This window comes from Quercus suber, unplaced genomic scaffold (assembly GCF_002906115.3).
Source record: "Quercus suber isolate HL8 unplaced genomic scaffold, Cork oak 2.0 scaffold_329, whole genome shotgun sequence".
Lineage (NCBI taxonomy): Eukaryota > Viridiplantae > Streptophyta > Magnoliopsida > Fagales > Fagaceae > Quercus > Quercus suber.
In genome coordinates this window covers 263,701-321,896 of record NW_027069782.1, presented here as the reverse complement: position 1 = coordinate 321,896, position 58,196 = coordinate 263,701, and the positions used below count along the sequence as shown (strand labels likewise).

General features: G+C 32.3%; 4 protein-coding genes and 1 long non-coding RNA gene across 8 annotated transcripts; 4 read left to right on the top strand and 1 right to left on the bottom strand.

The window, feature by feature from the left end:
* Nucleotides 1-15,321: 15,321 nt before the first annotated feature.
* On the top strand, nt 15,322-17,130 carry LOC136071608 (uncharacterized). Its single transcript, XR_010632922.1, has 3 exons — nt 15,322-15,411; nt 15,868-15,935; nt 16,712-17,130. It is a non-coding gene; the product is annotated as an uncharacterized LOC136071608 (long non-coding RNA).
* Nucleotides 17,131-23,954: 6,824 nt separating this feature from the next.
* On the top strand, nt 23,955-26,068 carry LOC112011129 (UNC93-like protein 1). Its single transcript, XM_024043519.2, has 2 exons — nt 23,955-25,260; nt 25,640-26,068. Exons 1-2 carry the CDS (start codon nt 24,098-24,100, stop codon nt 25,869-25,871), a joined length of 1,395 nt encoding a protein of 464 aa, XP_023899287.1. The 5' UTR covers nt 23,955-24,097; the 3' UTR covers nt 25,872-26,068.
* A 12,295-nt stretch (nt 26,069-38,363) lies between these two features.
* Nucleotides 38,364-40,534, top strand: LOC112011142 (UNC93-like protein 1). 4 transcript variants are annotated; one of them, XM_024043531.2, is made up of 3 exons: nt 38,364-39,668; nt 39,791-39,841; nt 40,066-40,534. In XM_024043531.2, exons 1-3 carry the CDS (start codon nt 38,506-38,508, stop codon nt 40,295-40,297), a joined length of 1,446 nt encoding a protein of 481 aa, XP_023899299.1. In that variant the 5' UTR covers nt 38,364-38,505; the 3' UTR covers nt 40,298-40,534. The 4 variants fall into 4 exon arrangements, with proteins under 4 accessions (XP_023899299.1, XP_023899301.1, XP_023899302.1 ...); XM_024043533.2 differs by having other exon boundaries at nt 39,791-39,876; nt 40,066-40,274; XM_024043534.2 differs by having other exon boundaries at nt 39,791-39,911; nt 40,066-40,135.
* Nucleotides 40,535-42,941: 2,407 nt separating this feature from the next.
* LOC136071605 (uncharacterized) lies at nt 42,942-43,900 on the bottom strand. The gene is made up of 2 exons (XM_065783154.1): nt 43,675-43,900; nt 42,942-43,398 (listed from the first exon to the last, which is right to left on the bottom strand). The coding sequence occupies exons 1-2, from the start codon at nt 43,780-43,782 to the stop codon at nt 43,075-43,077; spliced, it is 432 nt and encodes a 143-aa protein (XP_065639226.1). The 5' UTR covers nt 43,783-43,900; the 3' UTR covers nt 42,942-43,074.
* A 10,373-nt stretch (nt 43,901-54,273) lies between these two features.
* LOC112011146 (uncharacterized) lies at nt 54,274-55,132 on the top strand. Its single transcript, XM_024043536.2, has one exon. It carries the CDS (start codon nt 54,539-54,541, stop codon nt 54,944-54,946), a length of 408 nt encoding a protein of 135 aa, XP_023899304.2. The 5' UTR covers nt 54,274-54,538; the 3' UTR covers nt 54,947-55,132.
* Nucleotides 55,133-58,196: the final 3,064 nt, after the last annotated feature.

The following is a 58,196-nucleotide window of genomic DNA, read 5'->3' as shown; positions in this document are numbered from 1 at the left end:
AACATCATAAATATTTATCCAAGTGAGTTATTAAGTAAAAAAAAAAAAAAAGTCTAGAATAAATGAATCGTAAAAAAAAAAAAGTGCTTCACAATAATTTAAAAAAAAAAACATGGACAATTTACATTTTATACCTAATAATATCGTTACAAATTTTTTAAAGAGTTAACAAAATAATATATATATATATATATAGAAATTATATTATGCATCTTATTGTATATCTTTAAGTATATTCATGCATATGCATAAAATTATAAACTAGTTATATATAAAGACTAGTCGCAAAACCACATGATTAGCAAAAAAAATTCACAATTTATTTATTTTATTAAATAAATAATGAAAATAATAGATAGATGAGACTTATAAGTGTCAGTCTCAAACTCTTCTTAAAATAATATGATTATTTTAAAAAAAATTATAGTTGATACAATATATTAAAATTTAAAATTAAGCTATTTATATTTTTTATTTGAATTAGAAGTGTTAAATTATATATGTTTTTTTGACGAAACATAATATATTTTACTTTCAATTATTATATAAGACAAGATATTTTGTAAATAATGTAATGTATGATTGGAATTTGTTTTTAGTACTACTTACAATTTACAAATGGTTCATCCTTTATACATCTTAAATGGCATAAACAGGAAGCAGATATAAGTATCCATAACTTATATTTGAAAAAAAAAAATACAAGAATTTAATAACATAAAAAAAATTTAATGTTATTAAGATCCTATCAACATTACGCTGAGAATGTAGCATAATTGTCAATGAAGTTTCTTCTTTTTAAAAAAATGTCAAGCAATTGCTCTTTTTACACAAACTTCTCTTCTCAAAATATCATTGAAGTGGACCGAATAGATTGAAATGGACTGAAGTGGATCTAAATAGACCAAATATTGGACAGTAGTGGACCGAAATGGACCAAAGTGGAAATGGACCGAAATTTACTGAAGTAAACACAAATGGACCGAAATAACCGAAGTAGATTGAATAGACCGAAATAGACCAAATAGACTGAAACAGACCGAAATACACGAAATGGACCGAAGTTGACTAGTGAACCCAACCAGACCGAATGGACTGAAATAGTCTCGAATTGACTGAAATACTACGTTGATATGGCTAAATAAGAACATAGCAATAATAAATGTTACACTGTAGCTTTTAGATATTATATAGATTAATGCAACATCTATAGGAGACTAGTGAAGTGAATTAGTTTCCTTAAGTCCCTTTTCCTTACTAGTTGTTATAAGAGTCCTCCAATTTCTTCTTTATATGAAATACATCTACTGGAGCTTAAATTCCAAGTAGTAATGAAAATCTAAGCTTTAGTTCATTTGTTCCCATATTATCTTAACATGTAAAAGACCAAAACTCTCTACTCTCAGAGACTTCTAGGTTTGCCTTTCCAAAAGAAAAAGTGAAAGTTTGAGAAATGAATGTCCGCTACTTTCGAAACGAGAAGCATAACCAAAAGAAAGAAAAAGAAAAAGAGCCAATCACCGAATAAATTGACAAATATTCCTCGTTTCATAAATTGACAAATTTCCATAAGTTGACAAATATTCCTCGTTTCATACCTTCTTATTAGAATATTCATGGAATTAATTAGGAGTGTAAGACCCTTTTCTTCTTTAAATAAATTAAATGATAAATTATTTTTTTTCTACAAAATTTAGTTCGTTTTTAATCCTTAATTTAAAATTAAAATTTTATTTTTACAAAAAAAAAAAACGTTTTTCCATTTATCTAATGTCTTCAAGTCACATAAACTTTTTTATCGTACCACATTAAAATTCGAAATCTTTTTTTTTTTAATGCAAAATTCCAATTTTTTAATGTCATGTAAATAAAATGTCAAATTACTATTCTTAATATTTGAGAATTTATAACTTTTAAAATTTGAATAATGAAAAATCAAATTTTGACTAACGTTTATAGATGAAAAATATGTTTTAACGTAAGAAACACCCCCCCAAAAAAAAAAAGCACATAATAATTTCGTTGATTATTACCTGCATGCGAAACTCTTGGACCAAAGAAATCAACGGCACGAGACGAAGATAGCGATCAATATCAGCTTGGACTTGGCGGAACTGATACACTACGTTCCAACCCATGGCAAGCATGTAAAGGTAGCTCTTCTCTCTGCAACTTTCCACCAACTCAAGTGCTTTCCTCAGTGCCTCTTCCAAACCATCCAACGGTTCCTTCGTCGCCGGCAAGTTCATCAGGTCCGTTGATTTCAGCTTCTCCAACAGGTTCCCTATCAGCCTCACGTGCTCCGCTAGTTGGTCGCAGTTCTTGCGGTGTGTGGTGGTGTTTTGAGCTGATGATACGATCATATTGCTTAGGCCTAAAGCATCTACTCCTGATGATGGTGTTTCTTGTACATAATTCAGCATTCTGCTCCGGTGTAATAGGAAGTGATCATATACGGCCACACAGAGAAGAAAGAGTTTATAGAAGTGACTTCTTGATTGGGTTCTTGTTTGTTATTCTAGCTATCTTGTTTTAGGTGTTTTGTTGCTTTTCCTTCTTTCTTTTTCTTTTGGATGAATGAATGAATATGAGTCTTTACTTTATCTTTTCCTTCCCCCCTCTTGTTAAGTTATGCCTGCTTTCTCTTTTTTTTTGATGTGTTAATAGTTGTGTATTGTTAAGTAATGATTAATGAATAATGATAGGGACTACAAATTTGACTCCTTTACTTATGTCTCAACTCAACTCTCAACTTTTATTTTATAAAAATATAAAAATAAAATATATCAACTTTTAAAATATAAAATAAAATATAAAATTAATAATTTTGTTTTCACTATGCTTGATGTAACCTAAAAATTATCTTTAATATTATGCTTTGTAAATTTTTGTAGTAAAATAGTAGTATCTTTAATATATTCTATTGTTAAATTGTTACTTGGTTGATGTGTTAGCAATAGTGTCCTATATTACATCACATGATTAAGATGATTGATATTTAACCTAAATTGAAATAAAGTAGGACCAAGTTATAACCTTAATTGTTACTTGTTTGTATTAATGTTTGGTTGGATAAAGTTTGGCTACAACTCAATTTGAAGAAATTTCTCCAAACTAGACTAAGTGACACCTTCTTTGACTTTTTTTCTTTTAGTCCCTGCATTTTATTTTTTTCACTTTTAGTCCCTAAACCAATTAACGCGTTCCATTTTAGTCCTTGAAGCACCATTCAGTCACCAAACAAACGAAAAACTTGACGTGGCTGACGGATCAATTAAAAAAATCATTATTATTTTACATGTCAGCGCCACATCAGCCCTGTTTGCTAATTTAATTAAAATTATTTAAAAAAATTAAAAATTATCCTTTTAATTCTTTTCTTTTTCATTAACCTTAATTCTTTTTCTTTTTCTTTTAACCTTATCAGTGATCAGACCCAAACTCTAAACTCTATCTATCTCTAATTCTTTCTTTCTCTCTTCACCCTCAACGAAATCTCTCTCAGACCCAAACTCTCTCAAAATCTCATCTCCGCCGATCTGCCAAACTCCGATCTGACCCAAACTCTCTCAAATCTCAGTGATGAGGTCATCGCCATTGAACTCGTTCATCTGTCAATCTACCAAACTCTGATCTGACCCAAACTTTCTCTAATCTCAGTGATAAGGTCGCCTTTTTCGGTGAAGAAGAGTGCCACCGCCCATGATATTTACAGCTCAAGCTACTGCTAGTTTACCTCATCATCCATGCTTAGCTTCTACTTATTAATGTCCTTTAATGCTTAGAATTTTTGGGATTTTTGTTGAGACTGGGTTTATGATATATGAGTTGTACCTGTCCTATAGTTATTTTTGCTTTTCTCTCTTTTTTGTGTTTAATGGAAAGGGGGAAAAGCAGAAAATTTATATTTATTGAAAATGGGAAATGACATTTAAGATTCGGTGAGGTGGTAACTTGTTTTTTGTGGCTTGTTTTTTGGATCGGTGGTTGGGTCTACTGATGATTTGGTTTGGGTTGTGATCTGGGTTTCATTTGTGTTTGATCTCTATTTGTGATCTGGGTCTGTGTTTGTATTTGATCTTTGTTTTTTTTTTTTTTTTTTTTTCTTTTTTTCGTTTGTGTTGTTGTGATCTGGGTCTGTGTTTGATCTCTATTGGTGATATGGGTTTGTGTTTGTGCTTAATCTATATATATTTTTTTCCTTTTTTCTTTTTCGTTTGTGTTGTTGTGATCTGGGTCTGTGTTTGATCTCTATTGGTGATGTGGGTTTGTGTTTAATCTCTGTTTTTTTTTTCTTTTTCCGTTTGTGTTGTTGTGATCTAGATCTGTGTTGATCTCTATTTGTGATCTGGGTCTATGTTTGTGTTTGATCTCCATTTTTTTTTTTTTTTTTTGTTTCCGTTTGTGTTATGATTTGGGTTTGAGATCTTCATTGCTTGGTTTAAGTTCTTCATTGCTGGGTTTGATCAGGAAGAACACGAAGAACAAGGTGTAATGTTCTTATGAAAATTAATAATGATAAGTAATAAATTTTTTTTTTAATTAAATTAGATTTAAGGGTTTTTTTAAAAAAAATTTAATTTCTTTTTTATATAAATTTTCTGACGTGGCTTTGTTTAACAAATTTTAAATGTTGACGTGTTATTTTAAAATGCCAAATAATTATTTTTAATAATATTTTAATGGCTATGTCAGCGCCACATCAGCTTTCTCGTTAGTAAACTAACGGAATGGTGCTTCAAGGACTAAAATGGAACGTGTTAATTGGTTTATGGATTAAAAGTGGTAAAAATAAATTGTAGAGACTAAAATGGAAAAAAGTCAAAATGTAGGGACTAAAAGTGCATTTACGCCTAAAGAAAATGGTGGTCACATCAAAGACTCTAAAGGCTTCTAAAAATGCATTCAGATACATGGAAGCAATAAGATATAGTGGGAGTCAATCATTTGTGCATGGTCCAAGGAAATGAAGAGAGCACAAGTTCATTTTTCCTTTGCTTAATGAATGTCACTTGTTTTGTGTATTTATGGTGATAGGGTTAACTGTGGAACAATGCCCTGTTGTTGGCTTAACTATGTAATTATGGTGTTTGTGTAATATTGGTGTTTTTGGTTAACTATGGTTAACTATGGTGTTTGTGTGATAGGGTTAACTATGGAACAATACCCTGTTGTTTTGTGTAATTATAGTGATGGTAGAAAGTGTTGTTTTGTTTAAACATGAATCATTTGTCCTGCTTTAATACTCATAGCAATGAGTAGCAGTTAATGATAAGTTGAAGATGTATTTCTATTGCTTTTGTGTTGTTTTGGTTAATATTGAATCTTGTGTCCTATTTTGGTTTTCACAGCAATGAGAAGCTATAAATGAAGATGTTGTGTTAGATATTTTATTGAGCTTTGTTATATATCTTGACACTAGTGATATTGACAGGTTTGTTGTATATATGTGTTGATATTATTGGACCATTGATATATAGAGTTTCTATATTTCATGTTTAAAACATATACTGACAGGTTTGTTGTACTCCTCCTTCAAATCTTGTTTCTTTCCCTTTGCCCAAAAATAGACATTGACAAGTTTGCTAGGATAGTATTTATTTCTCATTTCAAGAGTAGGATTAAGAAAATAGCTCGAATTGTTATTTACTTTAAGATTTAACAATCAATTGGTGCATTATTTGCAAATTTCACCTATAATGAGAGCCTTGAAGCCAAATACATCTTGGGCTAGGAAATAGTAAAGGTATGCCTGACTTAACTAGGCATGCCTGACTTAACTATGCTTTCCAGTAAATATGCATAGATTCACAGTATTTAGGCACAAATTCACAATATTTAGGCACAGATTCACAGATTTATTAGGCAAGTTCACAATAATTTACCATTGCATAACACATCACCAACACACTACTAGTCCAGTCATCAAGGAACAGGGGTATTCATTTCATTCCAAAAATGGTACCAAAAAAAAAAACCAGCAGGTGTTTCCATGCTAACTACCTAAACAAAAAGTTTACACACTGCTAGCCCTATACATTAGCAATTACAGGATATTGAAACTCCCCCATCTATGTAACATGCTAACTAAACATACACTTCTAGCACCCACCTAACCAAATATAAACACTTCCACACTTCCCACTTGTTGCCTAACCAAACTTCCACTACCTGTCTAACCAAACATACAATTACAGAGACAAATCCCACATATCACCAATAAGAATGCCAAAGCCACATTGTAAAACTTCTCTCTCCTGTTCTAGCTTGAAACCTTGGCCTCTAGTGTGATAATTCGTTGCCTTTGCTTTGGGATAAGCACCTTACCACATTTACATATCTCATCATCACGCCATTGGAAGAGTTTACACTTTCGCCCAACCTAAAATGCAAACCAAGCACTTAATAATGAAACACAAGAAAATTGAAAAATAAACTTCCACCACCAAAGAAGAATTTAAACAAAAAAACTAAACCCCAGTAAAACAAAATACTTAAATTGAAATACCCAGTAGTTTGGACAACCATAAAACCTTCTGCCAGGGTTGTCTGCTATCCACGAAACGACTAACATTGGTTTTTCAGCACAGTAGCACCTCAATGGAGCTCTCCCTCTCAAGCTTGAACTGGTTGAAGAGCTTGGCTCCATTTGATCAAGGACTTTGAAGTGGTTGAAGATCTTGAGAGATGGTTGATGATGATGGTGGCTTCAAGTGACAAAGATGGTTGATGATGGTGATTTGAGAGAGAGGCTGATGGTTTGAGAGAGACAAAGAGGGTAATTCTAGGGATTCAAGTCTGATTTTGGGGATTTTCAGTGTCTACACACTAGATTGGTTGGTGAGTGCCTCATGTAACATACACGTGATTGGCTTTGGGGCGGGAAAGCCACGTGTCGAAGTGGGGTATGCCACGTGTAAAAAAATAACCTTATTTTATTTCTTCGTCAGTCATGTATGCTTTTTCCATTTGTTGGCTAGCAGCAAGGACTTAAATGTCATGCGTTAATTGGTTTAGGGACTAAAAGTGGTGAAATGAAAATGTAGAGACCAAAATAGAAAAATGTCCAAAATGTAGGGACTAACAGTGCATTTACGCCCAAAAAAAAAAAAAACTAAATTAGCTTAAACAACCCTAAAACCCAGGTGAAGCTTATCATCTCTCAACCTAATCGAATCATACCTCCATGGTCGAACATTCAATGCTTTAACCATTCGCCACCACCTTCCTGGTGATGGCCTTGAACTTGTCATCCCTTTGTCACTCCCTCTCTTTCTGCTCAAACCTAGATCGGTTAATCCGGCCAAATTCTCTCACCTCTCAAACCTAAAAAGGACTTAGCTGGAACAATAGTTGTTTACTCTTATTTTTTGCTCACATTAGTTTTTAGGCTTGTATCAAAATTGCGTTAACTCAGTCAACCAAGATAGGTTTTTGTTTTGTTGTTGATTGTGTGACTGGGTTTGTTTTTGTTATGGGTTTTAAAATTGGCATGTGGTATACAATTGCGCTCTAGTTGTATTCGGTTGCTTGACAATTCCTTGTTGGTTTTGGGATTTGGGTTTGTATCATAATTGTGTGCAACAATATGAATTTTTTAAATATGATATTCTAAATTGAATATGGGATTTTATTAGTTGTTTTCAATTTGGCAAGCTTGGATTGAAAAGATACAATGATTTTTGAGTAAATGATAGAAATTTTATTAAAATTGAATCATGAGTATACAGAAGTCTTGGAGACACAAAACCAGCTCAGGTTTGGCATGTCTAGGATCTTCCCGCCTCGGTCCTTCCCAACCCCCCCCCCCCCGCAGTTACCCCCCTGGCATGACAAAAAAATAGTTGGGTGGCTTTTAAATTTTAGTAAGAAGAAGGTTTGTATTTGGTTTGACAATATATCCATCTCAAAGTTGCATCTCTTTCTCGTTTTTGGTAGAAAAATGTGCATCTCTTAAGTCTTAGAGAGCAAATAATTGCCAAGTAGCTTTGGCTTAGGACTGGCCTAGCATGCATATAATAGCCAACTAGCTTTGGCTGGGACTTGGTGTCAATTCTCCACTTCACCATGTGGATCCTTACTAAAAAAAATTCTTTTATGTAATAATTATCATACTTCATAAAATTTTGTATAATAAACCAAAATTTTGAGGTAATTATATAATAACACAAAATTACGTTAGTTGTATTTGGTGTTCATACTTAGTTACTAAAAATATTTTCATTTATAAATGGAATTTTTACTATATATATATATATATATATATATATAACAAACAAACAAATGGAAGATGGCTTATTTATGCAAAGAAAAAAAAATCCTTTACAACTACCCAACAAATATGTAAAATGTGTGTGTTTCAATATACATGCATAGTGTATATAAATTTTTACCTCCCTGGAGTCAAATCTTGATTCTGCCACTGTCTAGGATAATAACAAAACAGAGAATAAAAACAAATAGAAGGTTACGGGACCATGAGTGTTGTTGTCTTGCTTCTAACCTTTTATATTCCTCTAATAGTTAGGTAACTTCCTTGAAAATTACCGTTGGGTTTACTGTAGAATTCAATTTCCATATTGGACTTGAATGAGAAAGGAAACAGAGTGATAGAGTAGTAGCAACAACGATGGTCTAGTCGAGTCCTTCCTGAGTTTGAGCGAAGAGAGAGAAAGGGTGAGAATAAAGTGAGTGAAAATGGGGACGACGAGACAAGTGAGAAGACCAAAGTATTGAAGGTTTACCCATGGAGGTTTGGTTCAGTCAAATTGTGAGAGGGCTTTTAGCTTGGTTTAGCGTTTCAAGAAACGTTTCAAAGTGTTTAAAGTTTTTTTTTTTTTTTAAAATAAAAAAAATTGACATGGCGATATAGTTGTCCGATGACATGGAAAAATATTATAATTTTTTTAGGTCATTTGCCACGTCAGTGATTTCCATCTAAGAGATAACGACAGAGACTAAATTGACATGACACTGAAAGCTTAGGAACCAAATTGACACAATTAAAAGATTAACGATCAAATTGAAATATGGTATAAAGGATAAGGAACAATTTTGTAATTTATCCTTAAAAAAATAAATGTATTCTCTTTTTTTAAATAAATGTGCAATGAAAGGCACAACAAAGGACAATATTAAATTTCATATGAAAGAGACGTGCTTGAGTAAAATGAAGCTAAAGTGTAACGGTTTCAATTAATTGAAAACATAGTGTTACACAAATTAATAAATATAAGCATATATAGGTAGGATATTTACAAAAAAAATGGTTTTTAACAACTACTTGATAGATTGACTACCACTTTGCTCACCCGAATTCATCCAATGTGCATGCTATGCAATCTAACAAAATTGTTGATATGACACCCCAGTGACGAAGCCAAGAATTTAGGTCAGAGAGGGCAAGATTAAAAGACAAAATTGAAAGTAAAAACTTAATCAATATTAATAACAAAATAAATAAACAACTATATGTCAATTAACTACAAATATATATGTCATATCATTAAAATAAAGAAAAAAAAAACTACAATTTATGATTAAGAATAATCAAATTAAGAGATCATTATAAATACAAATAGTTTAAACATATAATTTGAATTATAAAATAATGGTTAAGAATAGTTAAATCAAGAGGTCCATCTAAATATAAACAATTTAAACATATAATTTGATTCTTCAAAAAACTAAATAAATAAATCAAAGCAAAAGTATTAAGAATATGAATATCTGTGAATATTTGAATGTGTGACCTAAAAACTCAACTGAAATGCTTTTAAAAACTCTATAGAAACTCTGAGGTAAAAAAAAGAGACTGGTATGAAAAGAATTTTTTTTTTTTTTAGAGTTCTATGCTAGTACTAATTTCTATTCCGGGTAGGTGTAGCAAAGTTGTTATTTTTCAATCATTACCAAGTAGGACCCATGGTTTTATGTTAGAGTTGTAGACTTGTAGTACATTTTTGTCTATTCCGTCAAATCTTTGTGTTCAGACTACTATTCAATGAATCAATGTAGAGATTTTTTTTTTTAATCATTACTAAGTGGGAGTCATTGGTCTTATATATAGAATTGTAGTATGAGTAGAAGTCTATTACTAGTTTACTACTAGGAAAGGTACCGTGAATTAACTGTTTTTTTTTTTCCCTTTTGTGTCGAGGGGGCGGGGGAGGTATTTCAGGTTATTATAATATTATTAGTCACCCTAAAAAAAATAAAAAAATAAATTAGGGAGTAAGGCTTAAATGTAAGAAAAACAAAAGAAGAAAAATAATAATAGGAGGAAGAGAGAGCACCACTTAAAACACATATACTAAAATAATGAGTCAAACCCTATAACCACAAAAAAAAAAAAAAAAAAAAGGAAAAAAAGAAAAAAGAGAAAAAAAAAAGAAAGACAAATCAATATATATCATTCCCACTCTTTAAAAAAATACTCATTAATTAGAGAAAGTATTACACACCCATCAAACTAACAAAAGAAAAGATAATGATATAAAGAGGATAATGATAACAAAGTATGGTCCTATTTTGTAGGCAGTATTTTATGTGGGAGTTAAAAGTTTTTTTTTTTTTTTTTTTTTCCCTTTTAGACTCTAGATCATGATAAAATAATGAGGTTAAAAAAAAAAAAAAAAAAATCTATGTCAGCATTCAACTGAATTAAAAAAAAAAAATCAATTTGAGTTTTAAAAAACTAACAAGTAAGTAAACCAAATACAAAAAAACAAATACTGAATGACAAACTCAAACTCCTAAAACCATATTCCATTTACTTTGTTGCACTTTGAGCTCTTCTTTTAAGCAAATACTTAGGGCTCTTGTTACCTTATCTAGATTGATACCACTCCTAATAGCATGTGTTTCTTGAATAGGGAATACATTTAAAGGATTGGTGCATTGAACATCAAACACATTACCCTTATCTTTCAAACCCAACTCATTCCTTCATTCCAAATTATCAAATGGCATGTGTGTCATTGAAGCAAGCAAATTCCCACTATCAACTTTAGCACTTCCTAGTTCACTTGAATTCAAATTTGGATACACGTAGTCCACAAATAAAACTTTATGAATATCATGCAGTTAAGAAACCAAATATAAATCAAATATAGGAAAACAAATACTAAATAGAAACTCATAAAAGTAAACATAATACAGAGAACCCAACACGCATGAAGCATTTTAAATAGAGGTCATGAAAGATACTTACATTTTTGTTGTTGACTACACTCCAAGTCCAAAGTCCAAACAGTCTGTTGGAGTTGGAGGACAAAGCACACGAAAATCTTGAAGATTAACACCCCAATGCACGTTCCTTGAAGTTTAGATATCAAAATCTTGAAGAAAGACACCCCAATGCACATTCCTTTAAGAAATATGTGAAAGAAATTAAAGGTAAGGTTGAAATATAAGGGCTATTTTACACAAATATTTGATTTGTTTCTAGAATATAAGAAGCTGTTCATGAATTGGAAAACCGAAATAGAAAAGACCAATGTACATTGACATACACATACCGTTGAGCGGAAGCAAATTTGAGCAGAGCAAGTAGAAAAAATGATGAAAATTGTGAAAAGAAGATTAACACATAATTAAAAGAATTGAAGAACCAAATAAAAAGCAATTTGAGTTTGAAAACCAACATGAGTGTACTGGGAGTATGGTCCTATTTTGTAGATAATGTTTTATTTGGGAGTTATTGAAAGCATTTTTCCCAAGTTTTGTCCTCACTTAAACGTAGGCTATAGGGGTATTTTGGAACCAAAAAGAAAAATCGGTCCAAACAAAGAAAGCTCCTTAAATAGTAGTATAGATGTTCAATTTTGGTTTATTTATAATAAACTTGAGCTTGTCCAATAATTATTTGTTTAACTATTTTTTTTCTCATATATAGTAAATACCATGACCAAAAGTTTTTGACTCTTTTGCAAATCCATGTTTATAATTCTCATTCATATTTGATTCTATTCATAATAATATTATTATTTCATATATTTATGCTAAATTCTTTATTTGTTAAATCTAATTGCTATTATCAAGAACAAGAGATGTTTATCAATATCCTTATTATAATTTAATTTTTAAAATTTATGTGACTAATAGGGACGGAGCTAGAATTTTGAGTTAAGGGGAGCGACTTTGACCTCTAGCTCGGCGGATTCTTAGCCACTGAGGTTTTATTTATTTATTTATTTTTTGAGTTTTTGATGTGTGTGTCTGTAGGGTAAAGACAAAATTATATATTCTGCTATTTTTTTTTTAAAGGGCTAGTTGTTTATTTGAGTGAAATTGGTTAATTGGACTTAATTTTTTTTAGCTTTGCTATCGGTGATTTTTGTTGTTGCACAAATATTTTTGGGCTAATATTGTTTTATATTTTAGATCTATAAATTTTTTAATGGCCTTTAAAATGAGAAAAGTGATGTAAGTAATAGGTCCAAATGTGAACCAATAAGAATTTGTACCTCAAAAGTTTGTAAAAATATTGTAAATAAATTTGTAATTGTAACATTACTCTAAAAAGAATCAATGATATCATTAAGGGGGGCAAAATGTAATTTTATAGAACAAAATTTCTAAAATTAATGCATAGATATATACTAATATATATATATATATATTAAATTGAGGGGGCCATTGCTGCCATGGTCAATGCATGCCTCCGTCCCTACCGCTAAGTTAAGAAGTATTAAATTCTAAAAAAATTATTTAACCATTTAGAAAGCCATACAGGTGGTCATGATATCTACTATATATATATATATATATAAAAGAATTAGTTAACCTTTTTTTTTTCTTGATTGGAATTAGTTAACCATTTAATCTGTTTATTTCCCGGATGTGATATTTGAAAATCAACATCAAAACATAAATAATTCGAATAGTTAATATCATTGACCTCTGATTCTTTTTTTGCAATCTTTAGAGTTTAAATCAACATCAAAAGAGAAATAATTAAAATAGCTAATATTTGTGATCTTTGATTCTTTTTTGTGCAAGCTTTAGAGTTAAGACTTAATAAAACATATTGCTTTATTTCTCTCCAATTTTTTTTAATGGTTTTTCAAGTAATTTTATTTTGGGTTTACTTTTTGCTTTTCATATATTTCTAAGAACACAACCCAGCAGGTGAGAGAATCAATTATTGTATTTACTTAAATTATGAAACTTCTATGATTATTTGTGTTGCAGTGTTGGTTAATGTTTGTATTGATCCCTCTTTGTGTTGTATTTTATTTTTGTATGAGTGTTTTAGATTGGTAGTAGATTGAATTCAACCAAAGGTATAAAGTTTGGGTTGATGCCTAGGCCCTTACACTAAAGGGTGTGGATTCCAAACCATACAGTACCAATTAAACATGTTATAATGCCATTTAGGGTCCGTTTGGATGCAGCTTATTGTTATTGAAAACTGATTGTTGCTCAAAACACTGTAGCAAAATAATTTTTAAATGTATGAATAGTATCGTGGGACCTATTGTTAATATTTTTAATGCATAAACAGTACATGTACAGTGCGTAAACAGTACACGCACAGTGTTTTTTTGTCTCCCACTCTCCCAAAAGTCAATAAGTCCGGCTGCTAAAAAATAAAAAAAAAAACTGAAAACACAACTTTACTTTGAGTGAAAAGTAGTGCTATCCAAACCGGGTCTTAGACATGTTTCGCTTAAAAAGAAAAAGAAAAAAGGACACGTTTCACATTTTGTTTAGCTCTTTCGCTCGTAAGTCTTTTTTTTTTTTTTTTTTTTTTTTTTTTTTTTTTTTTTAAGATAGTTTTAATTTATGGTGTTTTTTTCCTGATAGATATTTGCTCTTTATCGTCAAATATGATCCAAAACACCAATTGATTTTTTGTGTAGGCGAAGATCGAACTTCAGAATTCTTATTCAACGACAAGAAACTTTATCAGTTAAGTTAATTAGAACTCACAAAACATAGCCTCATAAGTCATTATATAGCTTATAAAAGCACACATTCAATGACAATTATTAGATATCCAATTTTTAAAAAGGGAAAATAATAAATGAATGGTCTATTTGGGATCTACTTATTTTGCTGAAATTAAATTTTTTTTACTGAAAGTACTATAAATAAAGGTAAAAGTTAGTTGAAATAGTATAGTGAGACTATGAAAAGTACCAAACAGTACAATGAGACTTATAAATAATAGTAAAAATAAACTAAATAGTAAAATAAGCATGTTTTTTAAGAAGACAAAATTGAAGCAACGTGGGAAAGGGTGCATGGGTGCGTTCCACAAAACATAGCCCATAAGACATTATATGGCTTATAAATGCATACATTCAATGACACTTAGTAGATATCCAATTTTTTTAAAGGAAAAATAATAGACGAAATTGAAGCAAGACAAAATTGAAGCAACGTGGGGAAGGGTGCACGGGTACGTTGATGGTAATATAGTATACAAGTTTAATCACCAAGTTATCAGTTACCACCTCAACAACTGCAAAGACATTTCAATTGTCTTTTCCCCCCGCTCATGCTGTACAAACTATTTTTCTTTTTAATTTGTGTTTTTTTGGTCATTTTGACACAGGAATCTTAAGTTCCATTCTACAAACTTTGATTTTCACATTTAAAAATTTCTAAAAGAAATTTTAACATTTATGATATGTTTGGTACACTGAATGTGAATTACGACAAGAATGGTAATTTTTATTATTATGAATAAAATGTGTTGTAATGGAATAACTAAACCTATTCATTAGTTTGGTTGTAAGTTGTAATCTATATCTATATATTACTAAAAGCTGAAGCGTAGCGTTTAATGTTCCTACGCTCCAGTTAAGCCATGTCAGCACCATGTCATCATTTATTTTATTTTCTTTTATTATTTTATTTTTTGTTTTATCGATTACCATTTATTGAGTCTCTTTTTAAATTCAGGTGTTACTTTATCTCTATATCTATCGCGTGTCTCTCCATTAACCCATAATCCATACTCTTGAGATGTTGCTATTATATGGAATTCTTGTAGTCGCCAATACTTTATCTCCATATCTACCGTGTGTCTCTCCATTAACCTAGACTCTTGAAATGCCGCTATTATATGGAATTCTTATAGTCACTAATACTTTATCTCCACATCTATCATGTGTCTTTCCATTAACCCAGACTCTTGAGATGCCGCTATTATATGGAATTTTTATAGTCACCGATAGATTGCAACCTCCTCACCTCTTCACCTCTCATTTTTTTTCTATAAATTTTCAATTGTTCTCTGTTTACAAATTGTTCGGTATGGCCTTCAATGCAATAGTTTCTTGAGTGTTTTTTCCGTTCTTTTGGTCATGGCTCAAGTTCGTCTACCAAAACCCAATCAAGTGAGCACAAGAGATAGATAATGACTCTAGAGCTTGCAAACGAAACTAAAGCAGATGAGAGGTGAACATTGGTAGTCCAAGTCCAAAGGGTATAAATTGAAAATGAGTTCTGCTATTTGTATTATTCTTTTTTTTTTCTTTTTTTTATTCCCATCTCATTATTAGGGGAAAAAAAAAAGCGTAGTTCAATTTTGAGTTTTCATTATGAACGAGATTGAGTTTTCATGGTCTTAAAACTATTAATATATATATATATATATTTAAAAAAATTATTTGAGTTGGGCATTTGATCATGTTTGTTATAAATTGTTTTATGGTTGCCATTCTCTAGACTGTAGGAATGTTACTCTCAATATGTTTGTTCAATGTGATGTTTTTATTTTCGTCTTTGTTTTATAGTAAGAGTGTTATTCATTTTCATCAAAGAGAAATTGTTATTGTTCTCTTTTTCCCATCGTCTTATATGCTAAACTACATTTCATTTTTATCTCTGTTTTGTTTGTTAATTCTTCGACAGATGTCAATGATCAAGACTCGCAATCATTGGAGGCTTTTTAATCTATTAAAGGTCATACTAATCAATTGGTAACCATTCTTTTCTTAGAATATTTTGAAGGAAAGAGGAATAAAATCGTTGCTTTTCTTGGGTGGTGCTTGATAATTTGCTTTTTATGGTTCAATACACAGCTATATTAGATTTCATTTCCTTATACTAATAATTTGTTTTTTATTGTTTAATTTGACTATTTGGTGTCCCATAAATTGTGGGAAAATGGAAAAGAAAAGAGAGTAAAGTTTGAATCTTAAATTATTATTATTTTATTATTTTTTTTTGTGTATGGAACTTGGGATGTAATAGTTTAAATTTTTTTATCTTAATATTTTAAAGGAAACTCTAATTGTTCAAAGTACATCAGCTTAAGTAGATTGTTGTATTGTGGCTAGAATTTTGTGTTTGGGACCTAAGTTGGCCTGTTTGGTTGACGAATAACTTTGGGGATTATTTAGCTTATGAGAAATTTTTGGTATTTTAGGAGTGAGGAAATTCAAAGAATTGAGTTATTTTTAAATTTCATTAGTACCTAGCTTTATGCTAACTGTTGTGAGGATAGAAAAATTAATTGGTTCTTGATTTTTGAATACCTATCTTTAATGCTGTGTACATGAACAATAATTGGATTTTTAGTTTTAGATTTTCAATTATGCTATTTTTTCAACAACTTGATTTTCTTTTTTGAATATCTAGAATACTATAACAAGAGTTTTAGACAAATCTTAAAATAACTTACTACTATTTTTGGATTTACTATTTTTTTTCCTTATTAACACAATAATGATATAGTTGATGTGTTCCAATGAAGGCAGAAGCAATTGCTATTTTTGGGCATAGCAACTGATACAATCTGATAACTTCCTGTAGCCATTTGAAATTCATAACTTGGAATGTTAATAGACATCTTCTCCGAGGTAAGAACAATTGGCCGAGTTAGCAAGTTTACAATTCGTATACGCTCTATTTTGATTTTCTGTGGGAATTCAAAACAATAATAATTGAGTGATTTGTATAGGGACACATTGATAAATGTCTGTAGTAGACATGGGTGGAATCAATGGCATATTACTATTTGACAATTTGGTGGTCTTTGATGGAAATTGATATAAGTGAGGATCTATTAAATTTGATCATTTTGCTGAAGTAAGGTTTGTTTAATATGTATTTTATTTATATACCTTATTGTAAATAAGTTTTTGTACGTGATGACTCTAACCTATAAAACTTCACTTTCCTTCTTCTTTTTTTTCTTTTTTGTTTTGTGGTCTTATTCTTTTTTGTTGGCAACTAACTAGACATCACTTTTGGGAATGAAGGATTTAGCAACTGGTACGAAGGTTGCACCTCAAAATTTAGAAGAATTAAAATATAATACAATCTCATCATGGGAAGAAAAATAGAAATCTAATGTTGTGTTGGCATGTCCCTCCATTATTGGTTTTCAAATATCATATCTATAAAATTAAAAAAATAAAATAAAATAAAATAAAAAACCAAAATAATATAATGATATATTTGTAGAGATAGAGAGTTGGAAAATAATTTTAGAAATAGTTCAAGTTTTTAGGAGAAAACTATCTTCAATAAATTTTAGAGAATAAATTATGAATTGTATCATATTACAAAATATATATTCCCACGCATCGCGTGGGTCTGCAACTAGTATTAGAATAAAACTTATGATCTATTTTAGGAAATATTTCATTCATACAATTATATTTCCTAGAAAATAATATATTTTAAATTTTAGAGAGATGAGTTATTTTTTGATGATTTTTTATTTCCATAATTATTAGATGGATATGAAAGTTTATTTATTTGGAAATATATTAATGTTAGAAATTATTACATCTACTATGGAATAACTATTACAACCTTTTTGGATATGAATAATTATTCCTTATTTTAAAGAATAATTATCCATAAGGAATGACTATTCTCTGTAATAAAAATATAACCAAACTATTGAATAGTTAAACAATAAGAATAGCTGTTACATTACAGTACATATTACAATCTACCAAATGTGCCCTTAGTATTAGGTGTGTGCTTCTTGTATTTTCTTTAATTTCTTAAATGACATGACAATTCTTTAGGTGATGATTTACAAGCCAATTGCTCAATTCTTTAGATTTTCGTTGTAGAAAAGATGATATGTGTTTTTGGAGTTATCTTTAATGTGATTTCTTATGTTTTTGGTGTTATCTTTAATGTGACTTCTTATTAAATTCAACTGCGGATCAGTGAAACATAAGAAGATTATTATTCTATTAAGTGGATATTTTTATAATAAAATCTTTGTTACTTTATAAAAAAGTTAATAAGAAGTTATTTTCATTTTTAAGGTATGTGAGCTGCACTTTTGGGAGTATCTAATGCACCATGGGAAGGGAAAAAAGAAAAGAAAATTGAACATTGCCAAGGACTTTGAAAACAACTTTTTGTTGCCTTTTTGGAATCATGATTTAACTTTGCCCTATACTGAGGTGAAAAATGAGATTACATTATATAGAGATAAAATTCCTCTGCAGAATGTGCAACCATAAAAGAGATATACAACTGTTACGTGGAAGTATACAAGCATAAATAGATTGTTATTTTTTATTTATCTATATGTGAGGTTTTTTTTTTTTGGTTTAAATTATTGCAAATTTAAAGTGGATATTGTTAATTTGATATATAAAAATATCCTATAGTAACTATCAGGTTAATATTAACCTTGATTTATTTGTTCATGTATCTTTTAATGAATTACTATCATGTCTCTAACTAGAAATAACATATATCATGTGGTTTCAGTTAGCTCAACTGGTTAAATCTCTGATGGTTGTATAAGAGATCTGGGGTTCAATCATCGTCTACACCAAAAACTGATTGGTGTTTTAGTCTGATGATAAAGAGCTATCATTAGGAGTGGACGTCATATGTTGAAACTCTCTCAAAAAGAAAAAAAAACATATACCATGTTATAGCATGATTAAGTTAAAATAAATTGACATTTTATATTATTAGAATGTAATAAATAAAACAAATATGTATAATATATCAAAATAAAACTGTTGAATTTTTCAGCGCATAGCATAGGTTAACAACTAGATATTATATAGTACTATATATAACAAAGTAGGCTTTATTTGTTGCTCAAAAGCAGAATTCAGGTCACACTCTAGCAAAGATGACTTGATCAGCTAAGGGTAATTATAGCTCCCTCGGGGTTAGCTGGCAATATATGGGACCGAACTTAGAATAACAAATTAATAATCACTAATCACGGGGTGGTTAGGCCTAATTCATCTTATCTTAGGCTATTACTGTGCATTACAAACTCATCTGACTTTGATAATTGATACCTGACCCAACAAAATAGAAAATGAAAAATCTTAATCTAGTGCAATAATAATGGAGAATCAAAATATTGATGGTATATTGATTTGATAGGGTAAAAAAAAAAAAAAAAAAGAATTATAGAGAATGATAGAGAGTAAATTACTGTAGGGTCTGGATTTGTGGCCCAAGCCCAAAAAAAATAAATTTGCAGAGCGTGGGTGATAGAACTAGGTTAACTATGGCGCTAACAGCGGTTGATTACAGCATACAAGTATAAACCAGCATAAAAGTACATGTAAAGATCAAGTAAGTTCAAGTCCGTAGAGACTTATGATAGATTGAATACAGGTTACAATTTTTTTTTTCTCCCCCCTTTCATTAGGAACCCTTCTTCTTTATATATCTTCCTCCACTACCATTCCCATCGTCCACCTGTTCTTCATCCAGCTTCCTACTTGAGTGCATGTCATGTCATGTATCTCCCTTAGCTTTTGTGAATGACGGTAGGTTCAGTTGTACTGTTCAGAGGTCTTCTCCACATAAATGCGGCCAGAAAAGTTGCTACAGTGCATTTAATACGGTGGTGACAGCTTTTCCTTTTAGATATTTCTCCATTCCTCTTATCTCCAAGCGTGTCTAGAGTTTATCCAAATTGCTGAAGTCACTAGTAAACTCCTTCAAACCCCCCAGATGTTTACATGACCCCAAAATCCTTTCATCCGAGGATGATTGTCTCTTCGGAACAATGATGCTCTCTTCGGACGGAGTTTATTCGTTCCTATGTGTTCTCCTTTTACGCGAAATACCCCTTGACAATTTGAGCCTCCTCGGACATGTACTAATCTTCACCTTGGGCTTTAGGCCCACTACGTATGGCTGGGCTTTACCCCCCCACAATTACTATTATACTCATGTTCTTGAAAGTACAATGATGAAAAATTAAGGGTAATTTTATGCTTTTTTTTATCAATTTTATTTTCTTTCCCTTTTTTTTTTAAAAGAGAAAAAAAAAATGGTAGGTTCAAGTGGAAAATTCCATCCAACCCACTTTTTTTCCTTTTCCTATTCACTCCAACAAATAATGAAGAATGACATTTTTTCTCTCTCTCTTCTTTCCTTCAATTTTCATTCTCTCATTTTTCAACACAACCAGAGAATGAAGAATCACATTTTCCTTTTCCTATTCCTTTCTCTCATTTTACATCCTCTCTTTTTCAACCCAACCATATATAGCGTAAGGGTATGGTTTTCCCTATCATGAACAACTTGTGAATCAACCAAGTAAGTTAAGTACTACAGAAAAAACTTTTAAAAAGTATCCAATTTGCTCCATAAGCATAAATGTTACTCAACACCATTTGAAAACTTCTTTGCTCCTCATGCTCCCTAGGAATATCCAATTTACTCCCTAAACACAAATATCAATTAACACTAACACCATTAGAAAATTTCCCTGCTCCTCTTGCTTCATTCTCTATCTTTGGCTATTATTTATCTATCATTAGTTATCCAGACACTATTTCATGCATATAATTGCCATAATGCAATTAGTGTGTGACTTGTGTAGTTTGGACAAGTTATTGAAAGGTAATAGAGGTTTTGTTTGTTTCGACATTAATATTTTTTGAAAAATAAACTAAATTTCAAAAAATATTTTATAGAAGACTCTCATTTTCCTATATTTGATAATGACCTCAAAATAAGTTGGAAAGTCCTCTCTTGATTTCCCTTATTTAGTTTCGCATGAAATATAATTGTTTTCTATACAATTTTAAGGGAAAACAACTATATCTCTTGTCAAGCCAAATAAAAGAAGTTAAGAAATAGTTTTTTTTTTAATCTTTTTTTTTTTTTTTAACTATCAAACACAAAAAAATGCTAAAAATTATCTTCACATAAGATTCTCCTTTAAGACAAATATATTGGCACAAAACTTTCAAATGGTGTTAAATGTTATTTATGCTTAAATAGTAAATTAAATATATATATATATATATATCTTTTTTTAAATCTTAGTAATACCTAAGTATCAGTCAAATCTCATGTGTAATTATTGTATTTTGCTTACTTTTAATCTATTATATTTTTTTAACAGCCGTCCGGCCTGCAATTTCTTTGAATCAATACCAAAGAGAAAAAGACAAAGAGACAAGCGGAAAAGTGCGTCACTCTCGACTTTTCGTTTCTTTCTTTTTGGTTGTGTGCATGCGTAAACTGCAGACTTTTCAATTTACGAAAATGAAAGCTATGAAAACAGCATATATAAAAATGTCAATGACGATGATTAATCGATTATTAAATTATTATTAGTCTAATTGGACCATACTGTTAATATTGGACCATACTGTGGTTAATCGATTTTTAAATTATTATTATTAGTCTAATTGGACCATACTGTTAATATTGGACCATACTGTGATTAATCGATTATTAAATTATTATTAGTCTAATTGCTGGGTCATTAGTACCATGATCTTCTTTGTCCTCTCCAGAAGTAATATCGCCATAGCAATAATCAGTGCATGGTTGTTCATCAAAAAGGTTTCAAAGTATTCACAAGAACACGATACGACAAAACACGATAAAGTTAGGTAATAAACATATTACAACAGTTAATTCACCGACATAGTGGTAATAACAAATTTTGGAGTTATCTTCAATAAATTTATTTATGTATAGTTTTTTAAATTTAACCTTTCTATCTGTCATTGTAATTTTGCTAATTTTCAACAAATAAAAAGATCTAAATATGCATTGATGGTGATGGTTTATTTCCCTAAAAGTATCATAGAAAAGTTTCTTTCTTTCTTTTTCCTTTTTGGGTGGTGTCGGTGTGGATGTAACCCTCCTCTCACTCTCATATGGGGCGAATCTCATGCGTGTGGGGTCTACCTCCATGTGAAAAGGAGGAAATAAATGTCAAATATATGATGTATTTTTTCATGGACTAGAATCATCAAAATAAGTTCAAAAAGTGCAAAAAGTGGTATTATTTTGGTAGTGGTGGAATCATGTTTCCAACTCTCCCAATTTGTTGGGATCGTAAATGAACTGAATTCTCATTAATGAAAAAAAAAATGAATTGAACTATTTATAAACATCTTAGGCTATATTTAATAAATAAAAAATTATGTTGATCGAAATAAAATTTTAGACAAAAACGCAAGACATTACAAACGTGGAAGTAAGTATGTGTTTTACAATTCTACCATATGCCATTTGTCTTTAAGACGTGATGTTTTGACTCGCAAATAAAATTAAAAAGCATAAGTTAAATATGTGCCGATTGATTTGACCATAAAAATGTGCTCCTTTGAAAATATCAAAACGATTGGATGAGTTGAGCATGACGGTATCTCTCCATGCTTTTAGTGATAATTACTTAAAAATTTCTTCTAAAAAAATAATTACTTTAAAATCAACCTATTGTTATTTTCCATCACTCTACATGTCATATTATTTTAACAAATTATAAATTGCACCGTCTAAATTTGTCTAAAATTTAATTAAGTTAGCTAATTTTACTTATATTTAATTCAGTCTTCTAAGTTTTAACTTTATTCAATTTAGTCATTTAATTAGTTTCTATCAAAATTGCACTTTTAGTAACATTCATAATGACAAATTATTGATTTTTTGAAGTTTCTTTAGCTAAAATATTCTTTTTCTTAAAAAAAAAAAAAAAAAAACTAATTTGCTTAAGAATAAGGGAACCAAAAAAAAAAAAAAAATAGTATCTATTCCGAACATCCCAAATCTAAAATTCATTAAAATAGTTTTTCTATTTTGCTCCAAAATCAACGGATCACCAAACCAATTTTTCTTTGTCAAGTGATTTTCCTCTCTCTCTCTCTCTCTCTCTCATCAACCAATCCATGGATTAAGCTATCTCCTAAAGGCATGGCACTGAATCATTGCCATTTGTTTCGTATCAGGATATTTTGTGTATGCCAAAATAGTATGTAATTAACACTATCCTAAAATTTTATAAAAATGCTACGTTTGCTGTAATTTTACAATACTTTCACAAAAAAATTATAAGTAACAAGTTGTTACGTGTTGTTATCGAATGATAAAAAAGTCATTTTATTAGCAAGTTTAAATTAAAACTAATAACAATTTATCAATTATGATTTGTTGTGAAAGTGTTGTAAAAATATTATTAATGTAGTACTTCTAAAATTTTTAAAACTGCACTAAATATTGATTAAATATGTGTAACATGTGCATATTTTTTTATTTCTAATGGCAACCATTTAAATTTCTATTTCTATTTAAATTTTTTTAATTTTATATTTTTAATTAAAAATTTTTTAGATTTAAAATTATGTCGTTTTAAATCTTACTAACAGTGTAATTTTGAGCCTTTGACGGAGACAAATAGAAGTATTGAATTGAAGAAAGTTTGAAATTTAGGTAATTTAATAGAACGGAAGCAAAGTTAAAGAAACTAATTAAATTTTAGACAAAGTTAAAGGATGAAATTTATAATTTAATAAAAATAAAAATAGATTATAATTAATAGATAATTGCTTTAAACTCAATCAAATATTATTTTCGACAAATTATCACAAAGAATAAAAATAAATAAATAAATAAATTGTGCCACTTTCTAAAATTATTCAAACAATTCAAAGAGATTCTTCTATCATTTATGATTCTTATCTTTATAAGTATTTTTTAACCGTACCTATGACTTTTTTGTACCTTAAATTCCAACTTCACAGCTCACAAGACAACTCAAACTCGCAAAATATTTCCGTGTCTTCCTAAAACTCCGTGCTGATCCCCAATTCTGTGTTCTGAGTTCTGACTCTCTCTCTCTCTCTCTCCCAGACCCAAAACGACACTACTCAGAAAAATCTCAATGGGTTTCGATGGAGACGAGGAAACAGCTCCCCAGAATCCAAAATACCTCAAATCCAAGTTCAGGTACAACTCACCCTTTGTTCAAGTCAGCCTCATAGGCTTAGTATGTTTCTGTTGTCCTGGCATGTTCAACGCTCTGTCAGGCATGGGCGGTGGTGGCCAAGTCGACCACACAGCCGCAAACAACGCCAACACCGCACTCTACACCACCTTCGCTGTCTTCGGAGTCCTCGGTGGTGGCATCTACAACATCCTCGGACCCCATCTCACCCTTGCCGCAGGTTGCTCCACCTATATCCTCTACGCTGGCTCTTTCCTCTATTACAACCATTACAAACACCAAGCTTTCGCCATTGTTGCCGGAGCTCTGTTGGGTGTCGGAGCTGGTCTTTTGTGGGCTGGTCAAGGCGCTATCATGACGTCTTACCCTCCTGCTCATCGTAAAGGGGTTTATATCTCTCTCTTTTGGAGTATTTTCAACATGGGTGGTGTTATTGGTGGACTCATTCCTTTTGTCACGAACTTTAATCGTAGCGAAGCTGCTTCGGTTAACGATGGAACTTATATTGGTTTCATGGTGTTTATGGCAGCTGGGACTGCTCTCTCTTTTGCTATTTTGCCCCCCAGTAAGGTTATTCGTGAGGATGGGACACGGTGTACTCATATTCAGTACTCTAATGTTTCGACTGAGGCAGTTGAGATTGTTAAGTTGTTTCTGAATTGGAAGATGTTGCTTATAGTGCCTGCAGCTTGGTCTAGTAATTTTTTCTACACGTATCAGTTCAATAATGTGAATGCAACGCTGTTTAATTTGAGGACTAGAGGGTTCAACAATGTGTTCTATTGGGGTGCACAGATGTTGGGCTCGGTTTCGATTGGGTACTTGATGGATTTCAGTTTTGAGAGTAGGAGGAAGAGGGGGATTGCTGGGGTTTGTGTGGTTGCTCTACTTGGGACTGCTATTTGGGGTGGGGGGCTTGCTAACCAGCGCAGGTACTCGATCAATGACCCGCTACCGCCGTTGGATTTTAAGGACTCGGGTCGAGATTTCGCTGGTCCATTCGTCTTGTATTTTAGTTATGGGTTGCTGGATGCCATGTTCCAGAGCATGGTTTATTGGGTGATTGGAGCTTTGGCGGATGATTCTGAAATCCTTAGCAGGTAATGGATATATGGTGGATTTAGGATTTTATGTATATCATATTGATTATTGGGTTTTTGGTTTAGTTTGTAATATGGTGTCCATTCTTAGTCTAGATTGTAAATAGATTATAATTAATAGATTATAATCTATTTGGGGTTGGCCGCGTGGCCCCAAGATGTTGGTTAGGAGTTTAGAATCTAGAATCTCATGGATGTTGTGAGGCTTGAGAATCACTGCATCAATCTCTTGGGGTTTTATTGATTGTCGGTTTTGGATTAAACAATTTCTATGCATGTTATAATTATAGTTGTTTTGCAATAGGAACAGAAGGAAGCATATGGAGGCCTTATATGTATAGGTATTGAGTTCTAAAAATCTTTGTTCTTGTATTTGCAGGTATGTTGGGTTTTATAAGGGAGTGCAAAGTGCTGGGGCAGCAGCTGCTTGGCAAGTTGATACGCAGAAAGTATCCTACATGACCCAGCTGATTGTGAATTGGTCGCTTACTACAATAAGTTATCCATTATTGTTGATTCTTGTATTGTTGGCTGTGAAGGATAACCACAAGAATGAAGAGGGAACTGCCAAGGAGGCTGACCCTACTTCTGCCGGCTCTGCCTATACATGACACAATACTGATGTGGAGCGATTGAATGCTTTTCACCCATTGAGTTCTTGTGTTCTGCATTATGGCATCTAAATGTTTTCTAGTTGAAATTTGCATCGGCTGTGTAAATTATTATTGTTACTGTCCTTAATGGAAGTTCATGTCCTGAGCAAAATTTACTCTAATCAAAATTTACTACGTAACAAGTTGTGAGAAAAGGTTGTGAAAAATTGTGTCAATGTGCACTTTTTTTGTGCTTAGATTTATACAAAGAATTCTTGTCAAGGTCAACATGAACGATCTTTTACATTATAATGTAGAAGATATAAAATTCCATCTATCCAGGTGTCCCCTGCAGGTTATAGAATACTCTGAACTGGTAGGCTTATAATAAGTGATGCAATCACTGTAGTAGATGGAACAGATTGTTCTTTTTAGTCGTCACTTGGATGGACTTAGTGTCTGGGAGAATATACTGAAACAATATCCTATATACTTTAGAAATGCCAGGCTAACCACCACCAAGCCAAGTCCTATATTATTAACTTTGACTTGGGAAGAGCTGACTCCATTTATATATGTTTTGCCTATAGAGATTTACACAGATGGTTTTGTTTGTGACCTGATCGGAAATGATCTTGAAGTCAACTTTCAGTGAAGGATCTTTTAGGAATTTTGATATATTGGAAAGGGAGTACTTCTTGCTCAATTTCATAAATTTAAAATTTAAAAGTAATCAAAGTTCTCTGATCATTTTTCTATTTCAATTGAATCATATTGTCGTTGGGAATTGTCACCTTGGATGCTAAAGAGAATTGTACAGAATACGAACATCTATGTTTGAAACATTCGAATTTAAGGCACTCTTTGAAATTGAGTTATCAGTTTGCCTATGGGGCGGTACAGATGGTAGGGTACCTTATAAATTAAGAGAACCTGTAATAGGGAACTTTATAAAGCATTCCTTTTCCTGAAGTTAACTTGATAGACATACAAGGAATTTTAGTTCATCAACTTCCTAGAACTTTCTTATGTTCAGATTGCGGCAGCAGAATAGTTATTTGAGCAATATATTCTCTGTGCTAGAGTTTTTGAAGGCAACCTTAAGAGGTTTCAGTTGGGTTTAATTAGGGGCAAAGATGCTGATTGAATTGTCTAATAAGTTAGCATAGACAAATCCTAAGCAGCTAAATAATACTGGTGGTGTGAGTGGTATTATGAAATTCTGCAATTCGAAGCTCTGGCAACTCTGCATTATCAGGTATAGTTCCTCATATGTTTATTTTACTTGCATGGAGTCTTTAGATTTCCTATCTGACATGTTTGGATGTGAAGGAGTAGGATCAAAGTGGTTTTTTGGACTCAGTATATGGTTGTTTTCAGTCATATATTTCTAAAGAACAGGAGGAAATCTTCCTGCTCCACCTTTAAGTTTTTTTAGCTTTGCGGACTTAGTTGTTTAAATAACTTTCTACTCCAGGTTCTATGTGCTGCTCTGTTCTAGTTATGGTTTTGATTAATTTACAAGCCGGAGACAGAGAATAATTCTTTGAGCCAGCAAAACAAGTGTAGAAGACTAGATCATGACCAAAAGCATTTGAAATGGAACTCTTGGTTTATATACCAAAAGCTCAGTAGCAACTTGGGAACTTTGTTTCACAGCTCTTAAAAGTGAAATATGGACCCCATATAATGATGCCTTAGTAAAGAGTGACTTCCTTTAAAAAGAAAATCTAAGAATTAAGTTAAAGGCAGCCCCCTTGGATCAATAAAATTAGCAGAAGATGTCTCTATTCATTCAAAAAAGTGAAAAACAGAATGTTATATATACAGAACCTAAATCTGGAAAGGAAAAAATTCCTCAGTTTCCTTCTTGTTATTTGCAGAAAATACAGCTCTCACCAAACTGTTCAAAACCAGTGGGCTGTAGTTGTAAACCTGAAGATAAAGGTCATAACAAAATATTTGTTCTGGTAATTAAAAAATGTGTCAAAAATGTGCCATGGAGCCTATATGTTTTTGGATGGGGGATGAAAATACATGTTAGTGTGTCACATCTTTTTGATGCGTGCTTTATAGAGCTTAGCCATTAGCGAACAGCATACAGCATACTATGCAAGGACGGGTACTTTTATAAAATAAATTTATCAATTCTAGGATCTGACCGAAAGGGAAAAGAGTGCCTTACACTGCTTAACTGTGATAGGCTATGAACACTACTTATGACATCTGCACTAAATTTTTTGATGTTAGAATTTTGAGCTGCAAATCCTTCTTTGGAGACAGATCGAAATCCCCATGTTAATAGCAGATCTAATTCCAGCATCGAATAGATCAGCTTAATTATATAGCAATACATATTTGTAAAATGATGCAACAAGACATGGGTTTTAGTCCATAAAATTGCGTTAGTAGGCAAATCCTTAACATATTAATCTACAACTGTGTAAGAAAGTTGCCGAGGCCTAAGGTCAATATGTCTAATGGAGCATAGAGCATACGTGCTAAGTGCCCCTAGGCAGAAGTAACAAGTTCTAATAAGAATTGACCTCAATAGCATCCACTCATATTTTACACTAACAAAACTATTCGGCATTTCAGAAAGTAACACAACAATCTCTCATTATGTTTTTGGTGTTATCTTTAATGTGACTTCTTATTAAATTCAACTGTGGATCGGTGAAACATAAGAAGATTATTATTCTATTAAGTGGATATTTTTATAATAAAATCTTTGTTACTTTATAGAAAAGTTAATAAGAAGTTATTTTCATTTTGGGCAAAACTTAGGTATAGTAACTTAGGTACAGTACCCTAGGTACCCCTTTTAAAATTAAAACACTTGTCCACTTACTTAACAGTGATATTGCCGTTTTCTTCTCTGTTTATTTCTTTTCCTTCTTTTTTTTTTCCCCCTGTTTTAGACTAAAGCATTCCCACGAGAACACTGAAAACCCCAAAACCCCAAGCTCCTACTGTTCTCTCTCTCCCTCTCTATTCTTCTCTTTCTCTCTTTCTTTCCTTCTCTCTCAGTCAGATTAGATGAAATAGACGAATCCAGCTCTGAATTCTCTATATCGCCCTGTTTTCTCAGATTGGTTGGCTGGCACTAAGAAAATTTGTTGGTATGTATTGTCTAAATCTCATTATAAGTTTTCAATTCTAGTTGCTGGGTTTGTGTTATTTTGAGGTTTGGTAGAGTTTTTCTTTGTTGATTATGATCTTGGTATCAATTTTGTTATTGGGTCTGTGTTATTATTGCTTTGGTTTGTTTTTATTTGGGTTTTCAATTATAGTTGCTGAGTTTGAGTTATTTTGAGGTTTGGAAGAGTTTTCCTTTGGCTATTTCTGATGAAGGTTTCAATTTTGGTTAATGGGTTTGTCTTAGTATTGCTTTGGTCAATTTTAATTTGGGGTTTCAATTATAGTTTCTGGGTAAGAGGAACCTTAATATATACAGTTGTATATCTCTTTTATGGTTGCACATTCTGTAGAGGAATTTTATCTCTATATAATGTAGTCTCATTTTTCACCTCAATATAGGGCAAAGTTAAATCATGATTCCAAAAGGCAACAAAGAGTTGTTTTCAAAGTCCTTGGCAATGTTCAATTTTCTTTTCTTTTTTCCCTTCCCATGGTGCATTAGATACTCCCAAAAGTGCAGCTCACATACCTTAAATTCAAAATGCTCTCAAAAGTGCAACCATAAAAGAGATATACAACTGTATATGTGGAAGTATACAAGCATAAATAGATTATTATTTTTTATTTATCTATATGTTTGTTTTTTTTTTTGGGTTTAAATTATTGCAAATTTAAGGTGGATATTGTTAATTTGTTATATAAAAATATCCTATAATAACTATCAGGTTACTATTAACCTTGATTTATTTGTTCATGTATCTTTTAATGAATTACTATCATGTCTCTAACTAGAAATAACATATATCATGTTATATCATGATTAAGTTCAAATAAATTGACATTTTATTTATTAGAATGTAATAAATAAAACAAATATGTATTGATGATGCCAAAATCGTCAGTTGGGTCACTTGTCCAATCCGGAGTTTTAGACGATCTTGTAGAACCTGCAAGATAAAGAGAGATAGATCGAAGAGACCAACGGGTTGTGCCCGATAGGGGAGCCTCTGATGCTTAAGTTAGTATCACCCCATATTTCTCATATTTAGATAGTGTTTTATTGTAGCTTTTGACCTACCTTCACAAGTGAGACGGACTGTCTATTTTATAGGTGATTTGGATAGCTGTTATACATAATTGGAGGTGATTATTACCCAAGTGTAACAGTCATCGTATTGATGGGCGTTTAAGACTGATGAGTAACGGTCGCCATTAATATGTTGAATGTGCTTGAACGGTTACATCTTTTGGTCTACTAATGATGCAAGGTTGTCTATATTAATGGACGACCTTAATGATTTTTAGGACTCATCATGTATAATATATCAAAATAAAACTGTTGAATTTTTCAGCACAATGCACAGGTTAACTACTAGATATTATATAGTACTATATATAACAAAGTAGGCTTTATTTGTCGCTTGAAAGAGGAATTCACATCACACTCTAGTAAAGATGACTTGATCAGCTAAGGGTAATTATAGCTCCCTCGGGGTTAGCTGGCAATATATGGGACCGAACTTAGAAAAACAAATTAATAATTGCTAATCACAGGGTGGTTAGGCCAAATTCATCTTATCTTAGACTGTTACAGTGCATTACAAACTCATCTGACTTTGATAATTGATACCTGACCCAAAAAAATAGAAAATGAAAAATCTTACTCTAGTGCAATAATAATGGAAAATCAAAATATTGATGGTATATTGCTTTGATAGGATGAAAAGAAAACAGAATTATAGAGAATGATAGAGTGTAAATTACTATTATACTCATGTTCTTGAAAGTATAATGATGAAAAATTAAGGGTAATTTTATACTTTTTTTTTTTTATCAATTTTATTTTCTTTCCTCTTTTCTTTATAAGAGAAAAAAAAAAAAAAAAACTGGTAGGTTCAAGTGGAAAACTCCATCCAACCCACTTTTTTTCCTTTTCCTATTCACTCCAACAAATAATGAAGAATGGCATTTTTTCTCTCCCTCTTCTTTCGTTCAATTTTCATTCTCTCATTTTTCAACACAACCAGAGAATGAAGAATCACATTTTCCTTTCCCTATTCCTTTCTCTCATTTTACATCCTCTCTTTTTCAACCCAACCATATATAGCATAAGGGTATGGTTTTCCCTATCATGAACAACTTGTGAATCAACCAAGCAAGATAAGTACTACGGAAAAAACTTTTAAAAAGTATCCAATTTGCTCCATAAGCATAAATGTTACTCAACACCATTTGAAAACTTCTTTGCTCCTCATGCTCCCTAGGAATATCCAATATACTCCCTAAACACAAATATCAATTTACACTAACACCATTAGAAAATTTCCCTGCTCCTCTTGCTTCATTCTCTATCTTTGGCTATTATTTATCTATCATTAGTTATCCAGACACTCTTTCATGCATATAATTGCCATAATGCAATTAGTGTGTGACTTGTGTAGTCAGGACAAGTTATTGAAAGGTAATAGAGGTTTTGTTTGTTTCGACATTAATATTTTTTGAAAAATAAATTATTTTTCAAAAAATATTTTATAGAAGACTGTCATTTTTCTATATTTGATAATGACCTCAAAATAAGTTGGAAAGTCCTCTCTTGATTTTCCTTATTTAGTTTCGCATGAAATATAGTTGTTTTCTATACAATTTTAAGGGAAAACAACTATATCTCTTGTCAAGCCAAATAAAGGAAGTTAAGAAATAATTTTTTTAATCTATTTTTTTTATAACTTTCAAACACAAAAAAATGCTAAAAATTGTCTTCGCATAAGATTCTCCTTTAAGACAAACATACCGGCACAAAACTTTCAAATGGTGTTAAATGTTATTTATGCTTAAATAGTAAATTAAATATATATATATATATATATGTATTTAAAAATCTTAGTAATACCTAAGTATCAGTCAAATCTCATGTGTAATTATTGTATTTTGCTTACTTTTCGTCTTTTTTTTTTTTTTTTAACAGCCGTCCGGCCTGCAATTTCTTTGAATCAATACTACCAAAGAGAAAAAGACAAAGAGACAAGCGGAAAAGTGCGTCACTCTCGACTTTTCGTTTCTTTATTTTTGGTAGTGTGCATACGTAAACTGCAGACTTTTCAATTTACGAAAATGAAAGCTATGAAAACAGCATATACAAAAATGTCAATGACCATACTGTGAGTATTGGACCATACTGTGATTAATCGATTATTAAATTATTATCAATATATATATAAAAGCAGAGACCTCATATGAGAGTGCATGAGGTCCTGCCACGTGACACTCTAATATTGCATTTAACATTTTTTACCTTTTTCCATTAAGTTTTTTTTACTGTTACCCAATAAATCATAGTAACTTATTTTTACTATTATATAAATTTAGCATTTTTTGCCTCTTTTTATTAAGTTTCTTTTTTTACTGTTACCCAATAGATAATACTAACTTATTGCATTTAACATTTTTTTTTTACCTTTTTTCATTATTTTTTTTTACTGTTATCCAATAAATCATAGTAACTTATTTTTACTATTATATAAATTTAGCATTTTTTACCTCTTTTTATTAAGTTTTTTTTACTATTACCCAATAGATCATAGTAACTTATTTTTACTATTATATTGATATGAACTGTTTTTGACAATTAGACCAATTAGACCAAAAGTTATTCACTATAAAATGGATTACCTTTTAAAAGTAGATCAAATCTTATGAAAAACTCAGACCCAGTTTTTACTTTAATTACATATTATGACCCGAGTTTGACCATTCCCACGTATAAATCAAAGCAAAAACTCTTACTCTCTTACAAACTCTCTTCTCCCTCCCCCATGTATAGATAATACTTCTAGAAAATCTCATTCTCATGAAATATCTCTTCATTTTTCCCCAATTTCAATTCAATATGTTTTTGTCAATTAATAACATTCTATGCAATTTATGCAAACAACTTCTCTGTCATCGACCAATGCAACAAAAATATATATAAATCTGAGATCCCTCAGGTTGCTGAAGTAATTGACAAGTGCATATTTCTAAAATTTATAATAACAAAAAAGTCCAATGCAAATAAAAAAATAAAATTAAAGGAATAGCAAAAAAAAAAAAAAAAAAGTCCAAGTGCATAAAAAAATTCAATGATAGGAATGGTCAAAAACATGATCCTATACAAGAAATACCAAAAATACATGCAAAACAATTTTCATAGGAAGATTTATCTTTAAATAATATGAAGACAATAGTAAAGATAAAATGCATTGAATGAGATCCTACGAAACAGGTTTGTTAATTAGTTCAAATTATACTCATCATTTATGTAAACAAATAATAATACATCATATTATTTACATTAAAAAAATAATACATATTAATTTCAAAGTTCATTGCAAGATATGAACTGCTAGGGTATTGCAATAATAAGTAACATTGATACAACAATGAATTGGTATTATATTTTGTGCGTACTTTGTGAAAGGAATGTCAAATTACAAGTATGATCATTTTGGTGTACAAAATGTAAAACAAAAATAAATCTTTCTATCCCAAAGTTAGAGACACTCACATTGACTACATACTCTCCAAATATTTATAATAGATTTATCTCACTATAACTACTATATATATACAATTGCAAACTACTTCATATACAAGATTCAAATTGAAGTTTTTAATGCAACTAATAAAACAAAATTTGTGATATTTGATCAAGATGCCGAGAAAATCCTAAATAAATCTATAAGATCAAGATCTTGCTGAAAAATAACAACTTATTTAAATTATTGTAAAAATATTGATATTGGAGAAGGAATCTCACGTGATTTGAAAAAAAAATTAGAAAAAGAATGGATTTCTCTACTTCATTTGAATGAATTCAATCTAAAAGATGGTTTTGAAAATTATATAGTTGCTAAGATTTTTGATGCGCCTTCAAATGATAAAAATGTATGGAAGAAAAAAAAAAACACAATTCAACATGCTATATTAATTCTTTTTGCTGCACTATTCCAAAATTAACAAAAATAAAAAATTTATAAAAAATGTTACATCATTGAAATTTAATATAAATGCAAATACCTATGAAAAATCTTAGCGAGAAAGTCCAAACTTTGTAAGATCTAATCAAGAATTTCTTGGTGCCAATTCATTAGTAATTAACACAAATGATGTAACAAAATGAAAAAAATGATGAAAGCTCAAAAATTGAAAAAATATGGACGGACTAAATTTCAAATGATGAAGATGGAGAAACTGATGATGACAACAAGCGTCACCATACCACAATAACAAAGCATTGAAGAAAAAAAAAATCATAATGAAGCTTTTTATTACATCACATAATAAAAATCAATAATATAGAATGAATTAATATACTTTTATCAACTTTTATTATGCAATATTACTCCAAGTTGTTTTCATTATTGCTCATTACTTAAACAAAATAATTATAATAGATATATGTGTGCAATTTATAATTGTTACTTTTTATGATAAACTCATTACTAACAAAGTTTTATAATAAATATGTTATAAAATGTGTATAATATTTTCCAAAAACAAATTTACATAAAACATTATAACATTATCCGTGCATCGCACGGGAAACTTACTAGTTAGTCTAATTGCTGGGTCATTAGGATGTACCATGATCTTTGTCCCCCTCCAAAGGTATTATCACCATAGCAATAATCATTGCATGGTTGTTCATCAAAAAGGTTTCAAGGTATTCACAAGAACTCGACACGATAAAGTTAAGTAACAAACATATTATAATAGTTAATTCACCGACATAGGGGTAATAATTAATTTTGGAGTTATCTTCAATAAATTTATTTATGAATAGTTTTTTTAAATTTAACCTTTTTCTATCTGTAATTGTAATTTTGCTCATTTTCAACAAATAAACAGATCTAAATATGCATTGGTGGTGATGGTTTATTTGCCTAAAAGTATCATAGAAAAATTTCTTTCTTTCTTTTTCCTTTTTGGGTGGTGTCGGTGTGGATGTAACCCTCCTCTCACTCTCATATGGGGTGGATCTCATGCGTGTAGGGTTTACTTCCATGTGAGAGGGAGGAAATATATGTCAAATATATGATGTATTTTTTCATGGACTAGAATCATCATAAGTTCAAAAAGTGCAAAAAGTGGTACTGTTTTGGTGGTGGTGGAATCATGTTTCCAACTCTCCCAATTTGTTGGGATCGTAAATGAACTGAATTCTCATTAATAAAAAAAAAAATGAATTGAACTATTTATAAACATCTTAGGCTATATTTAATAAATAAAAAATTACGTTGTTCAAAATAAAATTTTAGACAAAAACTCAAGACATTCCAAACGTGGAAGTAAGTATATGTTTTACAATTCTACCATATGCCATTTGTCTTTAAAACGGTAGGTTTTGACTCGCAAATAAAATTAAAAAAGCATAAGTTAAATATGTGCCGATTGATTTGACCAGTGACGGAACTATAGTTGGACTTGGGGGTAGAGGCCCCCCTAAATTTTTTCAAAATTTTTTTAGTATATATATATATATGTGAGTATTAATTTTAGCAATTTGTTTCAATAAATTTGCACTTTTCCCTCTCAACATATTATTGATCTTTTTAAAGGCTATAAAAATTTTTATTGATCTAAAATTTGAAATAAATTTAACAAGCTTAGCAACAAAATTTACCAATAACAAACTTAAGCCCAAACAACACCCCAAAACAAACCCACGCAAGACACACACACACACACACACACACACACACACACAAATCCTAAGCCAATTCTAACTAGTCTAAGTGAACATCCACACACATTTAACAATACACAAGACACCAAAAAAAAAAAAAAAAGTAAAAAAAAAAAAAAGGTTAACTTTCTAAATTGAGAAGTGCTACGTCTACAACATTTTCACAATATTTTTACAACAAATCACATGTGGTAAGTTGTTATTGGTTCTAATTTGAATCCACAACTTAAATTACTTTTTTGTTCACTCATAACAACCAATAATAACCTACCACTTATGATTTGTTGTGAAAATGTAGTGAAAATGTTGTGGACATAGTATTTCTCTTCTAAATGAATGCTTACTTGGAGTTTCAAAAAAAATTTGTTTATACTTTTGCCTCCCCTAACTCTAAGTCATAGCTCCGTCCCTGGATTTGACCATAAAAATGTGCTCCTTTGAAAATATCAAAAGGATTGGATGAGTTGAGTATGACGGTATCTTTCCATGCTTTTAGTGATAATTACTTAAAAAATTTTCTAAAAAAATAATTACTTTAAAATCAACCTATTGTCATTTTCCATCACTCTACATATCATATTATTTTAATTAACAAATTATAAATTGCACCTTCTAAATTTGTCTAAAATTTAATTAAATTAGCTAATTTCACTTATATTTAATTCAGTTTTCTAAGCTTCAACTTTATTCAATTTAGTCATTCAATTAGTTTCTATCAAAATTGCACTTTTAGTGATGTGGGGTAAGAGCCCAAATTTGTGTATTGGGTCTTGGGCTTTATCTGAGGACATGTGTATGTCTGAGGAGGAGTAGATGATTGGGAGAGGCTCTGATCAAATCTATATTTGGGAGGATCTAAGTGACCTTCCAGGAAGTTTAAACGATAAGGATGAGATCCAGGCACGTATAAGGGCGATAGAAACTCAGAAATATCTAAAGGAAAAACTGTTGCCATTGCATTAAATACACTGCAGCAACTTTTCTGGCCGCATTTATGTGGAGAAGACCTCTGAACAATGCAATCTCAGTTATCACAACTCACCGAAAGCTAAAAAGGATATCTGATGGGACATGCACTCAAGTGAAGGCCTAGATGATTGACAAGTGTGGGATCAAGGTGGTCTAAAAGGAACTACTCAAGTGGAAGGATCTCCCAGAGGAGGGGGATCAAAAGAAAGAAGAGAGAAAAGGAAGAAAGAACTACTGTAGCACTAAAATTGTATTAACACTCAGTTCTATCGGTTTTAATTCATAATCTATCTCCTCGGTTCTTCATTTCATTCAATTTTACGTGTATTTCTTGCTTGTTCATATTTTAAATCCCTATTAGCCGTTGTCAAATCCACAAAAGGCCCAGCTCTTTCACCTACTCTCTACAAATTTATTGTACTGGGCTCATAGGGCCTATATCCATATCTTTAGGACTTGGGCTACAAATCGTGACCCTACAAGTGACATTCATAATGACAAAGTATTGTTTTTTTAAAAAAAGTTTCTTTAGCTAAAATATTCTTTTTTCAAAAAAAAAAAAAAAAAACTAATTTGCTTAAGAATACAGGAACCAAAAAAAAAAAAAAAAAATCTTGTATCTATTCCGAACAACCCAAATCTAAAATTCATTAAAATAGTTTTTCTATTTTGTTCCAAAATCAACGGATCACCAAACCGATTTTTCTTCGTCAACTCTCTCTCTCTCTCTCTCTCTCTCTCTCTCTCTCTCTCTCTCTCTCTCTCTCTCTCTCTCTCTCTCTCTCTCTCTCTCTCTCTCTCTCTCATCCAATCCATGGATTAAGCTATCTCCTAAAGGCATGGCATTGAATCATTGCCATTTGTTTCGTATTAGGATATTTTGTGTATGCAAAAATAGTATGTAATTAATACTATTCTAAAATTTTGTAGAAATGCTACATTCGCTGTAATTTTACAATACTTTCATAAAAAAATTATAAGTAATAAGTTATTACGTGTTGTTATCGGTGGATAAAAAAGTCATTTTAGTAGTAGGTTCAAATTAGAACTAATAATAATTTATCAATTATGATTTGTTGTGAAAGTGTTGTTAAAATATTATAAACGTAGTACTTCTAAAAATTTTAAAATTGCACTAAATATTGATTAAATATGTGTAACATGTGCATATTTTTTATTTCTAATGGCAACCATTTAAATTTCTATTTCTATTTAACTTTTTTTTAATTTTTAATTTTTAATTAAAATTTTTTAAAATTTAAAATTACGTCATTTTAAATCTTACTATCAGTGTAATTTTGAGTCTTTAAAGGAGACAAATAAAAGTATTGAATTGAATAAAGTTTGAAATTTAGATAATTTAATAGAACGAAAGTGAAGTTAAAAAAACTAATTAAATCTTAGGCAAAGTTAAAAGGATAAAATTTATAATATAATAAAAATAAAAATAGATTATAATTAATAGATAATTGCTTTAAACTCAACCAACTATTATTTTCGACAAATTATCACAAAGAATAAAAATAAATAAATAAATAAATTGTGTCACTTTCTAAAATTATTCAAACAAATCAAAAAGATTCTACTATCATTTATGATTCTTATCTTTATTAGTATTTTTTAACCGTACCTATGACTTTTTTGTACCTTAAATTCCAACTTCACAGCTCCCAAGGCAACTCATACTCACAAAATACTTCCACGTCCTCCTAAAATTCCGTGCTGATCCCCAATTCTGTGTTCTGTGTTCTGAGTTCTGAGTTCTGAGCTCTGATTCTCTCTCTCAGACCCAAAACAACACTACTCAGAAAAACCTCAATGGGTTTCGATGGAGACGAGGAAACAGCTCCCCAGAATCCAAAATACCTCAAATCCAAGTTCAGGTACAACTCACCCTTTGTTCAAGTCAGCCTCATAGGCTTAGTGTGTTTCTGTTGTCCTGGCATGTTCAACGCTCTGTCAGGCATGGGCGGTGGTGGCCAAGTCGACCACACAGCCGCAAACAACACCAACACCGCACTCTACGCCACCTTCGCTGTCTTCGGAGTCCTCGGTGGTGGTATCTACAACATCCTCGGACCCCATCTCACCCTTGCCGCAGGTTGCTCCACCTATATCCTCTACGCTGGCTCTTTCCTCTATTACAACCATCACAAACACCAAGCTTTCGCCATTGATGCTGGTGCTCTGTTGGGTGTTGGAGCTGGTCTTTTGTGGGCTGGTCAAGGCGCTATCATGACGTCTTACCCTCCTGCTCATCGTAAAGGGGTTTATATCTCGCTCTTTGGGAGTATTTTCAACATGGGTGGTGTTATTGGTGGACTCATTCCTTTTCTCACGAACTTTAAACGTAGCGAAGCTGCTTCGGTTAACGATGGAACTTATATTGGTTTCATGGTGTTTATGGCAGCTGGGACTGCTCTCTCTTTTGCTATTTTGCCCCCCAGTAAGGTTATTCGTGAGGATGGGACTCGATGTACTCACATTCAGTACTCTAATGTTTCGACTGAGGCAGTTGAGATTGTTAAGTTGTTTTTGAATTGGAAGATGTTGCTTATAGTGCCTGCAGCTTGGTCTAGTATTTTTTTCTATACGTATCAGTTCAATAATGTGAATGCAACGCTGTTTAATTTGAGGACTAGAGGGTTCAACAATGTGTTCTATTGGGGTGCACAGATGTTGGGCTCGGTTGCGATTGGTTACTTGATGGATTTCAGTTTTGAGAGTAGGAGGAAGAGGGGGATTGCTGGGGTTTGTGTGGTTGCTCTACTTGGGACTGCTATTTGGGGTGGTGGGCTTGCTAACCAGCGCAGGTACTCGATCAAAGACCCGCTACCGCCGTTGGATTTTAAGGACTCGGGTCGAGATTTCGCTGGGCCATTCGTCTTGTATTTTAGTTATGGGTTGCTGGATGCCATGTTCCAGAGCATGGTTTATTGGGTGATTGGAGCTTTGGCGGATGATTCTGAAATCCTTGGCAGGTAATGGATATATGGTGGATTAAAGATTTTATGTATGTCATATTGATGATTGGGTTTTTGGTTTTTTTGTTTAATTTGTAATATGGGGTCCACCCTACTAATTAATCTTCTGATTTGTGTAGTCCTCCCATCTCACACACAGTTAATTACAAGGAGGAACCATTTGGATGCTGGTTAGGAGTTTTGAATCTAGAATCTCATGGATGTTGTGAGGCTTGAGAATCACTGCATCAATCTCTTGGGGTTTTACTTTTATTGATTATCGGTTTTGGATTAAACAATTTCTATGCATGTTATAATTATAGTTGTTGTTTTGCAATAGGAACAGAAGAAAGCATATGGAGGCCTTATATGTATAGGTATTGAGTTCTAAAAATCTTTGTTCTTGTATTTGCAGGTATGTTGGGTTTTATAAGGGAGTACAAAGTGCTGGGGCAGCAGCTGCTTGGCAGGTTGATACGCAGAAAGTATCCTACATGTCCCAGCTGATTGTGAATTGGTCGCTTACTACAATAAGTTATCCATTATTGTTGATTCTTGTATTGTTGGCTGTGAAGGATAACCACAAGAATGAAGAGGGAACTGCCAAGGAGGCTGACCCTACTTCCGCCGGCTCTGCCTATACATGACACAATACTGATGTGGAGGGATTGAATGTTTTTCTCCCATTGAGTTCTTGTGTTCTGCATTATGGCATCTAAATGTTTTCAAGTTGAAATTTGCATCTGCTGTGTAAATTATTATTGTTACTGTCCTTAATGGAAGTTCATGTCTTGTTCCTATCTCTCGACTGCTATCTGTCTATATATATAATTCAATATTGGAACATGAGTATAATTAGATGAATACCTTGTAAGTTATTAGCATAAGCCCCATCTCAAAAATAATACTTTGAGGTAGCTTTAGCACATAAAAACCATATGAAAATGAGAATTCTATCCATTTAGATTTATAATAAATCTAATGACACATCTTTTTAACCTATTGTGATTGGTAAATAACAAAAGTAATGTTAGTGATGGATTGTTAAAGGGATATTACTCTAATCAAAATTTACTACATACCAAGTTGTGAGAAAAGGTTGTGAAAAATTGTGTCAATGTGCACTTTTTTTGTGCTTAGATTTATACAAAGAATTCTTGTCATAGGCTTTTCAAGGTCAACATGAACGATCTTTACCTTATAATGTACAAGAGATAAAATTCCGTCTATCCAGGTGTCCCCTGCAGGTTATAGAATACTCTGAACTAGTTGGCTTATAATAAGTGATGCAATCACTGTAGTAGATGGAACAGATTGTTCTTTTTAGTCGTCACTTGGATGGACTTAGTGTCTGGGAGAATATACTGAAACAATATCCTATATACTTTAGAAATGCCAGGCTAACCACCACCAAGCCAAGTCCTATATTATTAACTTTGACTTGGGAAGAGCTGACTCCATTTATATGTGTTTTGCCTATAGAGATTTACACAGATGGTTTTGTTTGTGACCTGATCGGAAATGATCTTGAAGTCAACTTTCAGCGAAGGATCTTTTAGGAATTTTGATATATTGGAAAGGGAGTACTTCTTGCTCAATTTCATAAATTTAAAATTTAAAAGTAATCAAAGTTCTCTGATCATTTTTCTATTTCAATTGAATCATATTGTCGTTGGGAATTGTCACCTTGGGTGCTAAAGAGAATTGCACAGAATACGAACATCTATGTTTGAAACATTCGAATTTAAGGCACTCTTTGAAATTGAGTTATCAGGTTTCCTATGGGGCAGTACAGATGGTAGGGTACCTTATCAATTAAAAGAACCTGTAATAGGGAACTTTATAAAGCATTCCTTTTCCTGAAGTTAACTTGATAGACATACAAGGAATTTTAGTTCATCGACTTCCTTGAACTTTCTTATGTTTAGATTGAGGCAGCAGAATAGTTATTTGAACAATATATTCTCTGTGCTAGAGTTTTTGAAGGCAACCTTGAGAGGTTTCAGTTGGGTTTAATTAGGGGCAAAGATGCTGATTGAATTGTCTAATAAGTTACCATAGACAAAATCCTAAGCAGCTAACTAATACTGGTGGTGTGAGTGACATTGTGAAATTCTGCAATTAGAAGCTCTGGCAACTATGCATTATTAAGTATAGTTCCTCATATGTTTACTTTACTTGCATGGAGTCTTTAGATTTCCTATCTGACATGTTTGGATGTGAAGGAGTAGGATCAAAGTGGTTTTTTGTACTTGGAATATGGCTGTTTTCAGTCATATATTTCTAAAGGACAGGAGGAAAGCTGCCTGCTCCAAGTTTTTGTAGCTTTGCGGGCTTAGTTGTTTAAGTAACTTTCTACTCCAGGTTCTAGGTGCTGCTCTGTTCTAGTTATGGCTTTGATTAATTTACAAGCTGGAGACAGAGAATAATTCTTTGAGCCAGCAAAACAAGTGTAGAAGACTAGATCATGACCAAAAGCATTTGAAATGGAACTCTTGGTTTATATACCAAAAGCTCAGTAGCAACTTGGGAACTTTTGTTTCACAGCTCTTACAAGTGAAATATGGACCCCATATAATGATGCCTTTGTAAAGAGAGACTTCCTTAAAAAGGAAAATCTTAAGAAATAAGTCAAAGGCAGCCCTTGTATCAATAAAATTAGCAGAAGCTGCCTCTATTCATAGAACAAGTGAAAAACAGAATGTTATATACAAAACCTAAATATGGAAAGGAAAAAATTCCTCGGTTCCCTTCTTGTTATTTGCAGAAAATACAGCTCTCACCGACTAGTGGCCTGTAGTTGTAAACTTGAAGTTAAGGTCATAACTACAGCCTAATATTCATAGACCATACGTGCTAAGTGCCACTGGGCAGAAATAAGAATTGACCTCAATAGCATCCGCTCATATTTTACACTAACAAAACTATACGGCATTTCAGAAAGTAACACAACGATCTCTCATTACCCCTTAACGTTCTTGTTAAAAACTAATGTGCAACTCCACACAACATCCATGGTAATTGTTTTCGAGGAGAATGTTATGAGATTCCCCTCAAGATATTAATGAAAATTGTAGCTGTAATATATGAATCAGTGAGAAAGTCTAACTTGCAGATTTCTTTGTCTCGATTTTATATTTAAACCCTCCATCATAATCATAAAGATAATGAGTTCAGTGTCTATTGTGCCAAATATGTGTTTTTGCAGGAAAGGAATAACGGCAAATCATCCTAATCTTCTTTTGCATAGGATATATATTTTTTATAAAACATAAAAACTGCTACATGACATAAATAAAAAATGAATTTTCCGTTGGTCCAGGTAATTTTACATTTAGTCCCAACAAACCAGCTCAAATCAATCATTGTGATACTTCTCTTGCACATCATGGTTTTTGTTGGATACAATAACTCTAAAATGCCATCAAACAGTGGCAAGAGGTGCATCACTCTTATTATTAGCATCTGGTTTTTGGACTTTAGCCTCAGCTTGCCCCTCTACTGGCTTTTTGATCTCATTACCAACCTCAACCTTCTTTTCCTCTGAGTTGTTAGCAGCAGGGACTTCAACTTTGCCCTCAGTTATCTTGGTAGTCTCTTTACCCGCCTCCACGGAAACTGGTACTGCTTCATCTGTCTTTGGTTCAGAGGAATCATTTCCACCCTTCTCCTTTGTTTCTTCTTCCTTTGGGTTAGAGAGGTCTACCAATGGTGCTTCTTTCTGACTCTCACCTCCATTTTGGCTCTCCTGCAATCACATATCAGCAAAAGAAAAAAAAAAAAAAATCCAAGAAACAATATGTCAACTCGTTAAATGATTAAATTCATCATTTTGTAATAACTTAAACTTCTAGGATAACTGTAATTTATCATGATATCAAAGCATGAAGTCTGTCTCTACCTTATCTCCTATTTAATGAAGGTAGTTTAGGCCCACACGTGAGAGGAGAATGTTAGATTAAATCGTTAAATTCACCATTTCCAAACGGCTTAAATAAGATCGAAATGTAATGTATACTAGTACCTGAGGAATAGCCTCGCCCTCGGCCTTGTTGGCATGGGCAGGATCCTCAGTGGGGATTGACTCCTTGTGGACATCAGAGTGCTTGGGCTTCCCCGCACAGCCCCCCATCTTATGAATGAATAGCTTTGTGGGGAGAGTTGTGAGAGTGGCTGAAACACCAATATAGGATTTTATATGCGAATTGTGATCAAATAAGGATGTTCAATGAGGCTGAGAAGGGCTATAGGAGATGGTGATTTATAATATAGCCGGCAGCTGCAAAAATTTAGAGCAACCGTTAATTTTGGCAAAACCAACGGCATAGCATATTCTGCCTGGCAAATGGGTTTGTGGCTAAATCTTTGGGTGACTTTGTCATATGGACAGCAAACTTTGTTTTGGCGCCTCATGTAGTATAGTAACGGTTAACAGTTAGTCGGTTAGTCCTGAATTTCGAGTTGACAGGGTGGTTCTTTTTGGCTTTAGTCATAACTGTTGAGCATATTACTACAAATAAAGTTGCAATGACAGAAGATCAATAACAACTTTTGAAATTCATGGTAAAATCCAAAATCACATTACAATACCACAATTGATAATAAAGTTTATAGTTTGAGTTCTAAAGAATAAAATACCTATAGAAAAAAATATATTTAAAATATTTAAATATAAACAGGACGGAGACCCCAAACCTACCACCCTCACGAATTTGCTTGAGGGAAGGATTTAACCCTCGTCCCCGTCTCATTTGCTATGCTGGTCAGGGTGGGGTGGTTTAATATAAACAAAATATTTTTTTTTTAATGCAAACTAGTATTTATTTAACATTAACAAAATATCAACAAGAAAAATGTTAACATTACTACTAATTTTATGTATGGCTTACAAACTGATGTCACAAAAAACATGGTTAGTGCGACATCAATAACATAAAAAGAATACATAAGAGTTTATAAACTAGCGTGTTAATGAACGTGATTGTTGTCACATAAAAAGAAAACATAATTAATAAATTTCTAGATTGATACATCGACATCATTGTAAATAAACTCTTCTGACCAATTAATAAAAGAAAAGACACAAAATCATTATTTTTGAATTATTTGTATGTTTTTTTAAATAAATAAAAAAAAAAGTATTGTTGCTAGATTTCCCATAATTTAACAATGAATATGTCAAATATAATTTGAAATAAAAACTAATTAGTGTTTGCAAGGAAAAAAAACAAACTTAACTTAACAATATGAGTAATTTAAATAACGTACAAAACCCAAAATTAACAAACATGTTTTAAAGGTAACAAAAAGTTTAAAACAACACACACCACGCACACAGACACTTGAATTCATATTTATCCTTATCCTTATTCATAAAGAGACTTAAGAAGAAAAATAGGGAAGTGAGATTCTATTATGTTTAGCTTCGGAAGGAGACTGAATAAGAGATGATAAACTTAAAAAAAAAAACGCTCTCAAGGATAAAGAAGATCTTGACCTTGAGTTTAGACTTATCTTATTCCATTAAATAGAGAATTGGCCAACTAAACGGTTAGGAGAAAGCCCTTAAAATTTATGGTTAAGAATTATGATCTAACCTGAGTATCATTCCCTCTAAAAAACTAGGGTACGTAGAATGACCACAATACGAAAATGATAGGACCATCACTTCTTACACAATTTGGCACATGGTAGTTGTGAGTGGTAAGAAAAAAATAGCAGGTCCACACTTCTACCACTTACAACTGCCACTGGTAAGTTGTACAAAAGTTGTACAAAAGAGATGTAAGCATCAAAATTTTCAACAAAAAAAAGTTCCTTTGATTTTGTATAGATCATACCGATCCAAAACAAAGATTTTTCAAAATATGCTAAATGGCCAGAATGAGCCGGTTACCCTAGTATCTTGGGTAGTACGAATCAGCTCCATTTCTGTAGTAGTGCAAATTCCGGTGTTACCAATTGGACGGTACGGTACTAAATCAATTTCCTTGAGTATTAACATTACCTAATGCAAAATTATTGTTTATTTTAGAATAAGGACTTATTTTTTCTATTTAGCTAACCATTTTTCAAAAAACCAACATTTGATTATCTATTTTATACTATATTTTATTAAAATATCAAATTTCTTAATTTTTAAGCTTTCTCTCAATTCACACACAAACACAATAATCATAGTCATTATCTTCCCCCCTTTGAGAGATGCAAAGAAATAATTTTTTTTTTAATAAGCTACATTAATTTGTATATTTGCACAAAAATTGTAGCTAAATCTCATTTTGCATAACATTTTGCAAAAGTCATTAGCTATATTTTAGACTTTATGCTATTTTATATTTATATGAGTTGATGTGAATGCTCTTAAAAAACATACATTATATTTGGATGGAAGTGAAAGAGAAGAGGTAAGACCTTTTATATTACTTACCTTATTGATTCTGCCTCTAATTATATATCTTTTTTGTTTGGTTGTGTGTCACTAAAGAGTTTGTTACATGCAGATTTTTTGTTGTTGATTGATTCAAGAAAACCAAAACCTCTAATTTAGAAAAATGGACTACTCCAAATGAGTTCACATCTTCAAAGTTCAAAGGGAAATGGTCTAAGTAATAAGATTTTACAACTTACTATATTATTTAATATCAGACATATAGAAAAATAGATGGTTTTACAAAATAAACATAAGATTCCAATGAAACTCAATCTTTATCTACTATAAATCTACAATTAGATAAGATATCTAACAATTTATCTCATTTTTATCTATTTAGAAATTCCTAATAACAAAAATACAAATTTAAAATAACATGTCCATTTGAGCTAACTATATGGACTAGGAATAATCATAGTGGGCTTATTCATTAAAGAGCCCATTTGGATATGTTCATAAACCCTTAATGTGGCATTTAGTTAGGGGAATCCATATTATTCCTCATCTAGATTCTTAGAAATTGATTCTTTACAATCTGAATGTTTAAAATGTAGTATTCTTATGTTTGGTTTCATTTGGAATCTCTTAAGATTCCTAGAATTGAGATATAATGTTTGGTTATTCCTAGTAATCTTAAATGAATTTTTTTTTCCCATTTTATTTTAGATTTGAATGTGAACTACCAGTCTTAAAAAAAAAAAAAAATCTTTCTCTAAATAAATAATGAAAAACAAAATATAAACTATTTAATTATGACAAATTCATTAAAACTGTAGTATAATTTTAAAATGACAAGTACAATACAAAAATAAGTATTTAAATTCTCAAATGCTTTATTCTTAATAATAATTTTTAAAAGAGCTTAATCCATAACAAAACAACTTGACAACATTAGGTTATAAGACAAGAGAAAAGATATTGATTATTTGGTTTATATTTTATTTTAATTGCTTTAATGATAAGGAAAAAGGTTAAAATTGTCAATTTATAAAAAATAAATTTCTTTAAATTGGGAATCTGGATACCCACATGTTTTAAAGAATCACATTCCTATGAGAGGGGTTTAATGGGGGAATCCAGATTCCCTTGGCATTGATTTCCTAGCGTAATTTGCAACCAAATATGGAATTTTAAAACATTCCTGAGAATTCTAAAACATTACCCTATACAAAGCCACATAACAGTTGACACGCACTTTAGCCAAAACCTATTTTTTAAACCTTTCTAGCTCATGGTGGATTTTAAATAGATACAGTATGAGAAAGGGAAAATTATTGAATACTCCGAGATACCATAAATTGTACTCTCTCTCACATGAACTGTGAATTCACCATAAATTTAATTAGTGGAATCCACATTATGTGAGAGAAGGAGTACTTATTATGGTACTCCAATACTCAATAATTACCCTATGAGAAGGGGTTGTAGCAAATCTTGCATGATGTGTGTGTGTGTGTGAGAGAGAGAGAGAGAGAGAGAGGGGATGAGAAACACTAAAGTGGTTAACAAAAAATTTCTTTAAATTGGCACTAATAATTCTAACATATTGCCACTTCCACTACTATGCAAGATCTGTTGCAACCAAGGTTCAGCAAATCCTTGCCCTACGAAAATGTTGTCATTGTAGTATAATTAAGGTCCAAGCCTTTCTCTAAAAAAATATAGCCTTGATCCGACACATTAAATATTAAAATGTGGCCAAGAACACAACAAAATAAGTGGACATGTCATGTTTTTATTGGTGGAGTATATAGTAGAGCAAAAATGGGATATAAGATTGACTCGTTCTAGAGATTGAAAGCTTTATGATTTTAATCTTAAAAAAAAAAAAAAAATTATGGACAATGAACGGTAGATACAAATTTTATAGGTGTAAACCCAAACTTACTCCAAAAGGAGTACCGACTCACAAGCTTATTAACCTTCTCAAAAAAAAAAAAAAAAAACTCACAATTTTAAGAATAAAATATAAACTCAGTGTGTGAATATCATATACTGTTTATGATGTCGCGGAAGCCTGAAGAGAAACACACACGATGCTCTCTTGATGGAACAGAAACTAAACTGTTAGTTTCTCGTAGTAAACCTCGAATCCACGAGGGGTTTCCCTGAATCCACGAGGGGTTTCCCTGAATCCACAAGGAGATAAAACTGGAATCCACCAGAAGAGAAAATTGACAAAATGTCTGTGTTTATTGATAATAACTATGAAAAACGTTTACAGACTTAAGGCCTATTTAAGGGCTCCTTAAAACTTGACTGAAGTAAAATATAATCTAAATAACTCCTAATTGATACCTAACCATAACAGGAATCAAATTTGACCTAAAAAAGCATTAAATGCACCTAAAAACAAGGAAATAAATCACCTAACCTAAAATAACTTTTTTACATAAAATACCAAAAATAATAAATTACAATAATTAAATAGTAAATTGTGTCCTACATCAGACCCCTCCACTTGAAACAACTCGTCCTCGAGTTCATCTTTGAAATCTGAAATCTCCCATGCCAAGAGAACAAATACTTGAATACTTCATCTTCTTTGTCTTCTTGCCAAACTTGAAAGTCATTAATTGGACAACTTGAACTTCTTCTCCCTTGATCTTCATGTAATTGACAATATTCACCAAATAAGAGTCAATGATAAATCAAATCTTTCCACCCAATAAAATCAATAAACTTTGTTTCGATGTCCCCAATAAAATAATAGGAGTTTGAATGTTGAATCATCTAACTTGATTTCATCGAGATCGTTGAAACTTCCTCTATAATTTCTTCTTTAATGGTCTCTATATCTCAACCTCAAGATCTTTCTCTATAATAGGGTCTTCATTAATCTCCTCCACAATCTTGATTTTAGGTTCTTTTTCTATAACAAGGCCTTCATTAATTTCCTCAAAAATCTTGATATTCTCTTCTTTGACGTCTCTATATTCTTCAGAACAATATTTTCTTTAACATGTAATTCTTCCTTTAATGGTGGAATATTTGGCTCTTCAACATAATTCAAGTATGAACTCCTTGGCCAATAATAATCTTGTATTGTATACGACAAGATTTCTTACAATCTAAAGGATAAAATTTGATAGCAAGCATCTTTTTCATCCTTGGCCATGATCGAATTTTGTCTTTACCTTGTCGGATTCTATCAGATTGTACTTGTTCCCACCAACATAAGGCATACTTACTAAGTTTATACAAAGCAAGTCCAACTTTTCTCTCATAACAAATATTCTCATAGTCAAATAAATCCTCTAGATCAAGTAACCAATCAAGAAAATCTTCTTTTAAAAAATAACCATTAAAACTTGCAATTTTCTTATAAGGTCTATATGAAATTTGCTTACCAATAGGTTGCCCGTGAGTTATGTCTCCGCTGCAGTTATCCCTATTGTTTCCATTCTTCAACGGCGCCATCCTAGCATAGATATTTGTGAGTGCTTGTTGTACGTCACGTAATACTCGCTAAGTTTTCGTCGTTGTTGTGGTGGTGGTTACCGTCTCGCCGGTTAGCAATCAGACCAGGGTAAGTCAAGGCTCTGATACCAACTGATGTCGCGGAAGCCTGAAGAGAAACACACACGATGCTCTCTTGATGGAACAGAAACTAAACTGTTAGTTTCTGTAGTAAACCTCGAATCCACGAGGGGTTTCCTTGAATCCACAAGGAGATAAAACTGGAATCCACCAGAAGAGAAAATTGACAAAATGTCTGTGTTTATTGATAATAGTCTATGAAAAACGTTTACAGACTTAAGGGCCTATTTAAGGGCTCCTTAAAACTTGACTGACAGTAAAATATAATCTAAAATAACTCCTAATTGATACCTAACCATAACAGGAATCAAATTTGACCTAAAAAAGCATTAAATGCACCTAAAAACAAGGAAATAAATCACCTAAACCTAAATTAACGTTTTTTTTACATAAAATACCAAAAATAATAAATTACAATAATTAAATAGTAAATTGTGTCCTACATCAGTTTAGGTGAGGTGATGAGTATTATAAGCTATTTAGGTTGATTGACAAAATGTTAGCAATGGTTTGTATTTTTTTTTTAGTACTATTTTGAAAATGAATATTCCATCTGGAACTTTAACGCCATTTAATAAGAAGAAGATTAGAGGATGTAATGTCAATGTCCATCTCATGAAAGTCGTGTGTGACAAGTGTCATTAGTAATTATATCAAACATTGGGTATGATTATCTTTGGTGCAGATTAGACATGGCAAAACGGGTCAGACCCGTTTGACCCGACCCGTTTGACCCGCGACTCGTTTGACCCGCAACCCGTTTGACCCGCGACCCGTTTGACTCGCAACCCGTTTGACCCGTTTAAAAATGACCCGTTTTGACCCGTGACCCGTTTTGACCCGCGACCCGATTGACTCGACCCGAACCCGACCCGACCCGCCCGTTTTTCCACGTCTACCAACGTTGAGTAGATTGAGATTGAGGTGTAATTCTTATAAGATATTTACTTATTTTTCTTCACTTAATATGTTATATACTCCATTATAGTTTGTCATTCTTTACTTGCCACCTTCATTTTCTCTTCCTACTTTAAACATATCAAAAATTATACCAAGATTAGCTTCTAGAAAGCTGGAATAAGAGTTGCACCAAATTTAGGTATCAAGTGTTTAGTGGTAATTGGTAAGTGGTAATAGTATCACCAATGAAAATCTAATCATAGTTAAGGAACTTAGAAACAATTGACAAATTGCATCTATTTCCCAAAAAAAAAAAAAAAAACTTGTTTGAAAAATACGGGTCAACTCGACCCGTCCCGTGACCCGTTTGACCCGCAACCCGTTTGACCCGCAACTCGTTTGACCCGCGACCCGTTTGACCCGTTTAAAAATGACCCGTTTTGACCCGTGACCCGTTTTGACCCGCGACCCGATTGACCCGACCTGAACCCGACCCGACCCGCCCGTTTTGCCATGTCTAGTGCAGATGACTGATGCCTTAAGCTTTTTATTAAGGACCATTTAAAAAAAGTTTTGATGCTATTTTTAAAAAAAATATAAAAAAAATATAAAAATAGTTATTTATTTATTTATTATAAAAAAAGTTACGAAAAATATTTGCAAAACCAATATCCTAACTCCTAAGGCATCTGTTATCTTTTCCTTGATTATTTATCTAAATAATAATTACAAAAAAAAAGTTGTAAAATATATATATATATATATATACTATTTTAACCCCTAAACTTTTTTGAAAATTTGCTTTTCATTTTTAAACATTAAAATATTATTATTTTTATCTTTAAATTTTGTAATTTGTTTTTTTGATAGCTTAGAGATAAAAATAGGGATGAAAAAAGAACATTTTTCAATAATTTAGGAATGATTTTTTTTTTTTTTTTTAAATTGTAAAAAGTTGAAGGATGAAAGTTGTTGAGGCCCATTTTGGCAAGAAGAAAAAACCCAATGACAAGAAGAAGCCCAACAATATGAAAAGGGTAAAGAAAGAAGAATTAGCAAAGTAAGGATTAGCAAAATAAGAGAAAAACCATTAACTCCGAATGACAGAAATAATGATCTATATGCCTACAAAATAGTAAAAAGGCCCCAAAAAAAGCAAATGGGCTCAAGGGTGCCCCAGAGAAGAAAGTAGTAAGCCCATGAGAATCATAAGAAGTAGAAAGCAAGCAAAGAAGGGCCGGAGGAGCCCAAAGAAAGGAATTAGTAAATGAGATTGGTTCAAAGGCCAACAAACCCCAAAAGTAAAGGATATGGTAATTGGACCGAGTAAACTCGAAAGATTTAGCAAAAGCCCATAGGAATGCAAGAATGAGATGGGCCAATGATGCCTAAAGAAATGAAATGGGCAGATGATGCTTAAAGGAATGAAATGGGCTGAGGATGCCCAAAGGAATAGAATGGGCCAAGGAAGCCCAAGATGACATGAGAACTGACCAGCAGAAATACTGGGTAACGCAAACTGAGGGAAGGAATAATACATGGCAAGCCCAGCGGAAGCCTAGCAAATTCAAGTTAAACGATATAATGGCGGGAACAATGCAATGGCATGGCAGGAGTACCAGTCAGCCCATGAACCAATGGTGAAAAGAGATAGAGACCGAATTGAAAGAAGCAAAGGCCTACATCCAAGCAATACCTAGCCCAAAGAAGAAATGAGATGCGAAGAATGAAGACCTTGTGACTCACCCACGCCACAAAAGGTTAAACAAGCAATAGAACATGTAGCAATACCATACAAACCCACAAGCAATAACAAACGCGTGAACACCAGACAAGTAATGGACTTAAAAGGGAGTGGAGCATGCATAAGACCCAATCACCAACAACTTGTACCTAGATAATATAGGGGAGGTGGGCCATAGGTCAGAGGTAAAGAAGGTGTGGTTTGGCGGTAGAGAGAAGAGGGAAGCCTATTTTGGGGTTCTCGCTCAATTTATTTTGGGAAAAATATCCTGCTAGGATGACATACCATCCAAAAGAGGCATGAGCTGTAATCACTAGGTGCATGCTAAACGAGTTAGTAAGAGAGAATACCTAACCCTTATTTGAATGGGAATGCCACGAAAAGCAAAAAAATAAAACAAAACTCGCTTTGTCTAGGAATGGAATGTAGCGCAACTAGCACATGGTATTGGTGGTGGTTGGGTAGCCAGTAGACCAGTGGGTGGTTTGGGAAGAACACCACAACAGGCCAAAAGTAGTTGAGGGGTAAAACGATAAATCTTATCATGGCAAGCAGTATAAAAAGGCCTTAGCCATGTATAGTAAACAACAACAAAGAGGAACGGTAGGAAACATAGAAAAGAGAGAGAGAAATAGAAAACAATGAAAACAGAGAAGATAAAAAGAAAAAAAAAAAGAGTAGAAAGTGAAGTGAGAAAACAAGAGTGTGAGGAGTGATAGAGCATGCAACAATAGGCTACTCACTTCTCTCCCTCTTAATAGCTTGCTCTTTAACAAGTTGAGAATATGAGATTAAGCCACTAATGTCCATTTTTCAAAGTAGGTAATTTTTATAGTAGAATTCTCCTGTGAGATTACCCATATTGGAGATTGGTTCCCTTCTTGAATTTAAATCTATCAAGGAATCAAGTTTGGCAAACTAATCACCTTCCTTCTTTTATTGTGATTATTAAAGTGCTAATGTTATCTTTCTTGTAGCTAATCCATTCTAGTCATATTTATATTATTGTATTTTCCTATTGCAAGATTGTTTAAACTTTATATTTGGTTAGTAACAAGTACTTTAGTTAGAATATTTTAACAATTCTACTGTGTTATATTTTTCCAGCCATAACATTTCTTATGACAGTACTTCCTATACTGGACATGTGACAAATATCTTTGCCAGGGGTCCTAGCTTGTGCACAAGCTGGCTTAAGGTAAGTTTCAATTGAGCCCGTCTCGACTATTCTACCCCAAAATTATTTGGCTATAGCACGACAAGAATAGTCTAGCCCAAGATACAAAAAAAGCCCACCACAAAAGTGAAACATTTTTAATAATTTAAGGATGAAAAGTAAACTTCTATTAGTTTAGAGATGAAAAAAAAACATATTAAAAGTTTAAGTATGAGTTTGGATGTTGCTGAAAATTGAAAGTTTAAGTGCGTTTGGCATTTTTCTGTGAGTCCCGTGCACTATTCACAGGACCTACGAGTACGAAATTCATCAAATTTTAAGTTAAAATTGGGTCTTACGGTACTATTTATACATTTAAAAATTATTTTCTTATAATATTTTTAGTTTTTAATTTTCAACAATAAGCAATATCTAAACAGACCCTAAGAAAAAAAAAAAAAAACTAACTTTTTCTTTTTACAAAAGGAAAAACTAACTTTTATTTTAATAACTAAAATAGTATTTTATTTTTATATAAAAAAAAAAAAAAAAAACTTCAGGGCCCATTTGGTTTGTGTTTTCAAACAATATTTTTTAGTTTTTAAACAGTATTTTACGCATTTCAATACACTTTTTCACCTACACGTATTTCAAAAAACTACAAACAACAATTTTTAAACTAACCTATCAAACACCCTCTCAGACTCCAGACGTAAAAAACAAATTGTACAACGGTTAACAAAAAAAGCATTGGAATTGACGTCCTCAAAATTTACAAACGGACCCCACCGCCCACCTTCCTTTAAAATTATAATCATATTCATACCTTTTCCCTCTTTTTTACAGTTTTAGGCGAACAACCCAACGACCTCTTCCTCTAGAACTCTCTTTTTCTCACTTTCTCTTCTCTTTCCTCTTTTTTATAAATCAAAATTCCTTTCTTTCCTATATTCTTTCCCCAAACCCAAAGAAAAACAAGAACTCCCTATTTCTTCAATTAGGGTTCACCAATCAATTACTCAATCAAATTTCCCAATTCTCCCTCAAAACCCTGAATAACCTACCTTCTGGTCTTTCTCTCTGTCTCAGGCGAGCCCTCCATAGCTCGCCAAAACATGCCTCAATTCACCAAACCCACATTCTCTCTCCTCCTCCTCATCATCGCCGTCGTCTTCACCGTCAGCCCCATCACCACCGTCCGATCCGAATACGATTCCTCCATCATCCGATTACCCTCCGAACAAGCCGCCGACGCTGATCTCTGCACCACCAACGGATCCGGACCCGGACCCGCATCCTGCCCCGTCAAGTGTTTCCGGGCCGACCCGGTGTGCGGCGTCGACGGCGTGACTTACTGGTGTGGCTGCGCCGACGCGCTTTGCGCCGGTGTCAAGGTTGCCAAGTTGGGGTTCTGTGAGGTCGGCAATGGTGGCCCCGGCCCTCTCTCCGGCCAGGCCCTCCTTCTCGTTCATATCGTCTGGCTCATCGTGCTCGGGTTCTCTGTGCTTTTCGGACTTTTCTGATAGCTTAATTGATTGATTGGTGAGCCTTTTTTTTCTAGATGAATTGAGAATTTGTGTGTAGAGATTGATGGACAGATTGTTCTTGTATGTAATGTTAGAGGCAAATATATACGGCTCTTCGTTTTTTATTTGTTCTCCTATTCTTTTTGTTGAATATATAAACAAAGCTCTCATTCTTTGTCATAATTGTCATGGTTTTGTATTTGAGTAATTCAGATTATTAGATTGTTTTTATCTTGAAATGGGATTGACCCCGTTAAAACTGGGAGCTTTGTGCATTGGGTACAACATTTTATTATGATATGGATGCAAAAAAATATCAATAAGCTTGATTGTTGATATACTTCCGGGTTGGTTTTTGGCTGTAAGTTGAGATATAATGTGAAAATTATGTGCGTAAATATTATTAGAATGTTTTATCATGAAATGGGTCAAGTATGAATTGGGGGTAAGGCTGACCCCGTTAAAGTGGAAACTGTGTGAATTGGGTATGACATTTTGTTATGAAATGGATACAAAAAAATATCAATAAGCTTGATTATTGATGAGCTTCTGGGTTGGTTTTTGGCTGTAAGTTGAGATATAAGGTGAAAATAATGCTTGTAAAGATTAGAATCTTGTCTCAATTATATACAAGGTATTGTGCAGGTAACCCATACCTGAATTTAGTTGTTATCAGCTTATCATATAAGCTGTATTTGAATCCCGGTTCTCTTTATGAAGGGGAGCAGGCAATGTCACTAAGCTACAAGGTTCTTGTTCCATATAAGTTCAAATAGGTTGTCTCGATTTACTCATGAGGCTAATCATCCTCTAGCTGGGAAAGGAATATGACGAGGACAAAACAACAAGCCATCATGTTTAGCTTGTTGAAATAGGTTGCCTTGATGGGGAAAGAAAACCTAGAATACTCTTTTAGTTTGCTTATGTTTTGGATCCTAGATGCTCGTGTTAATTTTGGCTCCATCTTGTTGGGAATGTCTTCTCATCGCTGCTTTTTTTGCTCTCACTTGGGAACAAAAATGGCCCTAGTTTTTTATACAAAGCGTGACTTGCACTTGATTGTACATGCATCCCAGTTATGTCACGATTGAAGCTGTGCTCATACATCAGTACATTATGTAGAAATTGACATGACTGGTGTATGAGCCTATGAGGTAGACCAGAGGCACTGAATGGGATGGTTGAAAGTTTAGCATGTAGCAGAAAGATAGTTGGACAGAAGTAACATGTTAAGAAAGCTTATCTACAATACCTTAGCCTAACTGAATTGTATAGCTATGTCAAATTTTCTCTTAGTCTATGTTTTGTTGCAAGGATATACTGATTGAAAATGGAAGTATGCCTGTGGTTCATTAAAGAACACAATGCAACTTGAAATTCTGTGCATTATAACCACAAGATATGCAAGGAAACATAAACTTTTTCTCCACGAAACTACTTGGAAGTGGTGCACGTTCTGCCACTTCTGTTTATCTGCCGAAGACTCATCAAATATCTTGAGATAGTTGGATTCGACTTTTTGGTGATTTCACTTGTCTACACGTTTGTGACGATTTATATTTTGCTAGAGCTTGAATCCATTGTCATTTCCTTTGTGAATTGTGACTTTGGTGCAGTAAATTATACTGTATTTGTTTTTTCCATACAACATTTCAATTAAAGTGGAGATCATGTGAGTCAAGCGTATTTACATAGCTCAAAGTTCAGGCAGAGCTGCAGAGTTGTATTGTTTTAGTCTAACAGCCTCATTTAAGCAATTGCCCACTTGTTTGTTAGCCGATTTACACAGTATCTGGTTCAAGCATTGACTTGGTTTTCTTTGACAAATTGCAATTTGAATTAGTCTTTCTTGGGAGGCTGTGATGCTTGGCATGCATCTATAAGTTCCAATAGAGCCTGAATCTGATGTTATATTCTCTAATGGGCTTTGACTGGAGTCTGATAACTGCTCACTGATAGTATATTTTATTATTTTTAGCTAAACGTGTTTTGAGAATAACCAACTATGTGTTAGGTGAAGTAAAAGAAGTAAAAGCAAATGGTCCGATGTTGTAGGATTTCTATTTAGGGAAATATCTATTACACAGCCTTGGAGGTAATAGGTGTTGGTGGATTAGGATCTTCTAGAAATATAGGGTAACGTAGTCATGGAGTTGAGTTCCGAAAATCTAGTTCATCTATTTTGAATTGTGGATTAGATTTTATTATGACTACCACTAACTTGGTACCTATTTAAAAATTTGATGATGTGGCAATTGAATTTAATTAATTTTAAATTTTTAAAAATGGATAGATTTCTAGGTAAGAGCTCTAGTGGATGGCAATGGAGTCTCATGGAAATCCACAAGCCTTTTATTCGGGGTTCCTGAATTTGAAATTTTTGAATGGATTAATGAAGAATCCCTTTAAATTTTAATACAGTTGAAAAGTTTATCCATGCAAGAGAAAAAAAATTGGAAAATTGGTTTGGACTTAGGAGGAGAACTTAGTGGACGATCTAGGTTTCATTGATAAGAAGATCTGGGATGGAGAGTTGATTTCATTTTTTTTTTTTTTTTTTTTTTTTTTTTTTTTTTTTGGGGGTCAATGCATGTCATTCAATGAACGGCAAGGTTGCGGCTTCGAGTCCAGTCACAGATTGGAATCTCGATTTGGCGAAATGCGTTTATGCATTCAAAGAAACTGAACAAGCCCACTAGATTCCCCAGTAAAAGCTTTTGAAGAATTTCATCAATATCAAAGAATTTTAAGTAAATCCATTTCAGTGATTTGAATGATATCGTGAAGCATTTTTTCTGGTTCTCTTGGATTCATTTTTATATGCTTTGTGGAAACAAAATGGACAGAATCAATTCACTCCTGCTACTAGAGGGAAACTCTACAGAGTCAGAATCAATATACATAATCATTTGGCAGTAAATGCATGGGCTGACAAAGAGTCAAAAGACACAATAATGCTTCTGAAGATCATCCAAGCCAACACAGAATAGCCTGTGGGTTGTAGTACACACAGAGCAAGCCTCAATTATACTAATGTATGCAGTGAACTAATAAACCACATAGAATAGCCTTAAATACAATAACTCTATAAAAGGAATATAAGAGCATTCACATCAACTAGTGAAAAAATTCCTCTTTATTTTAGCATAAGAACCTACTTTTCAATATTACACAATCACTTTTCAAAAATAACTACATCAATCTGTTTCTCAAAAGATAAAAAAACTACATCAATCTATCCTTATTA

What these genes read in the sequence shown, in the direction of transcription:
- LOC112011129 (XM_024043519.2), top strand. Translation starts at nt 24,098, where the DNA reads ATGGGTTTCGATGGAGACGAGGAAACAGCTCCCCAGAATCCAAAATAC. An exon ending in GATTCTGAAATCCTTAGCAG is followed by an intron (nt 25,261 to 25,639) that starts GTAATGGATATA and finishes TTGTATTTGCAG; the next exon opens with GTATGTTGGGTTTTATAAGG.
- LOC112011146 (XM_024043536.2), top strand. Translation starts at nt 54,539, where the DNA reads ATGCCTCAATTCACCAAACCCACATTCTCTCTCCTCCTCCTCATCATC.
- LOC112011142 (XM_024043531.2), top strand. Translation starts at nt 38,506, where the DNA reads ATGGGTTTCGATGGAGACGAGGAAACAGCTCCCCAGAATCCAAAATAC. An exon ending in GATTCTGAAATCCTTGGCAG is followed by an intron (nt 39,669 to 39,790) that starts GTAATGGATATA and finishes TGATTTGTGTAG; the next exon opens with TCCTCCCATCTCACACACAG. An exon ending in GAGGAACCATTTGGATGCTG is followed by an intron (nt 39,842 to 40,065) that starts GTTAGGAGTTTT and finishes TTGTATTTGCAG; the next exon opens with GTATGTTGGGTTTTATAAGG.
- LOC136071605 (XM_065783154.1), bottom strand. Translation starts at nt 43,782, where the DNA reads ATGGGGGGCTGTGCGGGGAAGCCCAAGCACTCTGATGTCCACAAGGAG. An exon ending in AGGGCGAGGCTATTCCTCAG is followed by an intron (nt 43,399 to 43,674) that starts GTACTAGTATAC and finishes ATGTGATTGCAG; the next exon opens with GAGAGCCAAAATGGAGGTGA.